At 37.7% G+C, this 72,089-nt stretch overlaps 4 protein-coding genes across 4 annotated transcripts; all 4 read left to right on the top strand.

Annotated features, from left to right (window-relative positions):
* The first annotated feature begins 14,050 nt into the window (after positions 1 to 14,050).
* On the top strand, positions 14,051 to 25,289 carry dmp1 (dentin matrix acidic phosphoprotein 1). The gene is given in 6 exon segments (NM_001145742.1): positions 14,051 to 14,156; positions 17,674 to 17,742; positions 19,370 to 19,399; positions 19,767 to 19,814; positions 19,930 to 20,118; positions 22,932 to 25,289. Coding segments are annotated over 5 exon segments (2,436 nt in total). The 5' UTR covers positions 14,051 to 14,156; positions 17,674 to 17,688; the 3' UTR covers positions 25,047 to 25,289.
* An 8,574-nt stretch (positions 25,290 to 33,863) lies between these two features.
* Positions 33,864 to 35,533, top strand: dspp (dentin sialophosphoprotein). The gene has a single exon (XM_031895091.1). The coding sequence runs from the start codon at positions 33,906 to 33,908 to the stop codon at positions 34,902 to 34,904; it is 999 nt and encodes a 332-aa protein (XP_031750951.1). The 5' UTR covers positions 33,864 to 33,905; the 3' UTR covers positions 34,905 to 35,533.
* Positions 35,534 to 39,762: 4,229 nt separating this feature from the next.
* ibsp (integrin-binding sialoprotein) lies at positions 39,763 to 54,311 on the top strand. Its single transcript, NM_001145744.1, is given in 7 exon segments — positions 39,763 to 39,792; positions 42,404 to 42,469; positions 43,963 to 44,004; positions 46,672 to 46,755; positions 48,427 to 48,462; positions 50,632 to 50,757; positions 53,437 to 54,311. Coding segments are annotated over 6 exon segments (744 nt in total). The 5' UTR covers positions 39,763 to 39,792; positions 42,404 to 42,415; the 3' UTR covers positions 53,839 to 54,311.
* A 5,298-nt stretch (positions 54,312 to 59,609) lies between these two features.
* Positions 59,610 to 68,266, top strand: LOC100488166. The gene is made up of 5 exons (XM_002938626.2): positions 59,610 to 59,724; positions 61,372 to 61,437; positions 62,937 to 62,990; positions 64,061 to 64,147; positions 65,084 to 68,266. The coding sequence occupies exons 1-5, from the start codon at positions 59,698 to 59,700 to the stop codon at positions 66,539 to 66,541; spliced, it is 1,692 nt and encodes a 563-aa protein (XP_002938672.2). The 5' UTR covers positions 59,610 to 59,697; the 3' UTR covers positions 66,542 to 68,266.
* Positions 68,267 to 72,089: the final 3,823 nt, after the last annotated feature.

The following is a 72,089-nucleotide window of genomic DNA, read 5'->3' as shown; positions in this document are numbered from 1 at the left end:
TTAATACTTAGTGGAAAAACCCTTGTTTGCAAGCACAGAGGTCAAACGTTTCTTGTAATTGATGACCAAGTTTGCGCACATTTTAGGAGGAATGTTGGTCCCACTCCTCTTTGCAGATCATCTCTAAATCCCTAAGGTTTCGAGGCTGTCTCTGTGCAACTCTGAGCTTGAGCTCCCTCCATAGGTTTTCTATTGGATTAAGGTCCGGAGACTGACTAGGCCACTCCATGACCTTAATGTGCTTCTTCTTGAGCCACTCCTTTGTTGCCTTTGCTGTATGTTTTGGGTCATTGTCGTGCTGGAACACCCATCCACGACCCATTTTCAGTTTCCTGGCAGAGGGAAGGAGGTTGTCGTTCAGGATTTCACGATACATGGCTCCGTCCATTTTCCCGTTAATGCGAATAAGTTGTCCTGTGCCCTTAGCAGAAAAACACCCCCAAAGCAAAATGTTTCCACCCCCATGCTTGACGGTGGGGATGGTGTTTTGGGGGTCATAGGCAGCATTTTTCTTCCTCCAAACACAGCGAGTTGAGTTAATGCCAAAGAGCTATTTTGGTCTCATCAGACTACAGCACCTTCTCCCAGTCACTCACAGAATCATTCAGGTGTTCATTGGCAAACTTCAGACGGGCCTGCACATGTGCCTTCTTGAGCAGGGGGACCTTGCGAGCCCTGCAGAATTTTAATCCATTGCGGTGTAATGTGTTTCCAATGGTTTTCTTGGTGACTGTGGTCCCTGCTAATTTGAGGTCATTAACTAACTCCTCCCGTGTAGTTCTAGGATGCTTTTTCACCTTTCTCAGAATCATTGACACCCCACGAGGTGAGATCTTGCGTGGAGCCCCAGAGCGAGGTCGATTGATGGTCATTTTGTGCTCCTTCCATTTTCGAACAATCGCACCAACAGTTGTCACCTTCTCTCCCAGCTTCTTGCTAATGGTTTTGTAGCCCATTCCAGCCTTGTGCAGGTCTACAATTTTGTCTCTGACATCCTTGGACAGCTCTTTGGTCTTTCCCATGTTGGAGAGTTTGGAGTCTGCTTGATTGATTGATTCTGTGGACAGGTGTCTTTTATACAGGTGACTAGTTAAGACAGGTGTCCTTAATGAGGTTGACTAATTGAGTAGAAGTGTCTAACCACTCTGTGGGAGCCAGAACTCTTAATGGTTGGTAGGGGTTCAAAAACTTATTTCACTCAATGAAATGCAAATCAGTTGCTATCTTTTATTTAAAGTTATTTTTTCGATTTTCCTTTTGATGTGCTATCTGCCACTGTTAAAATAAACCTACCATTGAAATGATACTGTTCTGAGACTTTTCATTTCTTTGTCATTGGACAAACTTACAAAATCAGTGAGGGGTCAAATAATTATTTCCTCCACTGTATATGGGATGCTGCAAAGGCTTTTGTAAGGGGAAACTATATCTCTTTAATTAAGGCCACTAAAAATAAAAATGAAGCTGAAATAATTAGGGCCCACACAGAACTCAATGCCTGCAAGATAAAACTAATTGCTGACTCCCAAAGTGAACTATATAGATCTGTTGGCAATGCTGGCCAAGAGTGAGACTCTCATAACTTTAATTTTGGGAATTCTGGCAGAGTATTAACTGATCGTGAAGTTATAGTAGCCCAGTTTTGTAAATACTTTCAAAATACATATGCCTCAATGTCTACCTATCCCTTTACCAGCCTTCCAGAGTATCTAGCAGGTATTGACTTCACTTCAATTTCTCATGAACAAGCAGCATGGCTAGATATTTCCCTGGATGAACTCAAATATGTTATATCGCACACCCCATGGGGTCATGTTCCAGGCCCAGATGGTATTCCCATCAAATGGTACAAAGCCCATATTGACATTCTCTCCCTCTGTTTCATATGGTCAATGACAGTATGACCCTCCCTGATTTTTTTCATATGGCTTATATATGCCTTATCCTTAAACAGGGAAAGCCACTGGAGGTCGGTGAATCCTACCGCCCAATTTCTCTGCAGAACTGTGACACTGTGAAGTTATTTGCTAGTATCATCACAGTGTGGTTGAGTATAGTTATTGGTGACCTTATTCACCTTGACAAAACTGGCTTAATGTCAGCTAAGGCTATTTGTATATTATACTCCAACCTTGCCCTCAACCATAACAATGTTGGTAATGGAATTGTTGTCTCTTTAGACACTGTTAAAGCATTTGATATGGTCAAATAGCAATAATTATGGGAGGTCCTGTCATTAGGGACCAAGACTCTGTACCTGGATCAAGCAATTGTATAATTGCCCTCAAGCCAAGGTCTTAGTTAATGGGGTATTCTCATAGTGAACAACTTCAGGATTTAAGTCTCTTAGTCTTACACCAATTGTACAGTGCCTGGTGTCTAGAATTCAGGTGTGGCAGGACCTTCCTCTCTGGATTAAATGATAATTTCTCCCAAAATTAGTAATTATGCCTTCCATAACTCTCCAGTAATCCCCAGAGCCCAATGATTTACCAAAAAAACGGGGTTTCTATGGGCCGATGCACACCCTCCCCTCAGTATGAAAACTCTGCAGTTGGTCTACACCCACTGGTGATTCACACCAGCAGCAGATAACCTGGCTGTCCTGCTTGAATCTGCAGCCCTGTACTCTATAGAGGCTCCCTTATTGAATCCCCTCACCACATTACTGCACCACCACTCCGATATTTAAAAATCTGTCTGAATGACACAAGGATTCCCACAGGTTTGGTTCCCCCAATCTACTCTATGGGGAGATCCCTAACTTGCCCACTTCTCTGTAGTGCCCGAAATTAGCCTGTAGGCAGACAAAGGGGTTATCACCATATCAACATCTCTGAAACTTGCAATTATTGTTAAGAAAGATATCTTGTCAAAATGGAAATCCACAGTAGCCCCATCCCTCACCTTTTGGAAAAAAATCGAGTTAATGATTTACTCTGAATACATTCTAATCCTAATGTTCCACTGCCTCGTACTGTGCATGATATGCTTGTGGTGCTTGAATCCTATTCCTTTGACTTAATAATATTCTGGAGCTTTTAGGTGGAGATACTATTCAATTACCTGTTTCTCTAACACTATATTGTGCTTAATGCCTTTAAGATTGGCATGGATGATTTCTTGAACAAGCATAAAACAAAAGTCATTGGGATACCAAAAAATAAAAAAGTAAGTAAAATACAATGTACTGCTGCCCTGCACTGGTAAAAGTTGTTTGTTTGTCTCGGAAACTCTACTATAGTTTATATAAACAAAGCTGCTGTGTAGCCATGGGGGCAGCCATTCAAACTGAAAAAAGGAGAAAAGGCACAGGTTATACAGCAGATAAGTTGCATAGATTCCCATTGTATCTATAGACCTTATCTGTTATTGACTTATGTAACCTGTGCCTTTTCTCTTTTAATCCAGCTTGAATGGCTGCCCCCATGGCTACACAGCAGCTTTGTTTATATAAACTGTATTTTGTTTTCTGAGACAAACAAACAACTTTTACCAGTGCAGGGCAGCAGTACATTATATTTTATTTACTTTAAACCATTTTTATTTTTTGATGTTACTGTTCCTTTAAGTACATGAAATAAAATGTACTGCTGCCCTGCCCTGTTTGTTTGTCTCAGAAAGACTACTATTACTACTACTAGTTTATATAAACAAAGCTGCTGTGTAGCCATGGGGGCAACCATTCAAGCTGGAAAAAAGAGAAAAGGCACAGGTTACATAAGCCAATAACAGATAAGGTCTATAGATACAATAAGAATCTATGCAACTTATCTGATGTATAACCTGTGCCTTTTCTCAGTTTGAAGGGCTGCTCTTATGGCTGCACAGCAGTTTATTTATATAAATTATAGAAGTGTTTCTGAAGCAAACACACAACTTTTACCAGTGCAGTAGTGATGTGTGGGTCAGCCCAATACCTGTGGGTCGGGCAGGTTAGGGTCAACCTTGGCACATTAATTGCAGGTCGCGGATGGGTTTGGGATAAGCTCATCCATTCAGCCTCCCTGCCAGCGACATAACACTGCGACCTAATAGGCGTGGGCCTATAAATAGAGGGAAGAAGCCGGGCCGGGTAGGGTTAGGGTTGGGAGTGGGTGGGTTAGGGGCAGGTGCGGTTCGACGACAACAGTACATAATATTTCAATTACTTTGAAACACTCTCGTTTTTATGTGTTACTGTTCCTTTAAGGTCTAACATTAGTTAGAATATATTGGTATATATAGTTTATAAATGTGGACAGAGATATAGAGGCAGAGTACTGCACTCACAGGGGCTTGGTGCAAAAAATTTAAATATTTATTAAAGAAAATCCAATGTTTTGAGCACCAACAGTGCTCTTCCTCAGGGCATTGTGAGTATGTAGATAGATTGGTAATAACGTGTGTATATAGGTGCACTGGGGTTCCTTTGGAGGGCTTGAATTTGGACTTTGATCTTTTTCAACCCAACTTAACTATGCAACTATGTAACTACTTAATCCCTCTACTTTTAGGGGCACATTTACTAATCCACGAACACTCCGAATGCGTCCAAATGCATGTTTTTCGTAATGATCGGTATTTTGCGATTTTTCCGTAAATTGTCGCGACTTTTTCATAGCCGTTACGACTTTTTCGGAAATTGTCGCGACTTTTTCGTAGCCATTACGATTTGTGCGAATTGTCACGACTTTTCGTAGCCGTCGCGCCGAGTACGAAAGTTTCGGATTCATTCAAGCTTCAGTATCGTGACTTTCCTTGGCCAGGTTGGAGCTGCAGAGTGCCATTGAGCCCTATGGGAGACTTTCCTTGGGCCAGGTTGGAGCTGCAGAGTGCCAGAGAGTCCTATGGGTGGCTTCCAAAATCATGCAAACTCTAAAAGGTTTGCCCGCCGTTTACGAGCGCTCAATACGAAAAAGTCGCGACAATATACGAGCAAATCATAACGGCTACGAAAAAGTCGCGAAAATTCGCGCAAGTCGCAACAGTTACGAAAAAGTCGCGACAATTTACGAAAAAGTCGTAACACCGACGAAAAAATCGAAAAAAACCCGAAAAAGTCGCAAAATGTTCGTTTTCCAATCCAAATTTTTCCCATTCGGATTCGTGGATTAGTAAATCAGCCCCTTAGAGTAAATCAGTGATAGGAAGTGTTTAAATCCATATGAATGTGCATGTGAGTGTTTGTTTGTCTTTTAAATTATTAAGTGGTGATTCTTAGGACTCCACATTACCCTCTATGGTTACACATTACCAGAAAATACACGCTAAAAGAACTAGAATATAACCTTCTGGCTACATGGGTTGGAGTTATATATAAATTCTAGACTGAGGGTGGCCTTCCAGCCTATATTTATATCTGTGCTAGACAGACTCTGCCTCTGTATTTTTGGGTTTTGGTTTGGCCTTCTCCCGGGATACTCACATAAAGTCTTTCATCCAGCAGTATTTTCTATATTATAAATATTTGTATTTGAAAAATACTGAGTAGGCAGCAATTTTAACTCTTCCATCAAATTAAATGTCACCTACATACTGGATCTGTAATACATAAAGGTACATAATTATGTTTCCCTGATATAAAATTTTGCAAAATATTCGGTATTGGTAAACTATATGCATTATAAAAATCTGCATATATATACTGTATGTATATAAACATCTGTATATTAAGTGTAATCTTAATAATGTCAAGGTAAACAACAAAGGGGCACCAGCTAACAGTTAAGAACCACAAACAAAATTAAATGAAGACCAAATTCAAAAAAATTAGCATTCCAATATTGCACTTTAATCTGATTTGAGGGGTTACAAGTACAGTGCAGATTAGTTGGAGCTGGAATTTTTTTTACAATAGAGACGATCATATGAAATCAGAAAAATAAGGTTTGCATTGAGTGGCGTAACTACAATGCACCGAGTCCCGGCATGCACGGCAACCTTTACCTGCCCACCTGTGTCCCCAGCTCCCTGCCCATTCGCACCATGGTAGGTAGGAGATTGGCTAGGGAGGGGGGATTTCTAACAACTATAGAGGAAGCAAACCTTGTGTTTCAAGGCCCCCCTCAGACATTATAGTTATGCTAATTAATGTATTGATGGAGCAAAACTGCTATGAAAGGTCCCTTTTAAAGAGGGTATTATATATAAACATTGGGGAAATTATAAATGCAAATTTTGGGTATATATAGCTCTATTCTCTGCTTATTTACACAAAAAAATTCACAACTAAAGTCTTTTTAATTATTTTGTACATTGTTCGGCACAATTGCAGCAGCTTAATTTCAGAATTCACATACAGCCATATTGAATTCATAAAGATAGTGGGTTCAGTTCCATATTTTCTATATAGGCACCCAAGTGCATGTGCCTTGAGGTGTGGGCCTCAGGTGCCTATTTAGAAAACAAATCTGGAACTTTTTTAAAATCCCTTTCTGCTCATCACCAATTACAGGTTAATCAAGAAGAGGAACTTGGGAGTAGGGGAGATACCCCTGCCTTAGGCAATACACGCCTAAAGTATTATTAATAGACAATATGGAGGCAATAATTTGAAAAAAGGCCCCACATGCTGCATCATATGGTTAGCTAGTTTTCTATCTTTTCTATGTGGCCCTGCTTGATCACTCTGGTCTATACAATCAACTTCCAGTCAGGTCAGAGCTACTGGCTCAGTTGGGGATAATAAAACAGACTTCTCACCGATGCCAGAATCAGGATCCTGAGTCTGACAGAACACAGACTGATGGGCTGTGTGTGCCCAGCCTTTGTATGAAATTTACACGTTTTCATTTTGAGCACTTATTTTTGTAAGCTTTGCTGTCAGCCTCATGAGATGTAAACATTTAGTTCAGTTTTTGGCACTGGAAATAGCTACTCACAAGTGAATCTGCAATTAACTGCCAGCGCATACATGTTATCCCTCCATTGTACAACCTTAAATACAATCTTACTATACATCACTAAGTACAAAACCATTCATTTGGAGCTTCTATAAGCCTGCACTATTATCGGAAAGTCCTCTTGCATCATATAGGTAATAGCCATACACAAGCTTCTGTCTGCTCTAAAACCGACAATAATTATATGATCCACCCTGTGGTTGCTGTAGTTAGGGAACACGCAGAAATAACAACCATGGGGAAGAGACAAACAGCTAATGCACCAAATAAGGACATCCTTCCACCCTGCAGAGCACAACTGTATTTCTGCTAGTTATGAAGGAGTTTGGTTAAAAAAGACAGCAATCTTGAATTTTATACGAGTAGTCTAGTTAATAAAATCAACTAGGTAGAAAGCCTTTTTAAAAAGTGTACTCTGCCTCACCCCTTGCTTCTTTCTGCATGTTTTACACGGCCTTTTATTGTACAGCAGAGTATGTTGGAACTTTACTGTAGTGTTAACAGAACACTGGGAAATTCAAGGATACGTCTTGAAAATCAAATTAGAAGGGCCTCACTGACTGCAATGTAATTTATCAATTAATCAGCCCCACAACAAGCTTTTATTATACAGGTCCTTTTCAAAAAATTAGCATATTGTGATAAAGTTCATTATTTTCTGTAATGTACTGATAAACATTAGACTTTCATATATTTTAGATTCATTACACACAACTGAAGTAGTTCAAGCCTTTTCTTGTTTTAATATTGATGATTGTGGCATACAGCTCATGAAAACCCAAAATTCCTATCTCAAAAAATTAGCATATCATGAAAAGGTTCTCTAAACGAGCTATTAACCTAATCATCTGAATCAACAAATTAACTCTAAAAACCTGCAAAAGATTCCTGAGGCTTTTAAAAACTCCCAGCCTGGTTCATTACTCAAAACCGCAATCATGGGTAAGACTGCCGACCTGACTGCTGTCCAGAAGGCCATCATTGACACCCTCAAGCAAGAGGGTAAGACACAAAAAGAAATTTCTGAACAAATAGGCTGTTCCCAGAGTGCTGTATCAAGGCACCTCAGTGGGTAGTCTGTGGGAAGGAAAAAGTGTGGCAGAAAACGCTGCACAACGAGAAGAGGTGACTGGGCCCTGAGGAAGATTGTGGAGAAGGACCGATTCCTGACCTTGGGGGACCTGCGGAAGCAGTGGACTGAGTCTGGAGTAGAAACATCCAGAGCCACCGTGTACAGGCGCGTGCAGGAAATGGGCTACAGGTGCTGCATTCCCCAGGTCAAGCCACTTTTGAACCAGAAACAGCGGCAGAAGCGCCTGACCTGGGCTACAGAGAAGCAGCACTGGACTGTTGCTCAGTGGTCCAAAGTATGTCATTCGGAAATCAAGGTGCCAGAGTCTGGAGGAAGACTGGGGAGAGGGAAATGCCAAAATGCCTGAAGTCCAGTGTCAAGTACCCACAGTCAGTGATGGTCTGGGGTGCCATGTCAGCTGCTGGTGTTGGTCCACTGTGTTTTATCAAGGGCAGGGTCAATGCAGCTAGCTATCAGGAGATTTTGGAGCACTTCATGCTTCCATCTGCTGAAAAGCTTTATGGAGATGAAGATTTCATTTTTCAGCACGACCTGGCACCTGCTCACAGTGCCAAAACCACTGGTAAATGGTTTACTGACCATGGTATTACTGTGCTCAATTGGCCTGCCAACTCTCCTGACCTGAACCCCATAGAGAATCTGTGGGATATTGTGAAGAGAAAGTTGAGAGACACAAGACCCAACACTCTGGATGAGCTTAAGGCCGCTATTGAAGCATCCTGGGCCTCCATAACACCTCAGCAGTGCCACAGGCTGATTGCCTCCATGCCACGCCACATTGAAGCAGTCATTTCTGCAAAAGGATTCCCGACCAAGTATTGAATGCATAACTGAACATAATTATTTGAAGGTTGACTTTTTTTGTATTAAAAACACTTTTCTTTTATTGGGCGGATGAAATATGCTAATTTTTTGAGATAGGAATTTTGGGTTTTCATGAGCTGTATGCCACAATCATCAATATTAAAACAAGAAAAGGCTTGAACTACTTCAGTTGTGTGTAATGAATCTAAAATATATGAAAGTCTAATGTTTATCAGTACATTACAGAAAATAATGAACTTTATCACAATATGCTAATTTTTTGAAAAGGACCTGTACATGTCCCTAAATATTTAAATGATGTGCATCTAAAAACACACACATTTGTACGATACATATTAATACCAGGCACATATGGTTATCTTTTTGAGTGAATGTTTATCCGTTGTTCCAGATGCTTTCATTAACTCTGCTTCATTTGTACAAGTGGGGGATCTCCTAGCTACACTATATAACTAGTACAGTATCCCTGGAAACCTGTTATCCAGAAAGGTCCAAATTATGGAACGGTCATCTCCCATATAGTCAATTTTAAATAATACTAATTTTAAAAAGCCATTTCCTTTTCCTCTGTAATAATAAAACGGCACCTTGTACTTGATGGTAACTAAGCTGTGTAGATCCATATTGTTAGCAAAATAATCCTATTGGATTTGTTTCATGTTTCAAATGATTTTATCTAGTTGGTATGATGATACAAATTACAGAAAGATCCTTTATCCAAAAACCTTAGGTCCCAGGCATTCTGGATTATGGATTCTGTATACCTATATAACTTTATATATCTTTTAAGTCTCTTAACATATGTATAAGCGTGCCTTATTTTATCTTCATTTGTTTTTAGTGTCTCACCAACTTCAAAACTGTGAATAAGAGTTGGGGGTGGGAAAGTTATTTAGGAAGGGTCCTTCCCAACAAAAAGAGGAGTTGCAAAACACGTAGAATAGCCACATGTGCCCTAAAGGTTTGAGTATATACTGTATATGTTAAAGTAAATAGGTTGGTTTCATGTACTCACAAAACCACACATCAAGGAGAAGGAAAGGCTAATAAAGAGTTAATCTCAAGCTGCAGGCATACCTTCAGTTGTCTCAATAGTGCCCTTAAGTCTCCCCAAATTTCACCTGTTCAGATGATCAGAAGTTAAACAGGAAGAAAAAACGCTGAGCTGGGTAAAGAAAGTTCCCATAATGCCTCACTCCTGCACAGACATGCAGACCAAGTGAACATGCTCAGTTAGTAAGACTATGGGGCTGATTTACTAACCCACGAACGGGTCGAAATGAGTCCGATTGCGTTTTTTTCGTAAAGATCGGTATTTTGCGATTTTTTTCGTATGTTTTGCGATTTTTGCGAGTCTTTACGAATTTTTCGTTACCAATACGATTTTTGCGTAAAAACGCGAGTTTTTCGTAGCCATTACGAAAGTTGCGTAAAATCTTGCGATTTTTCGTAGCGTTAAAACTTATGCGAAACTTCGCACCTTTTAAAGTTTAAAGTTTTAACGCTACGAAAAAGGCGCAACTTTTCGTGTAAGTTTTAACGCTACGGAAAAATCGCAAGATTTTACGCAACTTTCGTAAAGGCTACGAAAAACTTGCGTATTTACACAAAAATCGTATTGGTAACGAAAAATTCGTAAAGACGCCGAAAAAATCGCAAAACATACGAAAAAGTCGCAAAATGTTCGTTTTCAAGTCAGAACTTTTCCAATTCAGGTCGAATTCGTGGGTTAGTAAATCAGCCCCTATGAGTCAGCTTCCTGCTGATTGGCTCAGATCCACATTCCTAAGGGGGGGAGTGAGTACTTAGCATTCTAGAGGGAGGGGGGAGCAGGAGAGAGGAGACAGCAGACACAACAAATCTCATAGACCTTTCTGATAAAGCTTACTTAGTTTTTACCTTTCTTTCTCCTTTAAGCAATTGCGGGAGTAGTAATATAGTAACATTTTATGTTGCTTAGTCATGATGTACAACAGGAAGGCACCAGAATATTTATATAACTAAACCAGTGATGAGCTGTCCCAATCGCTTCCCAGAAACTGCTAAAAAAATTAGCAAAAAGGCAAAAAATTTGTGAAGTGCATTGAAGTCAATAAGCAACAATTTTTACACACAACTTTTTTTCCTACTTCAAGATTCAGAAACATTTTTCTTGCCAACTTTTTCACTCCAAATGCATTAAAAGTCAATGGAATTTTTTTTGTGAATTTTTGCAGCAGTTTTGCAAAAAAAAAAAAATTTTGCCGGTTGCAAAATGTGGAATTTCTCTGTGAATCTATGCTTGGCAAAAAATTCACTTGTTAACTAAACCGATGGTCAAGGGGCATCTGTACAACCTGTGAGTTAATCTTTTACTGCAGACACAGCACATATATTTTTGGCATCCATAAAAGCCACATTAAAGTCAGACTCTAACAATGATATCATCATCATCATCATCATCTATCATATAGAATAAGTGACTTACTTCCTAGGATTTCTGTTTTGCATACTTAAAGGGGTTGCACAAGTATATTTCAAACTAAATTATGACATTATGCCCAGTCAGAGGGGCTTCTGTATTGCAAAATTAGAAACAGAACACAGATATTTTAATAAATCATCATTTACTGGACTACTCGTTGTTATGTATTATCAATGCAAGAAAAAGATTAAATATGAAAAAGTCCAGCCCAGCAACATCAATGTTATAAACAAGGCTGTATTTATCTTAACACATTTATATATATAGATTTTTTTATTTATTATTTTAAATTAAATATTCCCACAGGTCACCCCCTGAAGAGAGACAGGGTGAAGGGGTTACAGACATCACACGTTAGCTGAAGTGACATCATGTGGCTACATGTGAGGTTACTTCAGGGAACAGGGGGGTGAGATAAGGTCCGGTGCCTAGGGTGGCACATCACTGGCCATAAACAGTAGAGGTAAACATAAGGAGTCTTTTACCAAGACCAGGGGAAAGAAGTGCAAGGCGCACTTGACTGCAACATTTTTTTGACACAACTTTTTTCCCACTTTTCTATGAATTTTGGTCGCGTGGCAAATTTTTACACCCCTTTTGTGAAGTAATCCGGCAATGGTGAAATGCGGAAATTCGCTGTGAATCCTTGCCTACCGAAATTATTTCACCCATCACTACCTAAAACATAATATTTGTACCTGGATAAACAACTGCATGAAGGTCACTTTACAAAGAGTGGTGGTAAATGGAGCATTTTCTAATATTGTTAGTTGAGTACTGCAAGGGTCTGTCCATTTTTGTCAAACGGAATTTGCTCCATGTTTGGTCTTTGCAATGTAGATAATTACCAGAGCTCGGATTACCCCCTGCATAATGCACTTGTATTTGTGCACTTGTAACCAAATTATCTACCTCCAAAGACTTTCAGGGTGGTTAGTTGCCTGAGGTACACTAGCAGAGATCTATTGCGGGCGACTAACACACTCCGTGAGACATCAGCCTTATTTTTTCTGTTTCCCCTATTTAGCTGAAGAAATAACAAACACTATACATTTTTTGTGATTACAAAAAAGGCAAAAAGTTTCTTTATTGGACTTATGTTGAAGAGGGGATATACTCCCCCTTTAAATTGCTAGCTCCCCTGAGGCAGGGGTGTAGAGTAATTTGGAATATATCAGCGCTGTATAAATAAAGAATTGCAAAAGAAGATAACTGTTTAGATCATGGCAGACCAACTGGAGAAATATTATAATCCCCAACCTTCCACTGGCCTAATTGTATGACACCATAACATTATATTAATCCAGCCTTCAGACATTTGGTATAAAAAATAATATGTACATTAAAATAAAAAAAGAAAGACAGCACAACTTTATATTGTATCCAATGCAATGTAATTATGAAAACAGGAAAAGTAGCCCAGTTTACTTTACTTTAAAACAATAGATCTTTAACAGTTAAAGTGATATGGCTGAAGGTTTGGGCAGTTTTATTTTAAAAGCAAACAGCGACACTGAAGTTTAGTGCCAGTTTAAGTTTTACATCTATCTTAATTTCAGCTGACAGGGCACAAATAGCAATTAGGGGGCCTATTCATTAAAGCATGATTGAGTACGATTAAGAAAAATTTGTATTTTTTCTAACTTATAGAACATTTCGTAATATCCATGATAATTTCATAAAAATTTCAAGAACTTTTTCCTGGTATGTTCGTTATTCCACTAAAAATTTGTACTTTTCGCAACGACTACGACAATTTTGCTATTCATTAAAACTTTGCTATCGTGGCTATCTTTTCGCCAGGTTGGGTCTGTAGAGTGCCATTAAGTCCTATGGAATGCTTCCAACATGATACATTTTTTTTCATAGCCAGAAAGGTTTTCTGAAAAGAAAAGAATTTTCATGACATTTTCGCACATCAGAAATTATCGTGGTTACTCCAATTTTTTTCCAATCATGATTTTTAGTAGCAAAAATTCGTGCTTCAGGAATGGGCCCCTCGGTAACAAAATACCAGTATAGGATCAGTTATCTGAAATGTATGGAAATGAAGACTGAAGACATGGGTCAATTTGTTTTTAAAAAGTCACGGCGACTAATCGGCAAGCTGCAAACAGCATGAGATTGGTCACAGCGACTCATACTATATATTGACCTTTGGCAGCTAAATCACAGCAATTAGTCGCTGCAACTGAGTTTTTAAAACTCGGTCCGTGTGGATTTTTTTTGCACCAGCATGGATTCATGCAAGCTTAGTTACCATCGTGTACAAGGTACAGTTTTAGAATTACAGAAGAAAGGGAAGCATTAAAAGTGTAAGATTTTTTGCTTTATTTTGTTAATTCAAATTTTATTGTATCATAGATCTCATATGTCTATTTTCTGTGTTAACGCTTTGCAAGCATATGAGATGCTGTTTATAGTCAGACAATTCTCCATATAATAGTATATATAAGGCATTTGATGGTACATGGGCTTAAGTCATGTAGGAGAGGAATTTCTATCACAAAATTGACCTGCATGGAGTGAAAAGGCTCAGTGAAATCAAGAATACTGAATGTCCACAGTCTTAAAATAAAGCCCGACTAGGTATCTAATTAAATGAAAGCTGGTATAGTTATTTAGAAACCACAATCGTTTTATGGCGGAAATTCACCCCTTAGTCTGGAGGAAATGTGGGTGTATTATAATAACTGAGGCACCTTGTGATGTCATGGCTGCTTTTTAGCAGATGATTGGACAAAGGCTATCTGTTATACTGTTTATATTCCAGCTTTACAAGGAACCTTTTAAATTATGATCACAAGAAATTAAATTAATCCATGTCTAGTATTGTCTAGATGAAGGTTACCTGAAGCAAGCTTTACTGGCACATACGTCATACTTACAGGTAATGTTTCTTTTTTATTCTATTTATGATGCCCAACACTTTTCGGGGAACTGTATTTATAAATCACTGCATTATTGCTCAGCAATCTTATTATTAGACAAAAAGTAATTAGCAAATGTGTTGCTTAACCATGACTTTAATTAGTTCTATAAAACAATATAAAAAAAGGCCCCGATTATGTTCCAGCTAATTCCATGGTGCTGTATTTAGTTAAATTTAATTTTTCTTAAAAGCATTAAATACATCATGGTGAAGTAAGGGTGTATTTTAGCTAATACTTAGCTGATATTATGCATTTCTGTTGTATTGATTGCTTTGGTCTTTTACTGGGCATAAGTCTGTAAAGAGATTCCCAGCTTAGTGAGCAGCAAAATGCTATAAATTGACCTTTCACTGATTTTAATTATAATTGTGTGACCGGTGTGTGCATCAGCAGGACTCATGGGATTACCACTGAAGTCAACAGAGGGACAATTTTAAGTAAAACCTGTAGCACTCACTTCTTTTCGACGAAATGGCCCTTGTGCAAAAGAAAACCTGTATATTTGCAAAAAAGCTAGTGAACTCACAGAAAAAAATAAAAAAAACATTTATTTGAATCAGGGATCCCCAACCTTTTATACATTCAAATGGAAAAAGTGTTGGGGAGCACCACAAGCATGAACAAAGTTCCTGGGGGTGCAAATAAGAGCAATAATTGGCTATTTGGTAGCCCCCTATGTGGACTGGCAGCCTATAGAAGGCCCTGTTTGGCTTTACAATGGGTTTTATGCAGTCAACACTTGCATCCAAGCCAGAAATTCAAAAATGAGCACCTACTTAGAGGCCAATGGGGTTGGTGAGCAACATGTTGGGGATCACTGATTTGGATCAACATTTTGACTCATTGGGGTCTCTGATCATCTTTTCTACCCTAACTGGGGTTCTTGACAAAGATCGAGAAGTCCCATGATTGCAACAACTTTTTCCTATTTTAAAAAAAATGACGAACAGTGCTTTTTTAGGGATTATGAGGATTGACCCAAATCACAAATGAATGTACATCTTCTATTTCGGACTGGATCATTTGCTACAGTATTTGGGTTATGATAGACATACATTATCTTAGGCACAATTATGATGTCCATTAGAAACATCAACTTAAGTAATATACGTTGGGTACAGGTTAATATTTACAAAATGTATTTCCATTAACCCCAGTCTATACAATTTCACAAAGGTAATAAAACACTAATCAACATTAGTACAGGACTACCATAATGCTTTGCAAGACAAATTGTCTTCACATGCTATGAGCAACTTAACCAGTAATGTTTCACTCCACTTTTTACACAGCATGATAAATATATGTGTATATATACTTTTTCTCTTGAAGGGGATTTTTTTTGTATTTGACATATGAGAAAACAGCTTTAAAAGAGAATACCATTTTAACCACAAATTGCAGTGTAAATACAAATCAACAGGCTGCAGCAAAGAGTCTAAAATACAGTAAAAGACAATTTCCCTGAAATCATAACAACTAGGTTCTAATTTTAAATGCACTAGATTTAAAATGGTGATCATAACCTCCTTTCTTCTAAATAAACCCTGTAATTTTTATAGAAGGAGAACAAAGGACTATTATTCTGTAACTGAATGGATTATACATGTAAGACTGGTAGTTTTATATATTTAGAGTACCGTATATTGCAATGTGATTTAGAGAAAGTGTGGACACTCTCTTATTGATATTAAGGGCAATGACTGATGGGAAGTTTTCACCCATAGTTAATCTCAGAAACAGCAGGCATCAAAACTCACCTTTTTTCCTCTCCATTGGCTAACGAGCGAATCACTGCTGGGGAAACATGTGCCGCACAAAGTTCCTCACAAGGAAACTTTGGGCTACTTTGGAAAGTAGCCGTGCCACTTATGTTTTCCAAGTGGTGATTTGCACGTTTGCTGGTGGAGAGGAAACAGGGGACGTTTTGTTGTCCACTGTAGTCGAGATTAATCATGGGCAAGAAAACATCCCATCTGTTATTGCTGTAAGCTCAGTACAGGTATGGAACCTGTTATGTAGAATGCTCAAGACCTGGGGTTTTCCTGTTAAGGGGTCTTTCCATTATTTGGATCACCATACTTTATGTCTACTAAAAAATCATTTAAACTTTAAGTAAACCCAATAGGAATGTTTTGCTACCAATACGAATTCAGTTCAGAGTACTGTTTTATTACTACAGAGAAAAAGAAAATAATTTAGAACAAATATATATGATTTATTTGATTAAAATGGAGATGACCTTCCCGTAATTGTGAGATTTCTGGATACCAGGTTTCCTGATAATGCATTCATACCAGTATTAATATTTCATTTAGTACAATGGTTCTTAATGCAGACGTGCATTTTAAGCTCAGGTCATCAGAGCTCTCACAATGCAGGCCAGTGCCTGGCTGTAAACGTAACTCAGCTACAGAATCTTGTTCTTTATTAGGAATATTAATGCAAAAAGTAAAGAGCTTATGACCTCAACTGACTGTAGCTGTGGTTGCTAAGTGGACCCCATTAAACACACAGTGAGATCTTTCACCACAGTAATTAAATACATCGTATTATAATGGGGCCTGTGTGCGATTTCAAATGCTTAGGGGCTGATTTACTTACCCACGAACGGGTCGAATGGAGTCCGATTGCGTTTTTTTCGTAATGATCGGTACTTTGCAATTTTTTCGGATTCTTTACGAATTTTTCGGATCCAATACGATTTTTGCGTAAAAACGCGAGTTTTCCTATCCATTACGAAAGTTGCGTAAAAAGTTGCGCATTTTGCGTAGCGTTAAAACTTACGCGAAAAATGCGCAACTTTTCGCGTAAGTTTTAACGCTACGAAAAATGCGCAACTTTTTACGCAACTTTCGTAATGGATACGAAAAACTCGTGTTTTTACGCAAAAATCGTATTGGTAACGAAAAATTCGTACAGAATCCGAAAAAATCGCAAAACATACGAAAAAGTCGCAAAATGTTCGTTTTCAAGTCGGAACTTTTCCAATTCGGGTCGGATTCGTGGGTTAGTAAATCAGCCCCTAAGTGTGAGGGATATGGTTAAATATAGAGGCTAAATTAACAAATTGGTGGATACTGAAGCACACGAGCATATGGAAGGCGTTTCAGTGTGGTCTATGGTATACTAGTTACAATACTGGTCTTGGTTGCATTGGCAATGTATTTTGTTTTTTAAATGCAGTCATGACTGTATATATAAGTATAATTGTTTACACTTCTCAAGGTAACAGCTGTTTATATTATCCATAGGATATCTGCGAGTTTATTATAAATGTAATGTATTAAATAATAAAAATGTAATTAAAAGGTGATGCCTCACATTGGGAACAATTTTAAAATACTTGTAATTTTATTTCTTGTTTTTTACTTTTTCACATTTTCCTCAAATATTACCATTTTTATTTTGATTTAGATTTTAGAACTTATGTCTAATATGGTTGGTAACTGTGGTTTTCTTTTGCCATCACAGATACTAAAAGAGACAATGAAGACTGTATTTATTTGCCTCTGTCTTACAAGTCTTGTCTGGGCTTTTCCTGTAAGTATGCGACTCACTCATGAAAAGAAATAAAATGATAAATTAAATTGATAAATATAAATATATAAATACTTTCTTCGTCTTTTAACAGTAGGACAGTCTGCTTTATAATTATTTGAAAAAAAATGTAGGCTTTTTTTCTAGTTTGGCACTAATTGTATTGAGAACAATTTTGCTGCTGAAATATATCTTTGACTGTACAATTTTAACATGAAAAAACTTAAAAAAAAGGTTTCAATGTGAAAAAAAATTGTATGATATAGGTGCTAATGTCAAACATTACAAATGGCATGCACCGACTAGTGATAAGGGTTGCCACCTTTCTGCCAGAGACCGACCAATGATGTTGGAGGGGTAGAACTGAGAGGGGCAGGTAAATGTCATCACGGGGAGGGTGTTACAACTCAATCCTGGATTGACTTTGGCGAAACAAGGTGGAGCTGTGCCGTGGATTGCCGTTGCAAACCAAATATTCCTTAGGAAGCAAGATGGAAGGGATGATGGGCAGGATCAAGGGGGAGCAGGGAGGGCAGATCAGATGCAGGAAAAAGTGGAATAAGTAGAGATTACAAATTTACCAGCAAAGACATTGCCGGTAAATTTGTAATAACAGCCAGGGCTGGTATACTACCAACTAGGCTGGTGGATTGTTGACCCTACTAGTGATAGTAACTTTGTTTAATGGGTAATCATAATAAACCCAAGCTTCCAGATAATTATATGTGAAACAATTCCTCTTCTAGTCACCAGAACCTGTTTAGGATAATGTAAATGAATAACACAAAATTGCTAAAGACCCATAGAACTTTTTTATTGACTGGCTTTTAATTGTGTTATAAGGAGAATATAAAAATGACTTTATAGATTAATGAAGTGGCACATCCCATGACACGTAACTGCAGTGAAAGTAACATTTTCCATTATATATACAGAAGAATGCATTGGAGGCTATGAGTAACATGGCAATAGTCCAATAACCCTTGACAACCAATTAGAAATCTTTTCATAGAATCCAACTGATTACATTATGGCTGTAGTGTTTAAAAGAGCTGCAATATACATTGGGCTATAACAAGCAATGTTTCTGTACATTCTAAAATGATCTTAGAGTAGAAGGAAAGGCACAATAGTGCAAGCTACAAGTCTATATTTATTCTGCAGAAAGCTTTACTATACCTGATTAAACAGTCCTAGAAGTTCCCTCTGTTTGTTTAAGATAGCAGCTGCCATTTTAGCTTGGTCTCAGTAGCTTCCATGCTGCAGTTCTAGCTCTAGTTAAGTTTACACAGAGATGGGAGGGGTGGGCAAATTCTGATGGGAGAGGGAGCAGGAAAAGGGAGAGAGAGAAGCAAACTGAGCAGAACTGTGCCCATGCCCTGAAGAGTTTTTCTAAAATCAGGAAGTCTGACACAAAAGAACATGTATACACAAAAGAAGAAAAGAAATCCTGTGTTTCTTTTCATAGAAGGCTCAGTGCAGCTTTTCTGTGCGTGCTTAAGGCTGTATTTATATAGACCTTTCTGATAAAGCTTACTTAGTTTTTACCTTTCCTTCTCCTTTAATAGATGTAGATGTTTTATATGTGATTAAAGATGATTAACCATAAATTGTATATTTTTTTAAACAGGTTCATGAGTCTCAGTCAGATAGCTCAGAGGTAAATTCCGACTATGCTCATTTTGCTGCTTTCGCTAATGACGCCATTTTGTGGTTGTGCAACACCACACGGGCAATGCTAAATGCTTTTGTTTAGAGTATAAAATAAATTATTATATATTCTTGTGTGTATATATATATATATATATATATATATATATTTTATTTCTTAAATGCCATATAATTATCCTAATTTTATATAGTGCATATATTAGTAACTGTTATGGCAGACACTGAAAGAACAATATGCAGTCCTAAAGCTTCACAAGTATCTTGTAATTGTCCATAGCAAGTCAATTTTTCTGTCCTTTAGCTATTGAACAGTTAAAATATTTTAATGCATGATTTTTTTTTGTATTTATTTGTAGGCAGACAGTAGATCATCAGAATCAAGCATCCAGAGCTCTGAACAGAAGGTAATTTATACATCAGATCTTTGTGTAGCCTATATAAATTTATCATATCTTTTATATCATAATTATTTTATTGTTATGTCCTACTGTTTATTTGAAATTTCTTCTTTTTCAATAGTATTATTCAAGGGGAGGAGTTACCCCCCAGTATAAGGAAGAAGATATTAGTGGCGTTGATGATGAAGTCACTATTGACCAAAATTCAGCTGCTGTTTTAGATGCAGTTGATAGTGTAGGCCACTCAGACGAAGTCTCAAAGGGAGAAGAACAGAAAAATGTATCCCAATATGATTACGAGACAGGACAGGTAAATAAATTGTTTACATACTGGATATTATTATTCAGCAATTTAATTTTAAAGATTACCACAAAACAAAATGCAAGATTTTTTTTATGCAAGAAAACTTGCTTAAACTTGTGCTTAACATTAGATTTTATTGGAAGAATAAAAGTTTTTTAGTGAATTCTACTTTTCATATATATATAAATAAAAACTTTATAGTACAGGCATAGGACCCATTATCCAAAATGCTCGGGACCAAGGGTATTCAGGATAAGGGGTCTTTCCGTAATGGATCTTCATAAGTCTATTAAAAAATCAATAAAACATTAATTAAACTCAGTAGGATTATTTTGCATCCAGTAAGGATTAATTATATCTTAGTTTGGATCAAATACAAAGTACTATTTTATTTTTACCGAGAAATAGGAAATCAATTTTACAAATCTGAATTATTTGATTAAAATGGAGTCTATGGGAGACAGGCTTTCCGTAATTCTGAGCTTTCTGGATAAGCAATTATCCCATAACTTGCCCATATTTGACCACAGTTATAAAGCCAGTTTTGTTTTTTGTTACATACCAGAGCTCTGGGGAAGCACTTTAGTTAGGATATTGTCATACCCTGCACTTCCACCTGTAAGCTGTTGTTCTCTTGCCATGTATCACTCCATTTATAATTAAATTACTGGGCTACACAGACAATTTAAGTAGATCAATCATGATACTCTCTCACTGGGACCCCTAAACTGCTAGGGCTAATGCCCAGCCATTGGCTCTACTTTCTCTATAGTTGCCACCATGATTTAAGCAATGAAGGATGTACAAACATTTTGATAAAATGTAAAAATATCACAATTTTTCTTGTAATATCATCTGCAGTCTACTTCCCCTTGTTCACACTCAGAATCAGTTGATCTGACTGCAACAGGAGCAATGTCTCTAATGTTTGACCACTCCCCTTTTTTAAACAGCACACATTTCAAACTACACCCATGTAATCACAACAGCTTTTAGGACCATCACCACATTAATGGTGGTAGCTCAAAAACCCAAATGGTTGGTGCTCACTGTAGGGATATTACCCTTCATTAATATGTGAAAGAATTATGTTATTGGTATGTGTGGGTTGTGTGTGCTGGGTTTACTTGGATGGGTTGAACTTGATGGACTCTGGTCTTTTTTCAACCCTATGTAACTATGTAACTTATGTCCTATTAAGACATACCCTGAAATCCATATGCCTCCTCCTCGGCAACCCACAGCACTTAATTACACCCCTTAGCGACCATATAATATATTTCCAAATGTTAACAAACCACCAAAACAAACCCCTGCCAGGTTCACCTCCCACAGGCAGTGTAGGGCAGGCAGAGTATGGCACACACAGGCAAGGTAGGGCAGGAATAGTATGGCACATACAGGTAGTACTGGGCACACAAGCAGCATAGGGCAGACAGAGTGTGGCACACACAGGCAAGGTAGGGCAGACAGAGAATGGCAGATACAGGTAGCAAAGGGCAAGCAGAGTATGGCACACACAGGCAGCAAAGGGAGACAGAGTACTGCCTGTGTGTGCCACACTTTGGCTGCCATACCCTGCCTGTGTGTGCCATACTCTGCCTGCCCTACCCTGCCTGTGTGCCATACTCTGGCCTGTTGTACCCTGCCTGTAGGAGAGGCAGTACATACAGTAATACAATGCTGGTGCTGCTCCTACAGTCTGCCCTATGCTGCCTGTATGTGCCATACTCTGCCTGCCCTATGCTGTCTGTGTGTGCCATTCTCTGCCTGACCTATGCTGCCTGTGTGCACCATGCTCTGTCTGTCCTGTGCTGTCTGTGTCTGCAATGCTCTGTCTGCCCTATGTTGCCTGTGTGTGCCATATTCTGCCTGCCCTATGTTGCATGTGTGTGCCATAGCATAGGGCTGGCAGTACCTACAGTGACACAATGCTGGTGCTGCTCCTACAGTCTTTCTGAGGTGTGAACAGGTCAGCAATGTGGGGGCTTACAGCCCGTGCCTGAGGTGTGAACAGTGCAGGGTGTGAACAATGCAGGGATTGAAAGGTGTGAACACTACAGGGAATTACTTGTTTAAACAATACAGGGTCTTAAAGTCTGAATCTGAGGTGTAATAATGCAATGCAGGGGGCCAATTAATCTCAGTACTGATACTAATTAAAGCTTACACAAAGGTAAGCAGTCACAGCAGACAGACAGGTGGGGGGGCCACACAGAGGGGGGCTACGGGCCACCTTTGAGACAGCACTGGTCTACATTATGAACCAAAAATTACAGTGTATTCTAGCTATGGGGCTGTTGATCACATTTCAGAGTCAGAGACACTGCTACCATACAGTGTTTTGAGAATCTCACCTCAGATGTGATCGGCCTGCAGTTACCAGGGGCAGAAATAGGCTGCTTTTGGTAACTTTCAGGGCCAAATTTTAGTCATTATTTTAGTAATACAGCTCCCCACCTTAATTCTCTCAAATGCTGATTTTCTGAGCATAACAGGGTGAAGGAGGTGGAATTGGGAAGGTGCCTCAGGGTGGCCTGGAGCCTCAAAACACCTGTATAGAGTGACTTTAAATGTTGCGGAAAAATTGATCAGTATAGCATTAGCCTACCCATGGTCTGTTTAAAAACTGTTATGAAAGAGAGTAAAATAATACAGTACTGTAGCAATCCAGTTGTTTTGGTTATAATGGATGCATAAGTTCCAAACATAATAAATGCAAGGCCAGGGGTCTTTATAACCCAGCAGGTTACCCAGGTTTCATTTCCATTTACAGTAAAACTATTTTAATGTACTATTTACATTACTATTTTTAACAGATAACAGAACAGCTGACTCTGGGCTCAGATGATACCAGTGATCACACTGAGAGTAAAGAAAGTGAAGATAACGCTGAGAATGGCAGTGGCAATCATTCAGAAAATGGTGCAAGTCTAGATACCAGTGATTTTGCCATGAGTCCTGATAATAATGATAGTGAGGATGAAGATGATAATTATAGTGATTATGATGCTCCTAACATATCTAGTGCCCGCAACAGTCATGAAATTATTGGAAAACAAAGTGAACACCATGATGACTATGATGAGGATGTAAGTGTCAAGAGCGGGGAAAGTAGACAGGGCAAAGACAATTTTGACTGTAGTGAGAACAACAAAGAAAATGTTGATAATGAAAACAATAAAATGAATAAAGCTCAACAATTTAGCCAAGAGCACAGCTATGAATATGATATTGAAGAGATGCAAAATGATGATTCAAATCCACTGCTGAGCAGCACCGATTCTAGCATAAATCTGGATCTTACTATCAGTACGTCAAAAGAAAAAAGGAAAGATGTCAGTAGGAAGAAACAACCAGGAAAAGGCATAAATAAAAAGAAGTCCAAAGGATTTACCAAGAACAAAGTCAAACACATCTCAGATAATAAAGGCTTGCAAAAGCATGGTAGCAAATCTATGGAGGACCAGTTGAATTCAGAAGAGACACACAGCTTAGAAAACAGAGATTCCCCCCTACATGGAAGCAATAACAAATTTGAAAAACAGACAAGTATTTCAGTTGAAGATACTCATTCGGAGGAAGATATCATTCCCCCACACAAGGATGCAAGTCACTCAAAGGAAGAAATCAGACTTAAACAATATGTAACTCAATCGAAGGAGACCAACAGCAGGTCAAAAGAGGTGATCAGTCATTCAGAGGAAGATGTTACACAATCAAAGGAAGATGGCACTCAATCTCACAAGGATGCAAGTCACTCAAAAGAAGAAATTAGACTTAAACAATATGTCACTCAACCGAAGGAGACCAACAGCAGCTCAAAAGAGGTGATCAGTCATTCAGAGGAAGATGTTACACAATCAAAGGAAGATGGCTCTCAATCTCACGAGGATGCAAGTCACTCAAAAGAAGAAATCAGACTTAAACAATATGTCACTCAACTGAAGGAGACCAGCAGCAGGTCAAAAGAGGTGATCGGCCATTCAGAGGAGGATGTTACACAATCAAAGGAAGATGGCTCTCAATCTCACGAGGATGCAAGTCACTCAGAAGAACAGGTAAGCCTATCAAAAGAGTTAGACACTCAATCTAAGGAGAGCAGGAGCTCATCAAAAGAGACCCAGGAATCAGAAAATCAGTCCAAGGAGAGTAGGAGCTCATCAAAAGAAATTGATCAGTTAACACAGTATGCACTGAAACCGAAAAAAGATGTGAATCCATCAAATGAGGACATAAAACATAGCCTGTCAAAAGAGCATATTTCAAAATCGAAAGAGATAAGTGAGTCAAAGGAGGATATTACACATTCAATAGAGGATGTCTCAGAGTCTGAAGAAGACACCACTGAATCAGAAGAGGACACAATTCATTCAGAGGAAGATATTACTCACTCATCAGAAGAAGTTAGCCAGATTAAACAAATTCAAAGTAACTCAAAAGAGAATGATATGCTAAAAACTGGCATTAAAACAGATGATAAAAGCCAATCTAGGGAAGACATTAGTACTGAGTCAGAGGAAATTCCCAACACTAACTCACAACAGAGTGCTAGCAAGTCAGAGGAAACCGATGCCACATTAGAACAACTTCAAAGTCATGAATCAACATTGATGAGGTCCATTGTGCTTGCAAATGGCACAGTGCATGACAGTATATCCTCCAGCAAGTCAACAGAACATTTAAGTGTTTCCAGAGAAGACACTACCAGCAATTCAGTTTACGACACAAAAGACAACATAACTGAAGAGGATGATGAAAGTCATTCTAGAGAAAGTGTAGAATCAATTGAAGTGAGTCCTAATGATTCCAGTGAGTCTGAAGAGGATGCCAAAGCATCAGTTAGCAATGAAATTGATAGCAGAAGATTAATGTTTGATATGTATCGACGTAAAGCCATAGGAAATGATAATGATTGCCAAGATGGTTACTAGGACATAAGTGAAACCCAAAGCTAAGAGTCCTCATTAACATCATGCTGTTTATAGTGTTGTGAGACATTTCATTGTAGTATTGTTTCAGAAATTTTTCATTGATATGGCTCTATATTGACTATACACATATTTGAAAACATAACCTACTGTCTATATGGCATAGTTCATCTATGCTATTTTATTTATTTTTATGACAATATGATATAAGCTATTTTGGGAATTAAAAATCTGGTAATACCTCAAGCTAATAATTACTAAAACACTTCACTGGCACACCTGATTTTTTATAAAAGCATATTCCCTATAAAAGACACAGAAAGTGCCCTGCAGGATAATCAGGGGGACCACCTTGGCATATGAACTGGAAAATTGGCACCATGTATTACTTGTGTTCTATATATGTTTATAGGTGAAGTGCAGGGCCAGATTTCTCTCCGGTGCGCCCCGAGGCCGCCCCTGTGGGAGTCCCCCATGCGCATGCGCGAACGCGCACCCTGGTGCGCATGCGCGAACGCGCCCCCAATGCGCATGCGCAAAGCGCCAGCTCCCCATTGCGCATGCGCGAACGCTCTTTTTAACTCCCATACGGAGCAGTGGGGAGAGGTCCCGACTGCTCCGTATGGGAGCAAAATTAAAAAATGTTCTTGCGGCGGGGCGGCATGCCGCCCCTAAACTTCTGCCGCCCTAGGCCCGGGCCTTTGTGGCCTCTCCACAAATCCGGGCCTGGTGAAGTAAGCCTACAAATTAACTTGTTCAATGTTAACAGCAGTATTCTTACATATTGTTATGCTTACCAGAATTTAAACTGCTGTCTGCCGTCTAGGTTCTGTGACTGTAGCAACTAAGCAATGATTTAAAATTCACAAAGGTATGACAGATAGAATAATTGTATAATATAAGTGATAACAAAATAATAATCAACATAAGAATGAGAGTAAGACAAAATAAAAAGACTGATAACTAAAAGTTAAAATGTGAAGTCAAAGTCCCCATTCTGCACAAAACTGCAATGTGCAGTCCACTGAGCCAGACAGTGAAGTTATAGCGGTGCTTAAATATGGCTAATCAAGGAACAAAAATGAAAACTGTGTTAATGTTTGCTGAAGTTAACCAGCTTGTCCTTTTTAACCAGGGACTAACCACTGAGACCTGGGATATAAGAAAAAACATGCCATAGTACATAATGTAACCTTATGCGTTTGAAAAATCAGTTTCAAGCTCGAGTGCCACCATTTTTTATGAAGCAATAACTTCTATATGAAGCAATAGCTTCTACTAACTTGGTACACTACTATTAATGTTTGCCATTACTTTGGGGGTAAAATAATTTTGCATACTAATTTTTTTTTCTAGTAATTGATGGTGCCTAAAGATACCCCAAATTGTAGACTATGCTGCCAATCCATACATAAGGACTGCAGCAACATCAGGGGCATAGCTATGGACAAAGCAGAACCTGCAGTTGCAGGGGGGCTCAGGGGTGTAGGAGGCCCAGTAGGGTCCTAATTATAGAGCAATTTCAATATATCTTGGTAGAATAGGTAGAAGCCCCCAAACTAAATTTGTAGTGGGGCCCAGTAACATATAATTACGCCACTAAGCAGCATTCTTTTTGAGATGTAAAGGACAACATAATAAAAACTGCTGGAGATCGAGTCTCCTTTAGCATATCAGTCACATATACTGGTCACATTTGAAGCAAACATCTGATTTCTGACCTTGGCAGACTTTTTGTGAGGATTGCAAATCCCCCAGTTTGATAGTTTGATATTGCCTAGCTGCCTATTCTTAATTAGGACACTCGGCATAGCATCTACCATGAGCATGAGCTTACAATAGAACACTGGACCTTTCTTCAATACCCTTCTCTGACAATATTTATTTGTGTGTTTTCATGATGCATTCGTGAATACATTTAATACAGTTGTATAACATAATTCATAAGTAGCTGGACTGCTTTAGCACAATACATATTTATTACTGTAATTTTACCACTGTTTGCTAGAATCTCGTATATTATACGTAACACCATACAGTATATAAGGCTTTCTAGACACATACAAAACTAATATAAAAATAAATATAATGCAATTTAACATGGATAAACTTTTCCCCCCATGCCTACCACATTCCAAAGTTCTATTATCCTTTAACCTCATACTTTGTCACAGGAATGTCAGCCTGTATCCCTTTACCTGTAGTAAAAATACAACTTCGAACACCCTCTGACATAATTCAGTTGAAAGTCTATGTTGATGAGCGACTGCAGGTTAGACATTGCTATATCTTTATACTTTTAACTGGTTTTATTGATGTCATAAGTCAGAGAATTGTAGTGCAACAACATCACAAGAAGAGCAGTATAAACATCCCATTTCTAAATGTAGAATATAATAGAGGGGCACATTCTTCTGTAAAATGCATAAATGACCACCCAATTATAATCTGGTTATTGTAATTATAACATCTTATAATTCAGTTATATTCTGTACATTTATTTTGTGTCAGGAATGCTTTATATATAAAATAAAACTGTGCTTGTATTGTATGATGTGCATATTTTGTAATTAAATATATTTACAGAAATGTGGATGTTTCATTTTTATTCAGCATCAGACCAATCATAAAAACTACAGTAGCCGAAAGCCAAGGGGTAATGTAAATAATATAGGAGAGACTGAATGTGTATTGTGACAAATATGTGCTCAATTTTGAACCACAATACTTTATGGCAACTATATGTCAAACTACATGACATGTAAATTTATTTCAAGTTAGTTTTTATAGAAGTTTTGATGCATCTGTATCTACCATGGAAGCAGTCAATAAATATTCACATTAATGTAACTAAATAATTCAGTAATTTAGTGCAGATAATTAGTCATAATTATATTGTGCCTCCTTTGTTGAAGAAAATTGCATAATTTGCATTATTTGGATGTCATTTGTTTCCTAAAAAGGCAGCCAATTGATTTATTCTTTCACCATTCAAATTCCTCCAGCCAAAGTGTTTTTGTTTTTATTTTTATTCACATCATCTCTGATGTCTTAAACAAAATCTAAAATAAACATGAAGGTTTAAAAATGAACCCTCTACAACTGCTTATATTTATTTATAACTATTATAACTATTTTATTCTTCGGCCAGAAGAAATTCTGTTCCACTGGGGACCCAGACAGAATAGGCAGTCTAAAGCTGGCCATACACACACCGATACTATCGTACAAAACCTCGTTTCGTACGATATTCGGTGCGTGTATGGCATGTCGGCGAGTCGACCGATATCGCAGGAAGCTGCTGATATCGGACGACTCGCTGATCAGCCAGGTTAGAAAATTTTGATCTGACCAAAATCTGCCGTCAGGGCTGAATCGGCAGAAGGAGGTAGAAATCCTATTGTTTCTACCTCCTTATCTGCTGTTTCAGCCCTGACGGTGTGTGGCGGATCTGACGATGTTCGTGCGATGGTCACACGAAACTTCGTCAGATCGCCACGTGTATGGCCAGCTTAAGTTTGTGGCCCTAAATGTTTTAAGGGGTGTGGTCAAATTTAGACAATTATGTATAATGGTCTTACCTGCACTTGCATTCTTTAGTGATGCCTTACTTCCCTGGATGCCTGGCTGGACATCATTATACAAAAAAAACCCCACTAACTCTCATAAAACTTGTGCAGTGGTTTTAATGTTTTGGTGGACAAACCCTTTCATGTCAGGAATTGTTTACATTTTTTAAAAATAAGGCTCCACTTTACTTAGTTGGTAGGGATTTTCCTCCAGAGGGCTTGAGTTACACATTGACTGCCCAGGCCTCCTAAACAGAATGGAGTCTAATGCTTTCTGATAGTGGCCCTGACTAGATTTATTGGGGAAATGTAATAAAAAATGGAAAAAATAAAAAAGAAACTCAGCCCTGATCTTCAACAGGATTAAACATGAACCATGCTTAGTAGATGGTTATATTGTCCATGGGTTTCATTGTTTACTGGTACCAGAGACTTTGCAAGAAAAGTTTATTCAACTTTCTCATGAGAGTCACCAAGAAACCGTACAAACAAAACAATGACTAAGAACTTTACTGTTGTATGGATGCCAACATGGTTACTGCTATTCATTCGTGTGCTACTTTTCAGAGTCATGACAAATCACTATCACACATACACCACCACTTCAACCAATAGCATTTCCTCATGGGAAAAACTTGCTGTTGATATTGAAGGTCCTTTCACAGATGTTCCTATGGACTGCAGATTTGCTATAACCTTATTAGACTATTCCAGTAGATGGCCACAAATTGCATTTGTTTTTCAGCTACAGTAAATACATTTCTACAGTCTTCAGCAGAGAAGGTAACCCAAAGGAGTTAATATCAGACAACTGACCACAGTTTGTCTAATATGAGTTTAAATTGTTTCTGAGAGAGAGAAATGTTGTACATAGAAAATCTTCAGTGTATTACCCACAAGCAAATGGAGAATTTTTCATTACCTACAAAAGATTGGTTTCCTGCTATGGGTCACTGTGTACCAGACTTATGCTGTATATTACATAATACTTTCTATACTGCTATAAATGTTAGAGTCGAGGTTCCTGCTGGAATTGTAATGGCTGTAATGGCTGAAGCTGGTAATAATGCACAGTTACATCTCAGCTACCTAATCATAACACCCTTAGCTAATAAAATGGTTGTCAACACATTATTAGAGTGGTCTACCAGTCATCCTACTATATTTCCATGACACCCTAATCACTCACCCTAATCTTACCATAATTGGCCTTCAGAGTGAACACATTCTATTGCAGACTGAACACAACCCTCCACCAAGGTCTCTGCTTTAAAGGAGAACTAAACCATAAAAATGAATTTGGCTTGAAATGCCATATTTTAGATACTAAACTGACTGCACTAGCCAAAGGTTTCAGCATCTCTATAGTAGTAATATATATATATTATATAGATAGATATAGGTCTTTCATCATCATCATCATCTTGAATACTGTTGGCACTGTCATGGACACTGCACAAATGGTATATCTATCATGCTGTTTAAATAGTGGAGTGAAACATTACCGGTGATGTTGCTCATAGCAGCCAATCAGATACTTTGTTTTTTTAACTGTTGAAATCTAATTGCTGATTGGTTGCCCTGGACAATATCACCGGTAATGCTTTCCTCCACTTTTTACACAGAATGATAAATATATATGTGGGCTCTGAGCAGCTGTTGAGAAGCTGAGCTTAGGGGTCATTGCAAATCATCAAGCAGAAAATGAGGCTGGCCTGTCATATAAGCTGATGCTACAGGACTGATTATTAAATTCTGATGCTAACTGCACTGGTTTCAAAGCTGCCATGTTATATGAATTACTAATCAGCCTTATATTGTTTTTACATTTATAATTTATATATACAGCATATTGTCAGTCGGACCTTAAGATCAATAACTGACAGCAGTACAAAGCGTGTACAGTGAATCAGCAGAAAAGAAGATGGGGAGCTACTGGGGCATTTTGAAGGCACAGATCTTCCCTGCTAAAGGGCTGTGGTTGCCTTGGGCTGGTACAGAAACCCAAAACATAATCTACAACATTACTAGCCTATTTCTGTAGTTAAGCTTTAGTTCTCCTTTAAATGCTGGAAAATTATTGCATAAGGTTTTATCTGCCGACTCAAACTCACTCTTTAAACTTAAACTTCTTTATGAGAAACCACGATTAACTCAATGGTTTAGAGATGTACAGGTATATAGATTTTTACATTATACATTCTGCTGCACAATCTCATCAGAGCCTACTTTATAATTTGTTCTAATTAACATTTTCTATCTGTAACTGTGCTTTCCATGCTTCCTTTTCTACTCACATATTATTTTGGTTTAAACTCCCCAGTTGGTTTATTTGTGTGTGTTTTGAGCATAACTGAGCTGGATAATATACCAAAATCCAATTCTGAATCCTATACAGGAAGGCAAAGACTTTGTAAAGACTAGTAATTACATACCTGAAATTACCAATCATAATGATTAAAAGCTAAGATGTAATGGTTAAGTATTCCAACAGGATTAAAACAATGGAAGTTCATTGGCTGCTATAACATAATGCAATTATATTTACTCTGTAAACTTTATATAAACAAGAAGGCACAAGGGAAATATAGCTATAGGAGTGTTATCATCTGACAGGTATGTGTGCATTTGTTTTGATTTTGTTTACTGTATCCATTTTTATATTCTAAATTGTTATTTTTGCACATGTTACGGCTTCTTGGACTTTCCTAGAAAAAGAAAAAGTGTAGATGGCAAAATGCACTGGTTATACAAAGGCTTAAATGAAATCAGGATATATTCATGTTTTCTCTGTTGCAGAAACATTTAGGAGTCTTCATTACAGCAATACACCATACCTCTGCTTGCTTGCATTTGTTAATTTGTACTATTATTGACAACATGTGCAAAGTCTTTTTAAATTTAAAGAAAGATGAAATCAACCAAAATTGTAACAGTTTTTACAGTCTGTATATGTATTTTGCAAGAATGTTGTGCCCCTCTTCAATAATGATGTATTACATTTATCAAAAATATCTTAGTAGCCATTAATAGAATCATAATTTTCCCATAGAACTAGCAGCCATACGAGCACAATGGTTAGGTAGGTGGAGACCTACCTGTTTCAGCATTTGTGTTTTGTATGTTAAAACCATAATCCTGCAACCTAACTTAGTCCCTACCCTTTTGTAGTACTTGAAACAGCTGCGCCCACTACATATTAATGTCTATATACATAATAGATTTCAACATTTACCATATTTTGTTGTTTCTAGAGAGCAGCAGTTTGCATCTAAAGAAGTGTAAAAAAAAATCACAGTGGCATGCACAACATATTATTCGTAAACCATATTAAACTAACTAGTGACTTATAATGGGGAGAACCTAAACCGCAGGAAAGGAAATTTGGGGCTCTAATCAGGTGCATTTGGAAAGGTAACTTGTTGATTACATATGTTTATCATCTTTATATTATCATTACTATTAACTCTGTTGATAAACAGGTTTAGTCCCTTGGCCAAACCAAGCTGTATGTGGGGTTGCAGTTTTTCTAGAGTCTACATACCACCCACAGGATTATGTACATATGGCATATCAAGACAATGACATGATATGAATGAATACCATGCTAATTTCATGCTCTATGTTTTGCAGAAGAGCTTTCTAAAATGAGAACCCTTTTAATTTTGGGATATATTTTAGGTATCACTCTTGCCATACCGGTAAGTGTTCATTTTATTAGATTCTTTTTAACTCCTTTTAATACATCTTTTTATCTTACCTATGTATACTATAATTTTTAACTATTAACTATGGCAGTTTCTAGGCAATTAGTTTATTTAAGGTATTTTGGCCTTGCTGATTTTATGTAAGTTCATGACACACATAAATTCAGACTTTTGGTTTTTACTTGGTACTATAATCAAATTTCCATGGTCAAATTAGAAAGCAGCAGAAAAAAAGACTAAAAAGGGTCCAACGTACTGATTTTCACTACTCATTCGAGAAGCTTCTTCAGTTAAACTAGATTTGCCATGACCTGTATGAATGAAATCATTCATAGACATACACTTATTTTCCTACCATAGTGCAAAATAAACCACTTTCTAATATATTTACACATACACATTGTGATAGAGTGACCCAACAAATGAGAGAAAAGGTGAGTCTTCCCTTCAAGTTCTCCATAGTGGGAGATGTAATCTCTAAGGGAGAGGATGATAAACCAAGAAGGTTTGCTCTGTTTAAAAGGTTGTGCTGTCTGGCCCTGAAAGCTATAGGGTTCTGGAAGGAACAAACGGATCAGGCGATCCATTCCAGTAGTCCAGCTCACCTATTGGAGCTTACTTTCCACAGGAAGGCTGTCCTGTGGAAAAGGTATTTAATTGTATAGGCAGGTGTGAGACAGTCTCTCAGAGCAGGGCACAGAGCAGGAAGGAGACCTCTCTGTGTTAGGATTCCCAGAGGGGCTGGGGGTGCTTCCTGCCACTGCCAGAAGCAGAGGGAGCCCAGACTTGAGAAAGCTGCCAAGAGACTGAGAATCTAAGGAGCTAAAAGGAAAGCCAGGAGGCTGAGCTAATTCCCCAGAAGTGTTGTGAGTACAGGGGTGACCCCAGGGGCGATTCTGGACATATCGCCGCCTGAGGCGGCTCCTGGATGCCGCCCCCCCCCCCCCCCGCTCCCCAGCGCTTACCTTCTGAGCGCAGGAGCGGGTCCGGGGGCGGTGAGATCGCTAGTGCAGAGAGCGCAATTGCGCTCTCTGCAGTAGAAGAGCCTAATTTCCGGTTTAAAAACTGGAAATTCGGCTCTTAAAGTTACCAGGAGCGGCTTTTTGCAGCCCCTGGTAACTGGGGCGCTTCTGCCGCCTGAGGCGAGTTTCTCAACTCGCCTAATGGCAGAAGCGCCCCTGGGTGACCCCAACATTTGTGTTTTCCCACTGGTAGTCCACAAGGGGCCCAGGTTAGTGAGGGAACTAATCTAATGTGTGAAGGTAGCGCCCAGAGGGCAGGATTTATTTTTATGATTTGTTTTGTATGCTGAAATGGGCACCCCTGTGTAAATAAACTGCCTTAAAGCCAAGAAAGTGTCTGTCCTGGATCCCGCTAGTTTACAACATGTATATATGCATTTAGTTAAGAAATCATCAATGTTAGTGGGAAAGTACATGTCACATTTTTTTCATATCACAGTGCAAGGGAATGTTATTTGAATATATTTTCTTGTGCATGTGTTTTTTAACTCTCATCATTCTTTTATTTTCAAGATTGAAAAAGATGGTAGTAATAAAAATAGAGATGTTAAAGCGAATGGCAGGATGGAGAAGTTTAGACATCCCCAGCAGAATGATGCCCATCTAATAAGACCTGGATCAAATCAAAATCAACAGCTTCACAGGGAAGAAATGAGTCAGTATAAGTCAAAGGGATTTTATCTACAGTTCTCTGTAACTAAAGGCAAAAAAACAGCAACCAACCCTAGAGCAAACATCCATATATATAGCAACACCACATCACAAAACGAGGACATGTTTGGTGGCAAGCCTCAGCCTCACAAACTTCAGAAAAATAACACAAATAAAATAAAAGTGGGAAAAACATTTGAAAGTGGTTGGTTTAAAAATATATCCTGTGGCAAAATGGATGATGGTCACTTGAACAAACCCTGCAGAAAGATAATATTAAATAAAAGGAGTACTGGCTACCAAACAACTCAAGACAACACATGTTCAGATGCAAATAATGATGCTAACATTCAAAACACTAGGAATGGAAATGATGCCTTTGATTCAAGTGAGTTTAATGACCCAAATGATTCAAAAGACCTTCCTTATGACTACTATACAACGTACACACACAGCAATGCTCTTTCAATTGAATTTAATGATCCATCTGACTCTAATGAATCAAGCCTTCCCATTGGTTCAAACCAAGAAGGTAACCATGGTGCATTAAACAAATCTGGTACTTCAAGCAGCTTTAGTGCATCAACTGAGTCTAGTGACTCCAGTGAGTCAAGAGAATCTGATAGCAACAGTGGATCAAAGGAAGTCTTAGCTAAACTGAGTAATGAACTGAGCACAGCAAATGACTCAAGTGACCAAGGCACCCTAGGCAGCATTTCTACTGCATCTACCACTAATTGGAATGTATCTGATGCAGCAAGTGATTCTGATAGTTCAGATGATACTACTGGTATGAGCAGCTTAAGTGTGTCAAGAGGAGCCAGTTACTCAAGTGAATCCAGTTCCCTGAGTCAGTCAAATGAATCAGATGCCAGCACTCACTTTAGTGGTTCCAAAAACCTGGCAAAATGAGTGACCAGCATGAGCACAAAACCATACCCAGTGTGAACTGATCAACTGAATGAAGAGGAAGAAGGGACATATGATTTATTTAGTGTAACATAACACATTTAACACAAGTTTTTAGGCTAAATGTTACCAGCATGGGCTAACTATGTAGAATACTGTACACCTGCGTTCATTGTAACTCAAATGCTCCAAACTCACACAAGTTTCACAACAAAGCTACATAAGTGAAAAAATTAGTATGCCCTTTTTTTAAACATATTAGTCAGTCTTTGTGTCAAAGTAGATTTATTCAGTTTTAACATTTTGACATTTTGTCATTTTCTTTTGCTACTCCTGCCAAAATGCTATACCTGCATGTATCTAATTTGCCTTCTCAGTGTTTTTTTGTAGTTCATCAACAGTTAATCAATAGAAGCTATCTGTACAACTATTCAATATTTAAAGAAACAGATTTACAAAAGCTTCTGGAACAGAATTTTTCAAGTGTTTAATTGGTGTTTATATAAGCCATACTGTCCAGTATGCTAGTTCCCCAGCATCACTTCATACCTGCCCAGTCTTAGCCTTTTGAAAGAACATATCAACACTGATGGATATGTAAAAAACATTAGAGAATACACTTCAAATTACAGCACAGACTAGGGGGCTGATTTACTAAGACACGAATTCGAATCCGAATTGGAAAAATTCAGATTGGAAAACGAACATTTTGCGACTTTTTCGTATCTTTTGCGATTTTTTCGGCGACTTTACGACTTTTCGGAAATTATCGCGACCTTTTTGTTACCAATACGATTTGCGCGAAAAAACGCGAGTTTTTCGTAGCCATTCCGAAAGTTGCGCAAAATCTGGCGATTTTTTCGTAGCATTAAAACTTGCGCGAAAAGTCGCGCCTTTTTTCGTAGCGTTAACTTAAAAGGCGCGACGTTTCGCGTAAGTTTTAACGCTACGAAAAAATCTCAATTTTGCGCAACTTTCGGATTGGCCCGAAAAACTCGCGTTTTTTCGCGCAAATCGTATTGGTAACGAAAAAGTCGCGACAATTTTCCGAAAAAATCGCAAAATACCGATCATTATGAAAAAAACGCAATCAGACGCATTCGGCCCATTCGTGGGTTAGTAAATGTGCCCCTAGGGGTAGGATCCTTAGTACAGCCAAACACTAACCAAGTAGGGGGACATGAACTGTTCCTTATGATTAAACTACATTTTCCAGCCGCCTAGGGTGCAACGATTGAGGGGTGCCAGGGAGGAGCCTCTCTTGCCTACCCCTAGTCAGTGCTCTGTTTTCATTGCTTGTCATTACGTGGTGGGGGCTAAAAACACATTGTGCACCCCCCCCGCCCTGATTGCAGTGGGCGTTGGTCTAGAAAGTGATGTTAGATGTAGGAATAAATCTCCACAATTTATATTGGTATTTTGACTTCTGAGCATGAACATAAAAGTATACAGCTTAGAAGGAACTTTGGTCTAGAGACTGAAAAATGCATTACCCTGCTGTCTTGGGTGTATCCTGATCCCCTATAATACAGTTGGAAGCAGTTGAAATATAGATATCTAACTCTAAACCCATTTTTGGGTCAAAAAACATAGGATTGATCAGGGCCTGACCCAAAAAGTTAAGAATCCATGTTTTAAAGTGCATAGGGAGTACTATTTTACATTAAAGTGACACTGTCATTTTTATGGTATACATTTTATTTCTAAATTCACTCTACCATTTAGAGGTCACATGGTTGTGGCACCCTGGGAAATTAAGAATATGGCTAGCCCCATGTGTAATTTCAAAATTAAATATTAGAAAAAAAAATCTGTTTGTTTTGATATTTTCAGGGCTCTGCCTACGGAACATTTACATTGACCCTTTGCATAGCAAAAAATCAGTTTATTTGTAATTATTTTCTCTAACAGCTTTTTAAATATTCAGCATACATTGTGGAGCTACACAGTTATACAGTATATTTGATATATTCACAAAGAAAATAGTGGAGTATTCAGCATGCATCTGGGCTGTTTACTAATAAGTCATGCAGCATGTGAATAAAGAGCAAAGCTGGCTAAACAAGGTACATTTTTATACAGTTTTGTACAGAAATAGTTGTTTTGTATTAGTATCATAAATCTGATTATATTGGCGAATAAATGGCTACTGTAATAGGCTTAATCATTCTTCTAAATAAATGGCAATTACGTCATCTCAACAAAAAGAATGTAGAAATTAAATGCGCTCTACAAAAATTTATGTAACTTTATGGTCAATGTACCATTCACCAAGCTGACAGCTTGAGGTATCTTTATTGTGTGGAATAATGCAATTACAAATTATATTCAAAGTAAATATCCAGTCACATATAACACTAACAGCCTACAGCAGATAATGTGTATAATTAAAGTATAATTTGTATATTTATGAGTGAGGTGGGAGCCCCAAAGACTAGTGAGTCCTTGTATAAATTATGCTGTACCCACCTTAATGTATCAGTAAAAGGCAACAGCATATATTCACCAACATTTCAAAATTACATACAAAGATATGTGAATGAGCAAGACAGGTGTGCTGGTCAATTCATACAGGGCCATCAATGCACTGTATATAGGATTCTTTAAAAAAAACTTTGTCTGAAAGATGTGAAAGAAGGGGAATCCTTGGACATGTAAATTCCCAGGCCTGGATTTGTGGCAAGGCCACAAAGGCCCGGACCTATGGCGGCATAAATTTAGGGGCAGCATGCTGCCCAGCTGCAAGTAAAATGTGCTCACATATGGAGCACTGGGGACGGGTTGCACAAAAAACTTCAGCGCGTCCCGTCCCCAGTGATCTGTATCTGATCAAAAAGGATGCGCATGATCCTTGGTGCGGCGGGGAGGCAAGAATGAGGCATCCTTTGGGCGCTGCAAAGTGAAATCCGGTGCTGTAAATTCCGGAACTCTACTAAATCACTTCTCACTGAAAGAGAGGTAAAATCCCTGGGGGTGTCAAATTAGTAGGTCAAAGTGATGTTAGTCTCTTACCTGCTACCCTGGATTGGTGTTCCTCTCCGCAAAATGCACCGGCATGAGGTACTGTATGCTGAGAGCCTCATGCCACCTTCTTTCAGTCTTTCCTGTTGGGTTTGGGTGAATGCATGTGCACCCTCCTAAAAAGAATGAAAGAGTAGCACATATGTGCCAATAATAAAAAGTCATCTGTCTGACTATTCTAAGGGGCACATTTACTAATCCACGAATCCGAATGGGAAAAATTCGGATTGGAAACGAACATTTTGCGACTTTTTCGTATTTTTTGTGATTTTTTCATCGCCGTTACGCCGTTGTCGCAACTTTTTCGTAGCCGTTACGACTTTTGCGAATTGTCGCGACTTTTTCGTAGCCGTTACAATTTGCTCGTATATTGTTGCAACTTTTTTGCATTGAGCGCTCGTAAACGGCGGGCAAACCTTTCAGACTTTGCATGATTTTGGAAGCCTCCCATAGGACTCAATGGCACTCTGCAGCTCGAACCTGGCCCAAGGAAAGTCATGATACTGAAGCTTGAATGAATCCGAAAGCAACGGCTACGAAAAAGTCGCGACAATTCGCGCAAGTTGTAACGGCTACGAAAAGTTGTGACAATTTATGAAAAAATCGTAACAGCTACGAAAAAGTCGCGACAATTTACAAAAAAATCGCAAAATACAGATCATTACGAAAAAAACGCATTTGGACGCTTTTCGGACGTTCGTGGATTAGTAAATGTGCCCCTAAGTATCAGTATCTCAGTACCATGTTAAAATGGTGTAAAAGAAGGACCTAGATATAACATGAGGTACATGTTAGGCTATGGTCCATAATAAAATGATTTAACAAACCTATGATGTTTCCTAATCTATAAGGCTGAGACACTGTCAGCAATGATGGGTAGAGTGGGCTAATTATACTAAGCTCTCTATACAATTTTACACTAACTGTTCTCATTAAGCCATGTTTCATTAAACCAATTGTTCTATTTGGCTTATGCAAAACATACTGGGGGTCATTTATAAAATTTGTGCATTGCAAAATTATTCACACAGTGAACATATTTGCCCTGCCCATGTTTACATTTATAAAGCATGACATGAGTGGCGCATTTAATGTGCAAACATAATTGCAAATTTTTTATTAGCAGTGTGAATGTATGTGCACATTCTGCGTCCAAGTTACGCCACAACTTTAGTGGCTGAAAAAATATTCCCTAAACTGATTTCACAAATTGCAAATTTATGTTCGCACAGAAAAAAAATCGGCACTATATTTGTGCACAATAAACACGCAAAGAGGGAATGCTCATGCAAATTAAAATCTTATTTCACTTCAAATCGCAGAAAAAGGAAAGACAGGCACAGCAGTGCAAAATGTAATCATTTAGCTGAAAACATGCGGAAACAACCATTTGCAAATCCCCCACTATAGGTGTACACTGCTTATGAGAATACAAATAGACTGTAAAAAGTAGAACTGGCTGTAAAAACAGTATAAGAGTCCAAATTTTCAATGCTATAAAAAAAACATGCAGAAAATGCAATGCTTGTTTGAAAATTATAACTTAAAATAGTTTTGAAGTGACTGCTATGTCCAGCAGCATCATTATATGCTGGCATTGGGAACCAAGCCCTTTCCAGAAACCTTAGCCCTTCAATTATACTGAATGAAACAAACATATTGACATTCTAGGGATGCCTTTTGTAAACTGTGTGGCCATATTCACTGTTGACATTACGGGGTCTTACAGTGAGAACCTGCTAATGACATCACACACGCAATTTGATTGGCTGGAAATGAACAAGGGAGTTTATTTTGCAACTACCCAAGCCAACAAATCCAAATAAATCTGTGCTTATTCATTCCTGCTTCAGAATACCACTAGGAAAAGGTAGGTGGGAAGCTACATACTGTATACTTTACTTTTGCTATAATCATGCTGTACTTATTTGCAATATATATTCAGGTTATATGTGCATATTCTTTTCTTTATATAATGCATAATGGGCTATCTAAATTATGTATCTAGAAATTTTTAATAGAATGTTAGCAGATTGATCTAATTTTATTTCCAAAAAAAAAAAAAAATGAAAATTAACTAAATATTGAAGTATGAACACTGCCATTATTAGCAAGTCTTTCAAATTAATGCAAATTCCTTCCTAAGAAAAAAAACAACTTTCTGTTACTATTAATAAAAACTGGAAAAATGAATCCCAAAAATAAAATCAAAGGATACAAAAAAAATAATAGAATTCCTAAAATCTCTTAGCTGCACAGGTTTTAATACATTGTATCATATAATAAAATTATCATTATATATATATTTTTTTATATTTTTATTTTACAGTAGGTAGATATTTAAATATGGATTGCTGTTAACACCCACATGAACTTCTTAATAAATAGTTATTAAATTGGCATCCTGTCGTAAAATAAACATGGGTGTGACAGTAAAACAAGGCTCATGTCATAGAGAAAAATCCAGTGATTTAATTTTGATAAAAAAAAAGCTTCAGTGATTCCCTTTTTAGCTAGTTCCTGGCCGATGACAAACCTATAAAGAACAATCAGTTTACCTTCAGGTTATCTTTTAGTTGTTATAGAATGGGCTGTTCTTATAAAGTTTTCAATTGGTCTCATTTTTTTTATAGTTTTTTTTAGTTATTTGCCTTCCTCTTTTGACACCTTCTAGCTTCAAATGCAGGTCACTGACCCCAGGAGCCAAAAAACTAGTCCTCTGTATTGTTATTGTTTCTTTGTATTATTTATCTTTCTATGTAGGCCCTCCTCTATTCATATTCCTGTCTCTCTTTCATATAACTGCCTGGTTGCTAGGTTAAATTAGACCCTAGCAACCAGATAGCTGCCCAAATTCCACATTGAAGAGCTTCTAAACAAATAGCCAATTAAATAAAAAAAAACACAAATAACAAAGAATAAAGACCAATTGCAAATTGTCTCAGCACTCTCTACATCATACTAAAAGTTAATTTGGTCAACTTATAAGTTAGCTTATAAGTGCCTTCTTGTTGTGTTAAAGAGGCGTAAACCTAAAATATAAATCATTTATTTTAACATCCATTATTGTCATACACAAGAATATAACTTCATTTTCAGGACTTCACCAGATCTGTTTTTCACAGTTTGCATCCTTCCCACTTGTGAGTGCAGGTCCTTGCTCTTCAGAATGCAGAACAGACTATTAAAGAGACGTACTTGAACAGGTTGTCTCATTGGCAACCCATTATGTCCATTTATATTTACAATATGACAAGTACCCCCTCTTTAGTGTATGAGGGTGTGGATGGTGTAGCCAAAGATTTCAAGCTCAAAATAGGTAGCCTTTTTTATAGAAGTGACTGACTTAGCTAAACTGCTCTTCTCATATTCTCCTACAGCAGAGTTATTAAGACAAACGTTCAAACCCACTTTTGAGATCCAACATTATGGTTACAGATTTATGAATACAAGGCTGTAAGTCACAGAGTTTGATTTCAAATAGATATCTAAGGAACAAAATAATTGAGCATTCACCATCAAATCGCAATCTAATTGGCCTGCAGATTGAATTATGGAAGAGTGAATGATACAACCTTGCTTAATACCCTGAGGTCTTCTAATGATCTATACACATTATAAGGAAGTAAAATACTGAATATTTTATTTTTCATAATAAAAACAAATGACATTTTAACAAACTCTCAACTGCAGAGTCATTCGATATGTCCATTTATTTTGAAATGTAAATGCTATTCCATTAACTATAATGATGTTTGTAGATATATAAGCTCATTTACAAATACAATTTGCTATATTGTTTACCCAGAATTCAGCATTCTCCCCCACAATTCTAGCACAACTGCAGCTATGATGGGAACAGAACCTGACCTAATTGAGCTTAAATTAAATAAACACAATTTCTCATTGCAGTTTGATAGGAATCCAAAACTATTGTGCAAAACATTATAGGAGTAGGGAATGTGTAATTTCTGGGGATCGGTGACAAAATGATATCTGAGCGTGATTCTATAGTCACATGTCGGCTGTGCCTATGGATGCAACTATGGATGCAGTGGGAAATTACTGCTAGCTTGAATGTGGCAGCATCTCCAGGGTTCTCCTGCATCAGTAGGTACACTTGTACATTATTCAGAATTTGAGATCCTTTGGGCAAAACTATAGGGAAGTGCAAGGAGCATCTTTGAACACATGTACCTGTGCAATGACTGCATCCATTTTTGAATGACCACAACTTAATTTATGGTTGTATATGAGCCCTATAGTTTACTAACTGATCAACTCACATCATACAACATTTTTATACAAATGTTTTAGATAATAGATTTATGTTATTGTTAATTATGCTCTTGCGCTGTGTGAGGGTATTGTATTAAAGATCAGGGGGCCACGTGAGGACTCCAAGCCAATCACTGGATTTACAATGTATTGCAGAGAGATTGCAGAGACTATACTAAATTATTCTTATAAATGTCTTTCAGAAAAGTACAAGAATGAAGACAGCTTTAATTTTTCTCTTTTTGTTGGGTTTGACCAGCTCATTTTATGTAAGTAATGGGGATGTTTTTCTTCATAATAGAACTGTCAGACCTCTGTGTTGATAGATAGATTTGTGTATTCCTACTGACAGACATACTGAAACTACCCCATGCAATAGTTACTAATCACATTAGAAGGCAAAGTTATTAAAGGGTATATACCCTTTCAACATCTTGTATATCTTGCTGGGCAGAGAGCATTACCTTTTTTGAAAAACATCCTCTCATCACATTATCACCAGTTTCCATATTTATCATTTCTTTTATAGTATTCTGTGTGAAAATAACTGGAACTGGTTGAGGTTAGGAAACTGAAACATGTTAGCCAGACACCAGTAGGGAAAGTGAGAATGTGAGAAGAAATATCCAGTGCATGTATGAACTGGTCTAAAGGGGGAACATGTAGACAAGGGGTCCTCAAACTTTTTAAGCAGGGGGCCAGTTCATGGTCCCTCAGACTGTTGGGGGGCTGGACTATAGTACTCAAACTACGCCCCCCCCAGCTCCAGCTCTCCAGCTGCAGGGTCACACTAAGGCCTGCTCCTGCATCCTCCCTCTCTCTGCTGCGTCCTCCCACTCCCTGCTGCGTCCTCTCTCTCCCAGCTTCCCGCTCCCAGCCCCACCTTCCGCTCCCCCCTGCGTCCTCTCTCTCCCAGCTCCCCCCTCCCGCTCCCAGCCCCACCTTCCGCTCCCCGCTGCATCCTGACTCTCCCAGCTCCCCCGCCCCCCTCCTGCTCCCAGCTCCCCCATCCCGCTCCCCGCTGCTTCCTCTCTCTCCCAGCTCCCCACTCCCCGCTGCGTCCTCCCTCTCCCAGCTCCTCCGCCCCCTCCTGCTCCCAGCTCACCCCTCACACTCCCCACTGCGTCCTCTCTGTCCCAGCTCCCCTGATCCGTCCATCCTTCCTCTCCCAGCTCTCCCGCTGCCAGGGTAAATTACCCTGGAGGCAGGACCCGGCCCGCGGACCGTAGTTTGAGGATTCCTGTAGACTATTACTAATGTTAGTTTTTCCTTTTTCATGAATCGTGGCTTTTAGCACTAAAAATTGTGGATTTTACTAATTACACTAAAACTCAAAAACGTGATTTATTAAGCAAAAAAAACTGTAACAAACTGTAACAAACTTTTTGTTTTAATTTGTAAGCACATGAAAAATCTTAAGAAACTGTTTTATTACAGTAAAAAGGAAATCATTTTTAAAAAATGAAGGTCTATTTTATTAAAATGGAGTCAACGAGAGATGTCATTCTCGTAATTCAGAAATTTCTGGATATCAGGTTTTTCGGATAACAGATTCCGCAACTGTATAACGCTTCTGAAAATATCTGGTCATGTGATTTATTTCAAAAGAAGCTACTGAGTTGCCGGGCTGTATAGTAGATAGATAGATTTCTCTATTTCAAAATATGCAATTGAATAGCATTATTAGCAAAATGTGGCAACAGTTTTCCACACTGAATCTATTGCAGAACATTTTTTTTAAATGCTACTTTAATTCTTTTAGATTAATCGATTCCAAAGGAGGTGGAAAGACGATGAAGGAAAAGTATGTAAAATTATGTATCCCTTTTGTGAACATGAATGTAAGGCCGCATGTTAGAAAATAAATAATACATGGTATATGTATGCACATTAAATAAAAATGAAGTAACATTTTAAAATGTAATTGCTTGTAGACATTTTCTAAAAATGAATAATGGTTTATATCCCATACCTCCTATATATAAAATCATAAAATCAACTGTATAGCGTTATATATATATATTTTCATATACAATTAATTACTTAAAAAATTACAATAATGCTAGGGAAAACAACATTTACCAAATGTCTACAGTGTTTCCTGTATCCCATTGATACGTTGTAATCTTACTTTGTAGTCCCAACATTTTGTTGATATTTAACTTTGGCAAAGGTTGCCCTGAAAAAGTGTTAAATACATACATACTTACATACATACAGTATATATATATATATATATACATACATACTTACATACATACAGTATATATATATATATACATACATACATACTGAGACACGAAATATTATAGAAAACACTGCACACAACAGGTCTTGTGCAATAAAATCAAATAGGCTTTATTTAAATTCCCACCTTAGGGGGTGTTTTATCAATTTTTCTTGATTTTGAGCTTAAAAAACTTGAATTCTGGGTTACCGTTTGTTCGCTCCAATGTGTGGTATTTATTAAGAGCAAAAACACAAAAACTCAAATGAGAAAATTTGGCATCTAAAAGTTTGCAAATTTCTACAGTACATGGGAGTTGCCATAGGCAAAGTCAAGCTGTATTCTCAAACTTAAATTTTTTGAGTTTTTATTCAATTTAGAAAAATAAACTCAAATTCACAAACTCGAAAATTGATAAATAAGCTCATTAGTGCCCTTTCTCAAGGGAAACAAACAATGAAAAACCCATTGTTTGTTACGGTTGATTTGTGATTTTGAGTTTGTTTTTCTAAATCGAATAAATTCACATATGGAATGGTCGTTTATTTATTAATAAGGAAAACTAATTTATATATATATATATATACACAGGTATAGGACCCGTTATCCAGAATGCTCGGGACCAAGGGTATTCTGGATAAGGGGTCTATCCGTAGTTTGGATCTCCATACCTCAAGTCTACTAAAAAATCAATATAATATTAATTAAACCCAATAGGATTGTTTTGCATCCAATAAGGATTATTTATCTTAACTGGGATCAGTTACAAGGTACTGTTTTATTATTACAGAGATAAAGGAAATAAGTTTTAAAATTCTGAATTATTTGATTAAAATGCAGTCTATGGGAGACGGGCTTTCCATAATTCGGAGCTTTCTGGATAACGGGTTTCCGGATAAGGGATCCCATACCTGTATATATACAATGTGATATTTAATAAATTGAAGAATTTGCTAGATATGTTTTGGTGTCACTCCTACCTCCCTTTTTAATTATTGTTACAAAGCAATGTTACAAGATATGTTTGGACACAAGTTATTCAGCCAAGATTAGTAATGGCAAAGTTATTACTCTGTTACTGCTGTAGTAACAAAAAATACAACCCCTTATATATTTTGGGGGCTCTAAATTCTTATTGCGTAATTTAAAGGAAATGAATCAACAATCATCCAGTTCTGAATCCACGGCTACATTTACTAAATATATTCATTTGTAAGGCTGGGGGGGGTGGGAGAGATGCAGTGTGCCAGGAGATGAATGTGGAAAATATGCCGTAATCGTGCATGTGTGGGTTTACCAGCTAAATATAAATTGGCAGGGGAGCGCTACAATTACATAATTACAGAGGACGACCTCACACACCTTCAGTAGTTTGAAAAGCAAGAAGAGAGCAGGCAGCTAGTAAATTGCTACTCGATTTTCTACCTCAGAAATAAAAGTTTCAATCCTTTTTTTATGAAGCAAGAAAGTAGTTCAACAATATAGTTTCTGCTTTATTTTTTTTAAAGATAGCCCTTTACTTGAACTTATTTAATGACTATTTTGAGAGAAAGAGAGAGAGGGACATTTGTGGTGAGATAACCATCCCTTGCTTACCATATGTCATTGGGCTGGAGGCACAAAAGGGATTTTCTTCTTAGACCATATATTGACTGTAATGTGAACTGCCTGAAAGCCCCAGTACTTGTGGTTCTTGGCCTGGAAATGCACACTATTTTAATCTATTTAAGGATTTGTTCCCACTGCAGATTCTTTTTTTACAAGTAAATATAGCTTTTACTAGCAGAAGTAAAATCGCCACAACCCTGGACAATTTCACTATATTTAGATGAATGGTAAGCAAACTCCATTATAAGTGAAAAGCCCCCATAATGCACTGCTTTTGCACACTTTCCTTACTGAAGTTCAGGTTGACCAGCAACTGAATGAGTCTTTAAGATAATTCAGTGCTGCTAAATAAAGCTTTTCTAATTAATTAACCTTCAGGTTTTGCATCTACTTTCTTACCCAGTGTAAACTTGATATAGAAGGCGATATAAGGCAAATGTTGAACAGTTTATGGTTAGTCAAGCATTATGTAAGGCAGTTTAGCAGAATATATACTGAGGCTTTTTTGTTCGCATAACCAAGAGTTATTTGTCCGTTAACCAAATCATTATATTAGATAGAGTGATGTAGAGTGTTTAGATCCAGAACATATTATTAATTTATTTTAACCTGTTTTAAAATGTACATTTTCTTTAGATATCAAGGAATAAATATGGATACAACTTTTATCGATCCCTGTACATGGAACCACGTTTTAGGCAACACTTCAACTATGCTAAGGTAGGTACATATCTCCAAATTTAACATATATAGTGAGTTTGTTTTTGCTAGGTTAATATAAATAAACCCTTTTAAATTGGGCCTAATTTCCCCTGGGTGTAGCTGGGCACATTGTGGCTATATGGTCCCCCAAACTCACCTCACAAGTAGCAACTTTGTCTTGCAAGTTACAGTATCTGCATGCATACTATAGGGCTAATTCACTGAAGTGCGTTAAAACGTGCGTTATTTATAGCATGCGTTAAAATTTTTATCGCGTCTAATTTTCCGTGTCTTAAGGCACGATTCACTAAAAGCATACTTGCGTTAATTTACGCGCGATACTGCATGCGTTATTTTAGTCGCGAAGACTATTTTCGTGCAGTATTTGCCGGTACATGTGCTAATCAACTCACCGCGTATAAATAGTCTCCATGTTAGCCATTGACGGAATGTGCGCTAATCAACGCCCCGCGTACAAATAGCCGCGTATAAATAGTCGTGCGAATAAACGCTAGCCATATTAGCCATACATGCCATTACTTTCGGAAAATTACTGTACTGAAAATGACCATTTCCCTGCAAACTGGAGGCTGCATCACTCTAGGGCCAACACATACTTGAATAAATAACACAGCAAAGTCCATATTGTGTTGCCAAAAGCTCATTAACTGTACTTTTCTATAATTACCACCTGTCCCAAGTAGGTGTTAATTTTCGCATAGACTATTGCGCTATTTAGTGTTTGTGAATCATGCGTTAGTGTTATTTCGGTGCGCAAATTAACGCATGCGTTAAAATTAACGCATGTGGTAGCGTGAAATTTAACGAATGCGATGTGCGACTTAACACACCCAGTAATACTGTAGTGAATCGCGCTATTTTAACACAAAAAAGCATGTAATAAAAATTAATGCACTTTAGTGAATCAGCCCTAATATGTTTCATGTTTCATGCATTTAGCTTTTCATTTGTATTCATGGTTTGTATATACAGGTATGGGACCTGTTATCCAGAATGCTTGGGACCTGGGTTTTCCTGATAAGAAATCTTTCTGTAATTGTGATCTCCATACCTTAATCCCACTAAAAATATTTTAACATTAAATAAACCCAATAGGATAGTTTTACCTCCAATATGGGTTTATTATATTTTTGTTAGGATCAAGTACAAGGAAAAAGGAAATCATTTTTAAAATGAATGAATTCTGAATTACTTGATTAAAATTAAGTCTATGGGAGATTCTGTAATTCAGAGCTTTCTGGATAACAAGTTTCCAGATAATGGATGCCGTATCTGTAGTACTAACAGAACCCACAAGACCTGATGCTTCAAAGAGATTAAATAAAAACACTTCCAAAAGTCAGAACAAGGATTTTTAAATGCAATTAATAAAATGATTTTAATAATTTTATTTTGTAGATGACAAATTAAAAAGATACAAGGCATATTTAATGCATTTTTGGTTTCAATTTCCTTTTAATATCTATAATAAATTACTATATATAACATTGAGGTTAGCCATACTATTTCTATGACTATATATATAGTATATATATAGTATATATATAGTCCCAAAGTTATTCCAGTTTTGTCTTTCTATAGAATCACATAATACATGCAATAGATTTTATAATTTCCCTATAATATTGTGTGTGTTGAGTGCTTCATTTTAAATCTGTTTCTGTTTAGGGTGGCAGCTCATCAGAAGAAGATAGCTCAGATGAGGTAAAGAATCTGGGTTTCATTTTTTTCAGTCGGAAATTCTGTAATTAAGTTTCCATGTTATGGTGTTTCCACTATTTTTTCATCTGTTTTGCTCCAGATCAACATCTGTAAATCAGCCTGTTATAATTGCTAAATAACACTACTTGATAAATGTGCAGTGTTGTGCAATATACATTTTTGTCATTGTAGCAAAATATATATCCATTTTAAAATCAGTATGTAATTGCTTGATGTTGAACAGTGAAATAATGATTATTGTGATTGTTTGGGGTCAATGCATAAGACAAATACTGTGTTACAATAATGAGACCCACCTTTGCCTGGCAGAAAGTGTGTCAAAAAAATCTTTGCATAAAGAGAACACTATGGGGCTGATTTACTTACCCACGAACGGGTCGAATGGAGTCCGATTGCGTTTTTTTCGTAATGAACGGTACTTTGCGATTTTTTCGTATGTTTTGCGATTTTTTCGGATTCTTTACGAATTTTTCGTTACCAATACGATTTTTGCGTTTTTACGCAAAAATCGTATTGGTAACGAAAAATTCGTACAGAATCCAAAAAAATCGCAAAACATACGAAAAAGTCGCAAAATGTTCGTTTTCAAGTCGGAACTTTTCCAATTCGGGTCGGATTCGTGGGTTAGTAAATCAGCCCCTATTTCTATGGGATTTGGAAGTTTTATAGCTAAAAAAGCTGCCTGGGGATTTAAGTTGTTTGATGCCGCTAAAATTATGTTGGTAAAAAGGCTGCATGAAGTCTTATCATACACAAAAGAACAAGATAATTAGAAATGTGAAAACTCCTGTGATGTTTCCCTGGCCTTGCTTAGCTTTCTTATTTCAGTCATTTTGCTAATCATATAAAGGCAATGCCACCTTGGGTGTTCTCTTCATTCAATATCACTGCCAGTTACCAAGGATTGCTTTCTAATGACTTTAGAGCAAAGCATTGTAGACTGGTGCTGACCAGAGAATATTGCGAACAATTTCCCAAAATTCAGTTTTAATTTCATCTGATAATAGTTACCTGAGGGGATACACAGAGTCAGACACCCATTTATTTAAGTAGAAACCAATCCTTGCTGACCAGCAACAGTCAATTACCACTAAACTAGCTTTTACCATTAATATTTAAGGATACAAAACTCAAGCATAGTAAAAAGGACTTTTGACTATATCTACTGTGATCCAAATGAGTAATTGGCTATAATCTCAGTCATGCATCTAAATCTACATTAGATTCTAACCTGCCCATATATACCCTCATGTGAGCAGTTTGGCAAATTAGTTCTTTCTGCCTGACCATTTGACCTGACCTGTTGCTACACGTCGGCAGGTACGTTGTGCTTCAGCAGATGAGAAAGCGGAGAGTATCTATTAATGCAGTTCAGGCTAATGGTTCTTTGTTTTTAAGCTGTTGGCCCAGATGAACAGACACTATAGAGAATCAGACAGTGTATGGCCAACTAAAGCACTGGTTGCCAAACTGTCAGCTTTCCTAGGAGTGGTGAGGACAATGCCGCTCTAGATATTTATAGTACTACTATGTTTTTATATAACCTTACTATAAAGTTAGGAAGCCCTGACCAGTGTTAAAGGGGTGCTTAGACCCAGAAGAAAGTCAGAAGACCATTTTGTAATTTAAAGGATAATTACATTTTGAAGATGTTTTTGTCTTTATAAGGGGAAAATTTATAAAGCTGATAAAAGAAGTGGTTGATAGAATACACCAAACTTTGCCACTAAAATGCCATGGCACACCATATAATTTAGTGTGTAAAATTCTCACATAAGAAAAAATGCTAATGTGATGAAATAATGAAAAACTGAGCTATTTGTTACAATTTCTACACATCTTTTGAAACCACTTTTTCACTATAATTAATTTGTCCCATTAGCCTGAATGGGTTACACCAGGTCTGAGGAGGAGTAAAATAATAATTAAATTATAGCATTAGTCTGCGATAAAATAAATGACACCACCAATACTATGATAAACTCTGTTTGGCATAAATCATTCTCAAACAGTTTTATAAATAGATCCCTTAGACTGTTTACCTTTTTTTCTGCACCTACTAAATACTAAAACATCAGTAGGTTTCATTTTGTGTTTTTTTACTGCTTGATTTTTATTTGCTAGAGTGATTCCTTGATTTCTCTTTGCTAGGGTGATTCCGATGAACAAGGCATAAATGGAAAAGCAGATTCTCAAGGAAATGGCGCAAACACTTCTGAGGGAAAGGGGGCAGCTGAAGGGGCAGATTCAGAGGAAGAAGAAGAAGAAGCTTCAGAAGTAAAATTACATTTGTGTTGTATGTATGTATGTATGTATGTATAACTTTATTTATAAAGCGCCACAAGGGTATGCAGCGCTGTACAGTCTTACAGAATACAAAATTACACACAGGGAGGACGAGTGATATAATAAATAAATACAATAAATACATATATGTATATATATAAGTGCCATGTGGTATGAGACACAGTAGGAAGGAGGTCCCTGCCCCGTAGAGCTTACAATCTGAGTGGTTGGGTAACATACAGGCACAAACTGGAAGGTAAGAGTGCATCAGGTATGGGCATTTGCCCATAAGCGCAGGACTGGGCAAAATAATGTCTTAGTGCTCCAGAAGGTAACAGCTGAGTTTTTTCTTAAAGAGAGTGGGTGAGTTTTCCCTACGGAGGGATTCAGGGATAGAGTTCCAGAGGTAAGGAGCAGCAAGATAGAAAGGTTTAAGATGAGAGAGCGCAGTGGGTGTGGATGGTGTAAAGAGACGGAGGCTCTGAGAGGAGCGGAGGAGACGACCAGGAACATGTAGGGAGACCAGTGAAGAAATGTAGTGAGGAGCAGAGGAGTGAAGGGCTTTGAATGTTAGCAGAAGGATTTTATAAGCTATCCTTTGCTTGACAGGCAGCCATGCTAGTGAGCTTAATTGAGGCTGAGCAGGTTCCCTCTTAGGAGAGAGCAGGAGGATCCTGGCAGCAGAGTTTAAGATTGATTGCAGGGGAGAGAGGTGGGAGTCTGGGAGGCCGTTTAGTAGGAGATTGCAGTAATCTAAGCGGGAAAGGATAAGGGCATTAGTGTTTTAGCTGTTACTTGTGAAAGAAAGGGGCGTATCTTGGCAATATTGCGAAGGAAAAAGCGGCAGGTTTTGGCAGTGTTATTAATATGGTTAGAGAAGGAGAGAGACTGGTCAAAGATAACCCCAAGGCAGCGTGCAGAATTTACAGGGTTGATGGTCATGCCATCAATAGTAATGGTGAAAGGAGGAGGAGGGCCAGGTTTGGGTGGGAAGACCATGAGCTCTGTTTTAGCTAGTTTAAGTTTGAGCTGGCGTCGGTTCATCCAGGAGGAGATAGCCAGGAGGCAGTTACCAATCTGGGTTTGAGCATCAGCGGTTAGTGCAGGGGTGTCTAAATATATCTGGATGTCATCTGCATATAAGTGATATTTAAGACCAAAAGAAGAAATAAGGTCTCCTAGAGAGAGAGTGTACAGGGAGAACAGCAGGGGACCAATCACAGAGCCCTGAGGCACCCCCACACTAAGCGGAACCGGGGTAGAGGATTTGTTAGTAAGAGCGACAGAGAAGGAGCGGTTAGAGAGATAGGAAGAGAACCAGGATGCTGCTTGATCCCAGATACCCAGAGAATGGAGAATTTGTATAAGAATAGAATGGTCGACAGTATCAAAAGCAGAGGAAAGGTCTAGGAGAATGAGGACCGAGTAGCGTCCTTTGGCCTTGGCAGTCTGGAGATCATTTGCCACTCTACATAAGGCCGTCTCAGTGGAGTGCGCAGGCCGAAAACCAGACTGCATAGGGTCCAGCAGATTATGGGTGCAGAGGAAGTTAGTTACACGAGAAAAGACAAGACGTTCCAGGAGTTTAGAGGCTAGGGGCAGGAGAGAGACAGGACGGTAGTTAGAAGAGTAAGTATAACCTTACTCTTCATTCACTTCTATTATGATGTTACATCTAGCCTATAAGAATAAACTTTTCATAACCACATTCAGCTCAGTATTTAAATAGTATAAAGAAATTACCAAACAAAAAATTTGCCCCAGGTGCACCAGTCCCAAACCCTCTGCCAAAGGTGCAAATAACTGTATCCATCTATCTCAAAAAAAGAACAGGTCTTATATGTTTTGTGCTTTAATGGCACTTAGCCACAGCCTCATGATTAGAGCCTATGACTAAATGCTGTTAGAGCACGAAGAGCTGGGCCGCAACCCACGGGTTTACAAGCATGTTAGACGGGTTTGGGCTGACAACACAACATCAAAAGCAGGTCGCGAGTGGATGCGGGTTGAGCCCTTCTGCCTCCCTTCCTGCCATGACCTAACTGAGCACCACTTCCAGGTCCAGCAGTGTCTATTTATAAGTGGGTGCCTGCCCTTTCAGTGATGTCATAGGCAGGTTGGGTCTATAAATAGACACAAAGCTGTGGGCCGGGTCAGGTGCGGGTGGAGAAGGGGCCGGTTAGGGTTGGGTGTGGGTCGACCCCCACATTACTAGGAAGGCAATTGGGAAGCAGCTTCAATAAAGATTTTTGTTTTTACTTCATATTTTTGGTGGCCTTTGTGGTTCATTGAGTGCCTGTTCTTTTTTTTTGTGATGAATACATCTAGCCTACATACTATTTGTGCAACATATGTGAGGGTGTGTATGCACTTTAGGTCCCTGGGAGGAAACCGATAAAAATGGATATTATTAGTTACAGTTACATAACTTAAGCTTGTGTTTTGTATTCTTGCCCTATTTAAAGTCCTTTTTATAGATTCAATCAATGAGCTTCTAAGAAAAGTACCTTTGACTGAAAGTAAAAAAACGTTTTACTTTAGTTTGATTGGATTGTATGCTGGCTTGTGATTGGTTGAAGGGAGCACGTCCCTTACATAAATCTTTTTCATATATGAATACAGTATAATTGTGTATGTTTATGTGTATAATGGTTCTTCTGTCTTTAATAGGTGGAAGAAAATTCAGCCAGCCAGAATGAAACAGAAAGTAACGAAGTAGACACAACCACAAACAGTACCTCATTAGCAACTACACAAGAAATCACTACTGCCCCTTTCACTAGAGACCATGAAATCAATGGTGGCGGGGTGACTGGACCTCCCAGAGTTAGCTATGATGAAAATGGAGGCAATGAAGAAGGAAGCAATGGTGGCATTAGCAGTACTGCAACATATGAAACGGAAAGTATAAGTGTCCAGTATGAACATGGCTATGAGCATACTTATGATCATGAAAATGAAGTTGATTATAGAAGAATAAAAGGCGATAATTATGCACGGTATGAGGATGAGTACAATTACAGAAACCGCTACTATGATGAATATGCTCGACAATATGATTATTATCAGTAGATGCAACTGAAATTTGTCAAAATGGGGTGCAAGCTGAGCTTTACCAGAGGTTAGAGAGGATTGTGTTATTATATTTCTTTTGTTATAAAAACTTTGTATTGTGTATTGTTGTAAGCAACAATATAATATATATTATGTAACATAAGCCCTACATATTAGGTTGCCTATTTTAAAGGGACGTTATCATTCTTTACTAGGTTGACTCCTAGCATTTAGGCAGAGGCTATATTGGATACCCTTCTGGTTACTACAAAGGAATTAGTATCAGGTGTTGAAGCAATCATACATGCAACAGGATTCACTTGTTAGTGCCATTCACAAATGATTGTTATGTATGAAGAACATTCATGTAGCATTCAAATTAACCTCTGTAGCTGTCTTGTCAAGCACCATGCAATGCAATGCAATTTTGCATGACCCTGGTTTGGCAAAAGAAGTAAAACCTAGAAATAAAACATTCTGCTGTGGCAAAATACTTTCACACTAGGCATGTATGTGTGGTGTATGTGAACTTTAGGTGTATTGAATAAAAATGTGGCTTTTTGCTTGTTTGCTTCCATTCAGGTTGGTTTTACAATTTGTAACAAAGATAATTTTATTTCTTCAAGTTACGGTGGGGTCATATATTCTGCATTTTGTCTACAGAAATTGGCAGCAAATATCACTTTTTGTTTCAACAGTTGATTTTGTCATTTCCTAATTTTCTAGTGTAAGCTGCTTATAATGCAGTCTCTAACCCCAAGTACAAACTTGCTAAAATCTTGATGGTGCACCTCTGTGGGTCCAGAAGTTTCACTTTAATTATGGTGCAAATACACATAGCCCCATATTCCTGAAGTGTCAGCACAACAATAATAAAATTAATAAATCTTCACTTCTTCTGGACAAAGAAGGAGCTTAAGTATGTAATGAACCTTTGGGATTATTAATGTATCATTAATTAAAAAAAAGCAAAATCACAGTGAGGATTGTGATATTTAAGGCACACATTGTTTTTAAAAGAGTAGTTTACCTTAGTAGTAGCTTTTAGTATGATGAAGACTAGTGATCCCCAACCAGTGACTCGTGAGCAACATGTTGATGTTGCTCCCAGTGGCCTCAAAGTAGGTGCCTATTTTTAAATCTTTGGCTTGGAGGCAAGTTTTGGAAGCACAGTTTTACTCCAAGCACAGCCTCCTGCAGGCCAACAATCCACATGGGGATACCAAATAGCCAATCACAGTCCTTAATTTGCATCCCCAAAGAACTTTTTTCATGCTTGTGTTGCTCACCAACACTTTTTACATCGAAGTGTGGTTCACGGTTGAAAAAGGTTGGGTATTCCCCAGTGTAGACAGTGATATTGCATGACAATTTGCAATTAGTCTATTTAGATGCAGTTTATTACCACATTATTTTATACTCCCTCAGATGTGGCACAATCCAATTAGTGGGACGAAAAGCAGCAAAACATTTTAGGGAAACCTGTGGAAAAGCAGCAATGCTATTTTTTAAGCTTACCAGAGTTTTATACTGCCTGTTTGGTACACTCTAAAGCCACTTTTTTACACAACTGTATAATATGCCCTTAATGTTCGCCAAGTACATAGAGAACCAACACCATCTTTGTGCTGCGTAAATAATAATGATACTTTTTAGTGCAAGTAAAGAAAATTACATTACACTATTGCCCTGATACAACATTAACCTTGTAATGTGGAGCAAAAAGAATGCTGAACACCAATATGCATTTCTTTGTGACCAGCTATAGAACGTTTTAAATAAGCAAAAACCTTGTGTCTTATTAGCAACCTGAATCGAGGTCTTTATGTAACTAATACAAAAATTCTTTGGTTTAAACATTCTAACTATGAGTGTTTCAGGAAATGCAAAGGAAAAATATATGTAAGTGGTGCTGGATATATATGTATACACGTCTCTTTTGCCTCACAAAGGGTACATATTTCAGCACCTTAAGAAATCAGAAGCAACAGTTAATATGCCTATTACAGGTATAGGACCCGTTATCCAGAATGCTTGGGACCAAGGGTATTCCAGATAAGGGGTCTTTCTGTAATTTGGATCTCCAATTCTGAATTATTTGATTAAAATGGAGTCTATGGGAGATGGGCTTTCTGTAATTTGGAGCTTTCTGGATAATGGGTTTCCTCATAAGGTATCCCATACCTGTACTGTTATTAGGAAGACTGAAAAAAGATTTTACACAAATACATATTGCAAAAGTGCAAATGCGCCGTCAGGGCCAAATTTCTGAATAGGGCTTTCTGTAATTCAGAGCTTTCTGGATGATGGGTTTCCTCATAAGATATCCCATACCTGTACTGTTATTAGGAAGACTGAAAAAAGATTTTACACAAATACATATTGCAAAAGTGCAAATTTCTGAATAGGGCGCCCCGAGGCCGCCGCCTGCCCACCTGGACCAATAACAATAACAATCCCCCGCCCCCCTGCGCATGTGTGTCACTTAACTCATACGGAGCAGTGGGGAGAGGACGCACAAAGTTTCTGCGTATCCGGTCCCTATTGCTCCGTATGTGGGCAATATTTCAGTGCGACTGGGTAGCATGCCGTCCCCAAATTTCTGCCACCGTAGGCCTGGGCCTTTGTGGCCTCGCCACTAATCTGGGCCTATGTGCTATGCCCAAAAAAAAGCCATATACATGCCTGTGCATTTTATCAATGGCAAGTATAGGGTTCCCTTGCACCTCAATACATAACAGAAGTACTAACATTAGGCACAGTGCAGAAACTATTGCAGTCAGACTCCATACAAAGGATTAGTGATAGCTCTAACTCCCCAGTGTTGTTACTGCCCTCAGATCACGTACACACCCATAAACATATATGCCTAGTTTATATCATAATGCAATGCAATGTTAACACTGCTTTAAAAAAGGGCATTGCTAAAAATGAGCAAATAATATTTGAAGCTTCCAATCATTTTACATGTGGATACATGTTACCTTGCCATTTGCATGCTGTACAAGTGCAAAAAAAAAAAACACAAGGTTGTTGTTGAAATACTGATTACATGTCAGATATGTACATATAAAGAGAAAACATTAGCCATTATAGCACAAATAAACCTGACTTGTTCCTGCTGTACATTGGTATGTTACAGAGCCGGACTGTACAAGTAGAGGTTCATAGGTTGTGTGTGGCCCCCATGAGATGTTTTATGGCAACCAGCCCGCTCAAAAACAATCATCATATTATTAATGTCGGCCCCCAAAAATATTGCATAGTGAATATTTGGCAGACTATTAGGGTAACAGCTGGACAACACTGGTGCACAGAATGTTGTTAGAAACACTTTAAAAACATACAGGCTGGTTGATTGGCTCCATATGAAACTGACCCTAATGTGTTTTGGGAAATAGCAGTATCTTCCATTAAAAATCCCAATGGCAAGGACTGATGTGAATAAAAAACTATGGGCCTGATTCACTAAAGTGCGATAAAAATTATCGCACGCTTTTTTGCGGTAAAAAAGACACGATAATTTGTGCGCGATTCACCATAGTATTATCGCGTGCGAAAAATCGCCATTTTCGCATGCGGTATTTCTCGCGCTAGTTTTACCGCATGCATTAATTTCTGTGCTGAAAAGAATACGATCGCATGATTCACTATAACTTTTGCGCGCTAAATATCGCATTCGGCTATGCGAAAATTAACACCTACTACAGGCAGGTGAAAAATTATAGAAAAGTACAGTAAATGTTTTTTTTGCAATAAAATATGGACTTACAGTGTTATTTATTCAAGTATGTGTCTTTTTACTCAATTTTACTCAAAATTAACACCTACTACAGGCAGGCGATAATTTTAGAAAAGTACAGTAAATTAGTTTTTTGCAATAAAATATGGACTTTGCAGTGTTATTTATTGAGGTCTGTGTTTCCCCTAGAGTGACGCAGCCGCCAGTTTGCAGCGAAATGTTCATTTTTAATACAGTAATTTCCGCAAGTATTGGCGTGTATGGCTAACATAGCGTGCGTTCATTTGCACGACTATTTATATTTGGCTACAAGTGATGAAATGTTTTGCCAGGCATGGATTCGCAGCGAATTTTTGGACATGCGTTGAATTTTTTCGCGGCGGATTTTTTCATGCGTTTCGCAAAACAATCCGCCAATGGCAAAACGCATGAAAAAATTTGCCACGCAAAAATTCAACGCGCATCCAAAAATTTATACAAGCGTCAAAAAATAGTCACAGCAACAATTTTTTTGCCCGCACAACATTTTTGCCATTTCGTGGATCTTTCGAAAGATTTGCTAATTTTTCACTAAAGATAACCAGAACACATTTGCTCATCACTAGTGGCTACTATTTATAAGCATCTACCATTTATATGATACCATTTATATGCTACCATTTATATGTGGCTAATATTTGTATACACCATTTATATGTGCGGCAATTTTTATACACTATTTCAATGCTACCATTCATATTCGGCGACTATTCGGGTGTGTAAATTAGCGCATGTACCGGCAAATACCGCATTGAAATAGTCTTTGCGAGTTAAATAACGCATGCAATATCGCGCGTAAAAAAGCGCAAGTATGCTTATAGTGAATCGTGCGAAAAATCGCCAAAATGAAGACGTGGTAAAATTTATAGCGCACGCTAAAAATAGCGCACATTTTATCGCACTTTAGTGAATCAGGCCCTATATATGTAAACCATCCTTTGAACTGAAAATATTATGGGACGAACTGCGTTCATGGCTCATCCTACCAACTACATCAATATTGCATCAACTTTTCCTCTGCTGCTTGCTTATTTATATACTCGTGTCTGGCCCTTCAGTGATGGTAGAGAGGACAGGGACTAATATATAAGTAATAATGGTGCACTGGTTTGTGTTTAGTTTAGGACCAACTTTTTGTTAACATACACTTCAGTATAACTCACATATTCCTTTAACTCATTTGTTCAGCAATATTTGTATGATAGCAGGTTTCACCTGAAGTCAGCCTGCACCAGAACTCTATTTGCAGATTCGGCCGAACTCCAAATCTAAAAACCATCTATCCAACACTATCTGTATTGGTTCTTATTTGGCTCCAGTTAAATTAGGCAGTTTTTCTCTCCTTGTCATATTTGTATAAACAGCAATATATTTTTTCCATTACAGTATTACTGTTATGTCTTTGTATTGCAATGCAGAAAAAACACACAAGCATGCATTACTCTCACTAAACAGAAACAGTCAATGCTAATAGTATTATTACTGATAATGAAAGATAAGGGAAACAGTAGTATTCAAGCTGTCTAACCCCTGCAGTGCCAAAGAGTTAAGCCAAGGATGTAGGAAGTACACTGCAAAATAGATTTTTTCATAAAAGGGGTTTACTGAAATGTTTCTCATTAAAAAAAAATGTGTAAACAACAGACACCCAGAACGTACTTTCTGGAACTGGCTTAGTATAAATTGGATGGCCCAGCCTAACAACAGATGGAGAAACGTGATTCCAAGTCCATGTGCTCTAAATCTAATAGGCCACAACTATTCCTGTCGGAAGATAATGCGGTTGGTGTGTTTTGTATCCTTACACCCATATTTTGCAAATCTCACCACCCAAAAAAATCCCATCCATTAACACATATTGAAGCTTGAAGTCTAAAAATATTTAAATCAGATGTTTGGATGCACTTTGGATGCACCAAACTTTTGCAATAGGGAAGATTTTCTAATTGTTTTGCACCACAGAAATTTTTCTGTTATGATGACTATGATTTCTGGGAGCTGCTGTCATAAATTTTCCTACAATAAAGAGAAACGGCTGATTGGCTATAAAAAAACTTAAATTTCTGAAGGCACACAGGCTGCATTTTCTGATCGACATGAATAGAAAAGATAAAACATATCAGGTAACAAATTATCTCTATACATATTTTTATACACAGTTTTAATTTCTGAATTAACTAATCATTTATACTGGTTTCATGTGTGGATTGTTCAAATCTTTTAGGCAGCCAAAGGCTTTATGGGTTAAATGTTCTACAGTTAGCAGTTTGCTGTATATATTATTTTATTGTATGTGTTTGGCTGCATAAATAACTATTTTGCACAGTATATTGCTAACTATCAATTGTTTGTGCATTCAGTTCTATAAGTTCTATGAATAGGTATTGAGTCCTATATTTTGCAAACATCTCAGTTGAAAAAATTTCAGCTGATTTCATTATATGTTGATATGCATAAATGTCACAGAAGAGCTGGGGGGGAATAAAATAATCCTTTACCATCATCCTACTATCATCATCAGTTAGTCTGAAAGCAAAAAGTGCACCTTAAAAAGAGGAACATAATTTGACCCCTTTGACCCATAAGACCTTTTTTGTAATGACTTTTTACATGTCAACTGAGTGCTTATGGGGGGAAGGGTGTCACCCAATAAGCAGGTTTTAAGAGGCAATATAATAAAAGTCACACTGGGTCTAGTAACCCATAGCTCAATCAGATGCTTGCTTTTAGTTAGCAAGTAAATGCTACCTACTGATTGGTTGTGTTGGATTGCTAGCCTTGGTGACATGTTCACACTTTTATTTCATTACCCATTTTGCAGATAAGGGCTGAAAAATTGCAGCCCTTAGAACCACCATGTACTAATCAGTTATCCTTTGCAGTGATGGTCAGCCAGAAGGGAGCCGTAGAACTCCCTAACCCCCTTGGATACCCAGGGCACCACAGCCACAACATTCTCAATGACATGCAGAATGCCAAAGCTAGGGTGCCCTGGTGGGAGCCAAAGGTGCAAGGAGATGCCCATGTGTCTTGTACTGTCCTGTATGCTGAAAAAGAAGGAAATTATGTGACAAAAGTATCACTTTAGTGCACACATACCAGTAATTATGCAGCAGAGTTAATTCTATATTGCATTGTCTACTAGAAAGTCCAAGATAAGGCATATGTGAGTCCTTACCATGCCCCCACAGTCCCAAGGGCACCCCCTGTAATGACAGGAAATGCTGATAGGTAGTTAAGCCACATAAGTTCTTTAGTACTGTTTTTAGGGTTTTATGTTTCACTTTTACTGTTGTGGTTCTTCTACAGCTCCCCTTCAATTATATTTTATACATTTTTGGTATAGAGAAAAAAAAACTTTTACCAAAAAGGAAACATTTTATTTCAATCATTTTTTATGTGTTTCTGCAATTGTTTTTTTTTTACTAAAAATGTAGGGGTCGTGTGCTCCAATGAAATCAGGCAGGAGGTTCTTTGTCATTTCAGCTTCAGGTTCATAGTAGGTGCCTTGTAGCTGATGTGCTCCTGCAAATATGGATGTACTACACTACTGTAGAGAAAAAGTTATGTTCTCCTCATTATGACAACATTTAGCAACGTACCATAAGGGTTTAACAGTTTAGGGACATTCACATCTCAAGGATTGTGCAAGGATTGTGGGTGAGCCCTAAGTAAATGTCTTTTTTGCTCATTTATTAAGATTGCCCTTCTTAGTCCACATAGCACTTGTAACTCAAATACAATTCTGACAGCTATGCATTCCTCCACAGAAGTATTCACAGATGAAGAAGACACTTGTCTGGTTGTGTTTTATCACTCAAGCATATAGTTTTCCTGTAAGTACAGAGTGCATAGATTTAATGCAAGCTTAGAAAGATGTCTGACCTGTATAAATAGCTTTTTTCATCTATCAGCTAAATGTAACCCTGACTGTCCAATGTAACCCTGACTGTCCAGATATGAGGGGGTGGGAATTTCGAGTGTCCATAGATTTATTAACATCAGCCAACATGTCAGTCTGAGTTATGTTAATCACATTTTCTTGGAAAGTTTCAAATAAAAAACCATCAAAACCCTCATCAGTTATAGAAAGGGTGTTTGTAGGAGAGAGATAGACAGAGTACCCTGGCTGTATGCACTACAGCTACGCAGTCATACTTTCCTAGTTTTTTTATTTGTATGCTTTATAACTGAGCCAGATGCATTATGTGGGCATTTCTTTTGAAATGCCCACCCGTTTGAATTGTAAAGGCTAATTTAAGCTATTAATAAAGCACTATTATACCTTACTCATTTCTCAGCTACCAAAACTTAACAATATGTATGTGTACAATTTAGATAGACAGTCAGTATCTGGAAATCCTTGTTATAAGCAATATATATTTTGTATCTTGAATGATGCGGTTTTCCACATACTGGGAAGTGCAAATGCATAATTGTAATTATAAAGAAAGTAAGAAAGATTTTACTTCTTTAGGTTTGGGATCAATCGAAAAACTCAACCAGAGTGTGGGCCCCTGCAGTCCTGCAGCAATTCATTAATCCTTGAAGGCTTTCATAATGAAAATATATGGGTCATTTACAAAGACCCCTGCAGAAATGCAAAAGTCAGTCCCTTAAGCTGGCCATACATGCCCCGATATTCGGTGCATGTATGGCAATTCGGCGAGTTGACAGATATTGCAAGAGGCTGCTGATATCGGTCGACTCGTCGATCGGCCAGGTTAAAAGATTTTGATTGGGCGCCATAGAAGGCGCCTGAGCAAAAACTGCCGTCAGGACTGAATCGGCAGAAGGAGGTTGAAATCCTATTGTTTCTACCTCCTTATCTGCCGTTTCAGCCCTGAACGTTAGTGGCGGATTTAACGATCTTCGCAAATCGTCACAAATCGGCACGTGTGTGGCCACCTTTAGTGTTCATGCAGAAAGCAGTTCTGTCCAGGGTCTGGCTGCATTTTGCACTTAATGACGGATAAAAAATCTGGAGCACAGAGTCCTGAAGAAATGTATTAATCATGGAAGGCAGAATGCAAAGTGCAAAAAACTGCATCTGTTTTTTGCACTGTGCACCCTGCATTCCACATCATAACTGACCCCACGTAGATTGTAATTAATCTGAACAAACCCAAGATAAATACACATTGATGGGAAAATAAATTTAGCAGATTTTAGGCAAGGTGTAAATTATTAAAAAAAAAGAAAAGAAAAACAAGTTTTCAAGAATTCTAAAAAATGGATCCCATACCACTACATGTATGTATTTTACAATTGTTTTTTTACAATTAAACACTAATAATGTTCTAAATAGAAGTTTGAATTATATTTTGTTTTTAAGACAAACCCTGTAAATACTGAAGATGAAAAGCCTTGCTGTGATGATAGACCACAGGTATGTATATAAGTAAGTCAAAGGAATCCATTACAGGGGGATGGCAATGGGAGCTGTGGTCCCTTAAAATTTTACTCCCAAGCACATTTTTTTAAACTTTTTGTTGACTTACATATTGCTGACGGTAGCGCTAATAATTTTGGACAACCAGGGTTTCCAGGATCTCAACACTACTCTGGCAGTTCAGCACATATAAACAATCTATTTGCTTATGCAAAGACTTGAGTATCAGTGTGCAGCACAACAGTGGGACATTTTAACTGGACCAGCACTACAAATACCCATGCAGTCTCACATCCCTAGGAGTGTGCCTTTCTCAAAAACAATGTATCAGTACTTAATATGGCCATCAGAATGCATGGGACCTGGGCTTTTCCTGATAATGGATATTACTGTAATTTGGACCTCAATGCCTTAATTGTACTAAAAACCAGTTAAACATTAATTAAACCCAATAGCATTATTTTGTCTCCAAAAAGGATTATTGATATCTTAGTTAGGATCAAGATCAAGTAGGTATTGTTTACTCAACACAGAGAAAAAAGGAAATCATTTAAAAATGTTTAATTATTTAATTAAAATGAAATCTACGGGAGATGGCCTTTCCATAATTTGGAGCTTTCTAGATAAGGGGTTTCCAGATAACGGATCCCTTATCTGTACTGATATAAGGGTTTCATGTTCTGTCATCAGTTTTTACTTTTGGGTGTTCAGTTTAGAAAAAAAGTAACTTGTACAGATTATGCTTAAGGTATAATAACTTCTACATAGCAACAAATCTTTCATTTTATTGTGAATTATCTTAATACCGGGTTGTTCTTTTTTATCAATTGTGCTTGGATGTGCAAAAAGGCACTTGAGAGCACTATTTAAAGTAGGCAGACTTTAATGGGTAAGGTATTTAAATGTAGGAATGACCTTCGATGCTTAATGCACCCAGACAATGTGCCTTCCTACATTTATTTTACGTTGTACAATATATATATATTTATATATATATATATATATATAGAGAGAGAGAAATAATATTTCTATTTTATACTTATTGCATGTTTCTTGTGTATTTTTAGCTAATTTACAAAGGCTATGATACCAAGCATGGATTAAATATCTTTGTATTCAAGTTCTTACCATGGAAGCAAGAGCCGACTACAGAGGTATAGTAAATTACTAATCTTTAGGGATTGTGATTGAAACTGACACTGTGGTATAGTCATTACTGGCAAATTAAGGAAAAACTGCTGCAGTTTGCTGTATTGCTAAACATTGGACCAATACACCCTATATTATGTAGTTATGTGGATAGGAACTCTTTTTCCTTTTTCTTTTTTGTTCTGACTTTACTTTGGAAATATTGGTATAATAATTATTCGTTTATCAATAATTTAATATTATAAATTGTTATGATGACCTACAGGTGCTCTCTGATTTGTCTTTAAGTAACAGATTTGTATGGAAGAAAATTATAACAAATATAATGGGAAATGTATTCTTAATAAAAGTTTCTAGCAAAGAAACCTTTAGGAGTGAAGAACAGAAACAAAGTAATAAAGCAACATCAATCAGTGCTTTACCCCGTACTAAATGGCAGATGGAAAAAAAAATTGTTCTATATAATATTTACGGTGGTTGCAGTTGAAATCAATTTTGTGGTTTAAGGATTATTTCAACGTAGTATTCAGTCAAAAAAAACTGTCAATTAAACAGTTTTAACAATTTTAAAGTGAGGCAGGTTGCACAAGTTGGCTCATAATCATTGCAGCTTGCCTTGTGAACCATAACTCACATTAACCTGTATGCAGGAACTTCATCATTTAACCTTAAGGCCCATAAAATTAAATAGATTTGGTCCCAACCAACCAGTGCAGTGGACACTCTGAATGTAAAACTTTTTGCTAAAAAAGAAAAAAAGGCTACATTTTGCCAGGTTCCCACCCAACAGCAGGTTAGAATAATAACTGAAAAAAAATGAGCATTGCAGTCTATAACTTGTAAAGCCAATGGATGACTTAGGAACTACATCAATTTTTTATTTTTGAATGAAAATAAAGGATGGTAAATATTTGACTCACTGTTTCATTTTATGCATTTAGAAAGAAGGAGGAATTGGTGGAGAAGGGCAAACAGACATTGGACTGGATCATACAACTGATATCATGGAAGAAGACACCAGAGAGACACAAATTAGTACAATATTTCCCCAAACTAAAGCAACAGAAGACACCAGTGAATCCCCAAAACTGATACTAGACACCAGTTCTCAAGACAAAGATGTTACACCAGAGCATGGTGATAGCACAGCATTGTTAGTCACTGAGCCAACATTAAAAAATACACATGATGAGCAAGCCACAATCAAGCATGAGAAAAACATATTAATAGAAAATGATTTTCAAAGTGAAGACTTTATAACAGAAATAGATGACAGAGAGATACAGATTAGTACAATATTTCCCCAAACTGTCACAACAGAAGAAACCAATACATTTCCGAAGGTGATATTTGACATCAGTTCTCAGGAGAAAGATGTCCCTCCAGAGCATGGTTATAGCACAGCATTGTTAGTCACTGAGCCAACATTAAAAACTACACATGATGAGCAGGCTTCACTCCCACATGAGAAACACATAGTAATAGACAATGTTGGGTTTGTTACAGATTTTACAAGTGAATACTATATAACACGAGTTGAGGACAGAGAGACACAGATTAGTACAATAATTCCCCAAACTGTCACAACAGAAGGAACCAATAAATTCCCAAAGGAGGTGATATATGATATCAGTTCTCAGGATCAAGTAGCTACTCAAGAGTATAGTTATACAGCAGAATCTGATGTCACTGAGGCAGCAGCAGGAGAAACTAAATCAGATAAGGGTGTCAATTACCACTTGGAAACTGGCATCAGTTCTAAGGATCAAGGTGTCTCCATTTCTACATTTGGTGATACAGTAGGATATCATGGGACTGAAATTCCACCAAAAATACAAAGGCAGCAAGAAACAAACACAGACAGCACAAAATTAACAATAAATAAAGAAAAAGGTGCACCTGGTTTCATAAGAGAGGATAGTGGTTACATACAGATCCCACATAACCACACTTACTATTCAACTGGAGAAAAAAATAGTTTGTACCCGTCTGAGGGGAACACTCAAAATTTCACAGATTGCATTAAATATGGACATCTTTGCAAGAACCTAAAACCTACAAAGAAACTATCTTTAAATTTAGAAGGTGATTGTCATACTAGCCTTTTGGGATGTGGCCAAAAAGGAAACAGACAGAAGAACAAGAAAGGCAATAATCCAAAAGCAAATCCAGGTCATAAAGCTACCGTTTTAGGAAAAGACGGCACTGGAAAAAATCATGACATGGTGAAAGAAAAAGATAACAAAAGAATACACAACATTTTCAGGACTATTATATTTGGCAAAAGGCAGAGACAACAAAAGTTGAAATGTCGTGGTTTACATCAAAATTCAAAAAATAGTCATTCATCTGAAAGCAGCAGTGAAAGCAATAGTGATAGTCGCCAAATCTGTAGCTGAAAACTGAAATTAAAGACAAATTACATTTATTACCAGTGAATCCAATCTTGTGCAGTATATATATGTGTGTAAAGTTAAGTAGCATACGCTGTTTTACTGTCATGGGCTAATGGGGGCCATATAAACACTGGGTGTAGACTTGCCCTCTTGTGACCAAGTCTACTGGCCTACTGGCACATTTAGAGGGCCCAAGCAGTACCCTTTCCAACTAAAATCTCATCAGATCTTCTTTTATCTTCCAGATGGTAAATCCTTATTCATTATAGTCAGCAGCTGGCAGGACTTCACAGGTCTTCAGTGCAGGGCTGCTGCTGCCATAAGGCCAGTTGAGAAACCTTTCTGACAAAAATAAGTGCAGGGAGGGTGGCATCAACTTAGCCTCCTCATGGCAGCAAGGTCCCCTGAGATTGGGCTGCCTCTGTGTGATATTATCAGTAGCCTGAGGCAGGGGCACTTTAGTAATAAAAACTTGAAGATTGAAGTTACCATTCTTGCTGGAATGGGGAGAAGGCATTTCAGCAATAGCGTGTTCCACCCTATTGAAGGATCACATTGTACCTGTCTTGAATTGCCAATGATTATAACTGCATATGTAGAATTACCAGACTTAGTGCCTACTGCCTCTTCATTTCCAATTAATATCCGCTTCATTTGCTGTAAGGTATGGTAAGGTTTATGAATTATAAGAATCTGTCAGGGTTATATTAAGAAGCAAAGGTTCCATTTTTAACAGGGAGTTTGTCTCTTCCAGTGTAGTAGAGCTAAATAACACTTTCACTTTCTCTACCAGTCTTTCCCTTACCCACCCCATGTTTACTTTTTTTGTGTTGGAGTGGGTCTGTGGATGCTCTCTGTACTAGTATAGGCAAATTTCTATTTTAAGAAATAGAAATTAGTTACCAGAGGAGGATTTTTGTTGACCCTTTCATCTTGTTCCAAATTGCTGCCTAAGTTAAGGTTCTCCGCTTTCCCCATGGCTGGAGCAGGACTGATCTCTCTATCCAACACTTATAATCCCAAAGGAGAAAGGTAAGGGGGGAAGAGGTGGGTGACATAAGGTACCCTATACGACACATTAAGTCTGACTAGGCCAATCACTTCTGTGGTCAGATTGAGTAAAGATCCACTTTTTGGCAATTTGCCCAAATAAATGCATGGCTGCAGCGCTGCCTCAGGGGTCCTAGCTGTCCCTCGCTCCCCCTGCATGTAGCTTTTTAATGTCAGAGGGGGCCACATTGCTAGTGCAATAGCGTTCTCTGCATTACAAGAGCCAAAATAATGATTTAACTTGTCCGGTGCTGCCACCTGAGGCAAGTGTCTCAACTCCTGTATTGCTGTTGGTGGACTTTTACAGTATTTTGCAGATTATCACCACCACATCAGAAAATCAGATCTTTGGTTTTGTTTTTTAACTTGTATGTAACTGTTTCAAACTAATTGCTGATTGGTTACTATGGGAAAAATCACAGAGTGATATTTATCTGCACTGTTAGTTAAATTATCTAACACCAACCCCAAATACTGTTTATTCTGTGTGTGCTAAATACTACATGGCTTGTGCTATTCCAGTGTACCACTGGTGAGTGTTGGAGGATTCTGAATGATGCCTACAAACTTTCCCTTAATATTGACAGCTGCTTGTATACTAGAACACATACTTAACTGTTCACATCTAGTATAAATAAATCTAAAGCAACTGGACTTGTATGGGAAGTCCTCAGCATATATACTCTTCCACTAATCGGATTAGTGGAAGAGTAATATGCTGAGGACTTCCCATACCAGTCAGTTGAAATGAAGAAACTGCTTGGATGAGTAGTGAAATTTCTTCAATGATTACTTAACAAGTCCAGTTGGTTTAGATTTATTTATGCTAGATATACCATGACCTGGATGAATGGAAATCTTCATAGTCATATTAACTGTTCACTGTTTGTAAAAGAATCAAAAAGTTTTAAGGGCAAAACTGTGGAAGTCTAATTGCCACATCACTATATACAGTCGGCATTGTGATTTCCAGAACTAGGAAGGGTAGCATTGGTCAGAAGCAGCTAAACCACCAGTAGTGTTGTCTCCATCATGTCCTAGGGATTAAATATGGATGGAAATACGTCAGCAAGAATGTATGAGAACAGGATATTTTATTTTACAGATCTGATGTCCAGTTAATGTTGCTCTTCTTCAACTTGCTAAACTATTAATTTTACCTTCTTAAACTTGTATGTGCCACCTAATGGAATAAATCAATATATGCTTACATATATATTTATGATTTGATGGCTAACACTCTTTATATATATTAATCTTTATAATTTTTGTAGGGGGTGGGGTAACCATGGGACTTTATATATGGGATTCTGAGGTGGCTTTCAGAAGTAATTGTGTGTTTGTAGTTAACTGTAGCTACTGTAGACACCACCATATTTATATATACTTTGGTTTAGGAACAGGCAGCTATGAACTGTTCCAGTCCTTCCCCAAACAGCATAAGAAAGAACAACACAGTACAGGGCAGCGACTACCATTACCCCCTATGGGTTATATACAGAGCAGCTGTTTAGTTGCATGAATGCACTTGACCTCTTTTCACACAAATAACTGCAGGTAGAACACTAGTCAGACTGGTAACAATGGTGCAGGTGCGGTGGGAACATGAATACAGCTTCATCTTACCAACATGATGTAAAATGAAGGAATATAGTGGATGTATTTTTGTCCTACGAGTCACTAATTGTTGTGCTTGTCGCTTCTATAGCAAATGTATGAAGAAGCTGAGCCAACCCCTGTTTTTCTCTTTTTTGACACAAGTTGAACTACCTTGTCATTGTACTAACCGAAAAACGTGTAAAATGGAAATGTATAGCCTGTTGGCACCATCAAGTGGACAAATTATGTATAGCACTCATTTATTGGTGTGGGAGTTGGTTTCTAATTAGTATTTTGTAATTTTTGATATGGTAAAAAAAAAACATACAAATACAGCCTAACTTTTCACCATGATATTAGTGAAAATAAATGTACTTGGGTTTGAAGTCACATGTCTCTAAAGTCATATTTTAAACCAGGTAAAAGTTCATTTAGCAAAGTCTGAACTGGAATACAAAATAGGCCATGGGATTCCAAGTACACAAAGATTCAAACAGCCCCCCACAGCTAAGTCAGAATCTAGCCAAGAGAAAACTAGGGTTGCCACCTTTTCTGGAAAAAAAATATAGGGCTTCCTATATTTTTAGGTATCTACCCTATTAATAACATTGGCAGCAAGTATCATATTTACCGGTTGGCTGCTCTAGAGACAGTTTCAGGATGTTGGGAGGTTAGTGGAAAGTAGTTTTGCAACAGCTGGAAATCTTAAGGTTGTTTTGCCTTATTCAGTTATGAAGAAAAAATTAATGTGGTTTCAAAAAATTAATAGTGGTTTCAACTAGGGCTTATTTCTCTGCCAAAACTGATGAAATAGATCATCTTGATTTATGTAGGGGGCAAGTGAACTGCAATAAACAACAGACTGATATATAAATATGAATAATATCTGCTTCCCACATGTCTTCGTCACTTGATAAAAATGTAGCCAGTATAATTCACCAGGGACACAGAGTGAGGCAAACAGAAAATGGAACAAAACACTGGTATTATGACACATTATCATAAATAGTGTTTTCTTCTACTATGTATCTATTCTGGCCCATGTAGGTGCTTGCTTTGCTGCACACTACTGCAACACAGGTAGCCTAGTGGTTCACCAGCCACTGCTTTATGTTAACCAGAGGGGCTTATACTGAGTGGGCTCTGGGATATTGTCATTATTAAAAGCCACACACAAAGTGGTTTCCATAGCACTTTGTTCTTACTAGAAAGGCAAATTTACCCCAGTGCAGTGATTACTAGCAAGCAATCAGAAATATGCTACAGTCACTGCCTGTACTGCAAGCAGGTGGGTTAGTAATCAGTGTAAAGTAAAATGCAGCTTTATCACAGGTTTTAACAGAGTTAAAAGGAAATCTGTTTTAAAATCTTGAATTTTTTGATTACAATTGAGTTTAACTTTGAGATTACTTTCCTATAATTTGGAATTTTCCAAATAACGGGTTTCTGGATAATGGATCCCATACTTATACATTGTTCATGCTGTCTCTGTCATTTAGGGTAAAAACACAAACTCATGACCAATTTCCAACATGTGTAATAATGAAGGGATATCTATTGCATATAAAATTGGAGCAAATTAGATAAGGATACTATCATAAAAGATGTGTGCAACAAGTACAGGTATGGGATCCCTTATCTGGAAACCCATTATCCAAAAAGCTTTGCATTCCAGGAAGGCCATCTGCATAGAATCAATGTTAAGCAATCTAAATTTTAAAAATGATTTCCATTTTCTCTGTAAAAATAAAACAGTACCTTATACTTGATGGTAACTAATAGGGACGCACTATTTTTGGATCAGGCCAAACTCCAAATCATTTGTGAAAGATTCAGCCGAACATAGAACCAAATCCTAATTTGCATATGCAAACATAGCCTTATAAAAAGCCAAGTTTATAAAAATGTGTGCCAATTAAGCCATAGTATGCCATTTAAAATCACAAGTAAGTAAAGCTGAGAAAACAGTGTTGCGTGCCACAACATTTTGCACAACTTTTTACAACAGAAGATGTTTGCTGGCTGTGACAAACTGATTACTATTCATGAGATTAACACACTCAAAAGGCAACAACAAAACTTTATAAATATACTATTTACCACAGTTTTTTAGGCATCAAATATTTTTCACATCAGGAAATCAGGAAATGTCATTCAGAACACTCATATACCATCTGCTTTTGAAAAGAGCACTCACTAGAGGTCACTGTTACGCTCAAATTATATACTAATAGAAATCTTTTTTTTTCTCTTTTTTTTAACAATTTCGGATAAATGTGCTGATTGCAGAAGTAATCAGCACAGTAGAGGGTTAAAGAAATAGGAAAACCTAATTCACTAGGGGGCTGATTTACTAACCCACGAATCCGACCCGAATTGGAAAAGTTCCGACTTGAAAACGAACATTTTGCGACTTTTTCGTATTTTTTGCGATTTTCTCGGCGTCTTTACGAATTTTTCGTTACCAATACGATTTTTGCATAAAAACGCGAGTTTTCCGTAGCCATTACGAAAGTTGCGTAAAATCGCCCGATTTTTCCGTAGCGTTAAAACTTACGCGAAAAGTTGCGCCTTTTTCGTAGCGTTAAAACTTAAAAGGTGCGAAGTTTCACGTAAGTTTTAACGCTACGAAAAAAGCGCAACTTTTTGCGCAAGTTTTAACACTACGAAAAATCGCCAGATTTTACGCAACTTTCGTAATGGCTACGAAAAACTCGCGTTTTTACGCAAAAATCGTATTGGTAACGAAAAATTCGCAAAGACGCCGAAAAAATCGCAAAAAATACGAAAAAATCGCAAAATACCGATCATTACGAAAAAAACGCAATCGGACTCATTTCGACTCGTTCGTGGGTTAGTAAATGTGCCCCTAGGAGGGGGTGCCAAAATCATAGGCCAGTGA

Source organism: Xenopus tropicalis, chromosome 1 (genome assembly GCF_000004195.4).
Source record: "Xenopus tropicalis strain Nigerian chromosome 1, UCB_Xtro_10.0, whole genome shotgun sequence".
Taxonomy (NCBI): domain Eukaryota; kingdom Metazoa; phylum Chordata; class Amphibia; order Anura; family Pipidae; genus Xenopus; species Xenopus tropicalis.
The sequence above is the reverse complement of the archived record's forward strand: the minus strand, read 5'-3'. Positions and strand labels throughout refer to the sequence as shown.

Coding starts and splice junctions, on each gene's coding strand:
- dspp (XM_031895091.1), top strand. CDS start 33,906: ATGGAGAAGTTTAGACATCCCCAGCAGAATGATGCCCATCTAATAAGA.
- LOC100488166 (XM_002938626.2), top strand. CDS start 59,698: ATGAATAGAAAAGATAAAACATATCAG. Junction 59,725..61,371: donor GAAAAGATAAAACATATCAG/GTAACAAATTAT, acceptor ATTCCTCCACAG/AAGTATTCACAGATGAAGAA. Junction 61,438..62,936: donor CTCAAGCATATAGTTTTCCT/GTAAGTACAGAG, acceptor TTTGTTTTTAAG/ACAAACCCTGTAAATACTGA.